Source organism: Cynocephalus volans, chromosome Y, assembly GCF_027409185.1.
Source record: "Cynocephalus volans isolate mCynVol1 chromosome Y, mCynVol1.pri, whole genome shotgun sequence".
Classification (NCBI taxonomy): domain Eukaryota; kingdom Metazoa; phylum Chordata; class Mammalia; order Dermoptera; family Cynocephalidae; genus Cynocephalus; species Cynocephalus volans.
In genome coordinates, this window is record NC_084479.1 from 8,558,587 (window position 1) to 8,630,675 (window position 72,089).

Genomic DNA, 72,089 nt, shown 5'->3' on the forward strand with positions numbered 1-72,089 from the left:
CCTAGCAAAACCAAGATTTCAAACCCCCAAGTATAAACACATAAAAAATAAGGGCTTTTTTATATACCAGGCATAATTGGAAGATGTAATTTTAAAAATAAAAATTATAGAATACCTAGGAATAAACTTAAAAAAATAAGCAAGACCGACATGAAGGAAATGAAAACTTTAATTGAAGGACATAAAAGAAGACCTGGAAAGACAATACCTGGAGAGAAAGATTCAGGGTTTTAAAGACGTCTTTTGGAAGGCCAATTTCAGCAGTATGTATTACAACTTTACACACATATAGTTTTTACCCCAACAACCCCATTTTAGAACTCTATCCTATACAAATAGTTGCATATGTTTGCTAGATGTATACATCTGTAAAGATAAATGTATTTTTAAAAGTCTACAGCACTGTGTAGTAACAACAATGAGAACAACATACGCTCACCAACATGAATAAGGTCAGGTCTGAAAACATGGAAAGACACCCAGTATTCACCAAATGGCAAAAGCATGACACCCTCACCTTCATCCTCCCCCTGTGCTCTTTTCTCTCTGCTTGGGACACTCTTCCCCCAGATATCCTATCTCTACTCTAAGCTAGTCAGACAGATCCACAACATAAGGCTGAGGTCCTGAGGTGTCAGTTCACTCAAGTGTGGTGGGAGCAATTCTGAGGGTATGATCCAAATCTCCCTGTTTCACCCCAAACACACAGATTCACATAGCAGTGGATTTCCCCTTTTTAAAAAATTCTTTCTGAAATTCTGAACCATCATGCACAATAAAGTTATTACCAACTAGTTCCCTGAAAGAAGTGCTTTGCTCTGGAGTTCAATATTTTAATTCTGTGCTATTAGCATGAAGTACAATCAAGAGGAAAACAAGGACGCCGGGCACACCCAGGACAGCAGAGGGCATGGTGGAATAGCACTGAAAGCTCAGGCAATGGATGAACTGCCAAGAAAGCCCAGTGTGCCCTACCTTAATAAACCACATAGAGCTCCTCCCCCACATGTGGGCTCAGGCCAGCATCAAAAGATTTCCTACAGGTACTTTATTAAGACATTACAGACCCACCTCTTCCCCTAGACAGTGGGTTTCAATGTTGCCCGTAATCAACCACCCAACTCCTTCCATACCTTTCTCCCAAATGGCACCATGAAGGGCTCTACTGCCATAAAAGTCTGGTCATGATTCAATAAATGTCCATAGTTAGCCTCCTCCGATAAAGCCGCCCCCACTAGCAGCCTAATCCAGGCAAGTAACAACTTCTACATGCAAGCCATTGTCTAAACAAAACTTCCAAAACCAATCAGCCCATCTCAAATGGAACTAATATAATATGATGGACTAATTATAAACTAATGGAACTGTGCACTGCAAATGATTTGGCATTTCTATTCTACGAATACTAGCCTGGTTCTGAAGCCAGTCTCAACTCCTGCACCTAGGCACTACCCACCACAGCAGCACCCGACTCTTCCCTGTCATAGGGAATCCAGCAGGTTTCCACCACCAGGGTGCCCATGCTCAGCCATTAGGATGGATTCCCACCCAGACAAGAATTCACATAGGTTAACTCACAGAAGAGAGCTGTGTCCAGAATTAAAGATCAAAGATCTTTAAATGACCAAAGATCAAAGATCAGAGATCACAAGGCAAGGCAGCAAGGACTGAATGAATACAACAGAGTGGATGATAGGACTCCTGATATACTCAGCCTCATATACATTTTGTTCACTCGTTCAACAAACATTGATGGAGCATTGGCTACACACCAAGCCCTACACTAGGCACCAGGAACACCAGAGTGAGCAAAACAGAACAGTAAATCATGTCCTGAACTCAACATGCTCACATGCCAGTGGGGAGAGACAGACCATAATCAAGAGACACAGAGGTTGTTGGGTGGTGAGAAATCCTAAGGAGAAAAGTAAAATAAAGGAAAGCGGAGGGTAGGTGGGTTTGGGACTGCAGTTTCATATAGGGAGGCTAAGGCAGGCCTCGGAGAGAAGGTGACATCTGGGTAACGCTCGGGAGGAGGTGAGGGAGCAGAGGTGATGAGAGGCACTGACGATTGAACCAACAAAACCATTTGCATGGAGTGAGAGAGGAGTCCAGGATGATTCAAGGAAAACAGGCAAAAATAGAGAAGACTGGAAGCTGATGGGGCCAACATACGCTTTAGGGAGTGTTTGCTGCCTTTTATGTTTCTAAGGCAAAAGAAAGAAAACGTTTTTTCTTGAAAAGAGGGGAGCAATTAAACTAAGAGGAAGAGAGAGAGCCAGTAGAAAGAAAAGGTAAGGGCACTGCAGAAAGATGCTAAGGAAGGGGAGAGTGGCATTGACAGTCACTAGCACAATAGCTCCAAGACGATAGGCCTTCCTGTGCGTTTTGTTCACTATTCGATCCCCAGCGTCTAGAAATAAATATTTGTGAAATACAGCCTGGTGGGAGGGGAGCACAGAAGAAGTCAAAGAAATAGGATACTATCATTCAACAAACATTTCCTGATTGGCCCTGTGTGGTTGGGTCTGGTGTGGGCCGCTATTAAACCCTAAACACGGACCCTGCCCCAGAAGCCAAAGACGGATGAAGGAAACAAACGAGATGACCAGAGATGAGTTTTGAAGGATGAATAGCAGTTAGCGGTGCTGTCCATAGTAAGAGGCAAGGGTGGGCCAGAGCACCGCGCTTTCGGAAGGAATTGGAGATGAAGAGAAGGCGAGCGGGGATGACAGACCGGCGCGGAAAGGCGGGAAGCGCTCCGGGCGCTGCCGGGTCCCAGTTCCCGCTCGCCCGGGGTCCGCCGCTCACCACAAGCACCGGCAGCGCTCGGCTCTCTCGGAGGCCGGCAGGTCCGCGGTCCACCGCCCAATCGCGTTCCTCCGCCACCCCAGGGTCGCCAGCCAATCAACGGCAGGCTCTGCCCCACCCCAGCGCGAACAGCCAATGATGGCGCAGCCAGGCCGGAAGTTTTTCCGGCCTGACGGCGTTTCCACGGAAGCCCAGGAGGCGACCCGTGGCTGCCCGGCAACGCTGCCGGGGCACTGTATGGCCGGGTGAGTGAGGGACTGGAGGCCGGGGAGGTGAAGTCAGAAGATGAGGGAGCCCAGTGACCTGGCCCTCTCAGGGACGCCTGCACACCAGGATCCGGGGTATGCTCCTCAGAACCCAGCTCGCGGCCGACGACGGGTCGTAGAGTGCGAGGGACGCGGAGGCTCCCACTGCCCCCCTCGCCCATTTCCTCCAAGGGCCGCCGACACGGCCTGACTCCCGCTCCCGCCGGCACCCGGCACCGACCCTTCGTCGTCTGCTGACTCTTCCCCTTTCCCAAAGAGAGAAGCCCCTACTTTTATTTAGTGTCTGCCATGTGCACTAAGTCCCCTCAACGGTAACGTTAGGAGGCTTCTTTATGCCCTTTCTCTTTCTTTCTTTCTTTCTTTCTTTTTTTTTTTTAAAGATGACCGGTAAGGGGATCTCAACCCTTGGCTTGGTGTTATCAGCACCACACTCTCCTGAATGAGCGACAGGCCGGTCCCTTTATGCCCTTTCTCAGATGAGGAAACCGAGGGAGGAACAGAGAAATAATATGACCTGCCCAAGACCTCCAAGCAAGAAAACGCCCAATCTGGGATTGAAACTCAGGTCTCCCATGATCTTTCCACCGCACTGCACCGCCTCAGTGATCCACAGTCGCAGAGAATTTACAGCGCGCCTTTCCCGCCCCCCCCACGACTACACATAAACTCAGTTACTCGCACTGATGCTGAGGGGCGGGGGGTATGAGAAGAGGGCGCGGAGGTTATATGGAGGTCGTCATGGGGTTAGGAGTGGCTGATGCAATGATCGGTTAATGGCTGGGCGCTAAAGAGGGTTTCATTGGTCTCCACCCGGCCCCCCTACCTACCCCACCCCCCCTACCTACCCCACCCCGATTGCAAGTCTCATAAAGGAGGTTGGTGAAGAAGTTCAAATGTTTCTGAGAATCTGAATGATTTCTAAGAAACCCTAAGTGCGGGAAGCTCAAGGGTGGGGTATATAGGAAAGAGCTCTTCTTCTTCTCTAAGCCTTTTCTAAAAAGGAAACTGAAAAAAAGAGGGGGAGACTATTAAAGAGTGGCTGGCTGGGCAGGGCAGTCTCAGCTGTTCAACTGCCTATAGTGCCAGTGGCCACCTCTGCAGTGACTTTTGCAACCTAGTTATGTATTGTCATTTTTTCCAGGCTTAGAGCTTGTTAGTGTTTTTTTTTTACCAGCCTCTTACCAAAGTGCTGGAAACCTTGGTTTAGGGGGTAAAGGACTGTCTCTCTTAGGTGTACGGTGTTGTACATTTTATTTCATTCCATTGACCCAAAATTCACGTGATTCACTGCTCCCATAGAGAATAGAGATACTGGATGAGCATTTTGTCTGCTTGGATTCATAACTTGCCTTCCAGTACCTTCATGTTGGCTGTCATATTCTTCATTATTATAGTCTCCTTGAATAGTCAACATCCAAACATTAGCATTCTTATTGTGGTACCCAAAAGTATCTAATGCCTGGCGTCATATAAGTTGATGTCTTTGCTTTTTAAAATAGTTTATTGTATTATTTGGATGGGAAAACAACCTTTCCTCTTAGTGTTTAAAAGGAAAGTAGAACATAATCTGTTCCGAAGTTTGGGGTCCTTTGGGAGTTTGCCCGTGCAAACTCATTGTCACCCACACTCTGGGGCCAGGATGTGAAGGTTTGTGTCCCACCTCCTGATGGTATTCTAGGCATCCAGAAACTTTCCTGGGCCATCTGGCTCTTCCTGGCTGCTCCAGAATTGGCTGTCTTGAAACCACTGGCTGCTCCAGAATCTGCTGTCTTGAAACCACTTTTCACCAGATTGCAGAATTGCTGTATCCTGATCTTATCTGTGAGATGATTTTTGGTACAGTTAAAGTCATTATCATGTTATTCTGTTAAACAGTTCTATAATTCTTCTTCCTGTTCCTCATTCCAATTCTGTACCCAGTTTCTTTAAATGCTGTTATGCTCCTCTAGAACAATGGAATCTTTCAAAATGAGCACAAGATTTAAGTTTTTGAAGACGGGGAATTGGGAGTTAAGTTTTAAGAGTTTATTTTAGCTTTAAAGGTCTGCTGTGTTAGAGTTCAGCCTTATAAAACCAAGGTCACAGGTTCAGATCCCCATACCTGCCAGCTGCCAAAAAAAAAAAAAAAAAAAGATACTTAAATGTCTACTGTGATCTGCTGTGGAATAGGCAGTTTTTCTCTTTAGACTCCCAGTACCCTTGTTTAGAGAAGGTAATAAATTACTTCACAGAAAACTTCATTTCTTTGTTTTATAGTATTTGTTAAATAGATAAAGCAATTTTCCTTAACAAAGGCAATTTATGTGGTAAACAAATTTTTTTTTTTCCTTCTTTTTGGCTCCCCTTTGGGGAATCAAACTGGTCTCCCAGGTAGTAAACACTTAAGACAATGGTCCTTAACCTTTTGGTATCTCAGATCTCTTTGAAAAGGTAATGATGCCTTTTCAAACTCTTTCAACTTTGATGTAATTTCAGAAGTTCGGGAACTCCTGGTTAAAAACCTCTGAAGTTAAGCTGAATTCTTAAAGTTAATAAGAAATAAAGGAGGATGTTAACTAGGTGGGTGAAAAAAGAATACAATAAACAGGGTAAATGGATATATGCATGAACTGAAGATGATATTTCTGTTCTTGCCTCTGAGCACTCTTAGATTGCTTACGTAAGAAGTTGCATCACACACCCACCCACACACACATACACACACACACACACACACCCCACCCCACCCCCACCCTCACACACAACTTAAATAGCGTGGGTGATTCCCACACAGTGAGTATATGACTTGTGATCATGAGAGAAGGGAGAACTCATCTACCATTCCCCCAATCTGATTTAATTCTGTGTGCCTCTTCTTAAATGGGATTCTGATCTTTAAATTTAAATGTTTTTCCCTATAACATGGACCCTAAATGCAGGCCCAATACTTCTAGCTAATCTTGTGCCAAAGAAAGAGTTATCTGCTCTGTGGGAGATTGGCTGTCCAGGGCTCATCTGGTCATTCTACCTGTCACTTTCCCTAGGAATTTTTAAGGATAATTTTGATCTAACTTGATTTTGGTCCTATTCTAAGGACCTTACTGCTACTGCCTGTTGGTTTTCATGCAGGGCACCACATTTTTGGAAGGATGTGGTAAACCAGAGGGAACCCTAGAAAGACTGACCAGGATGGTGGACAGATGTTAGCAACGGGTGAAGAAACCAGAGAAGGCATATGAAACCTGAAGAAAATGCCAGGAAACCAGTCCGGCTCCCTCAAATCTCAACTCAGCTCATTGTCAGGAGATTAAACAAGAGGCTGTCTAAATTCCCGATGAGGGAATTAACCTTCAACTGGAACAAGTGCTTGCTATGATATTATAAGCAGACACTTATAATATCTCAGAGGAAAAAGAGTTGAACCAGATGACTTACAAGATTTATTCATTCAGTAAATATTTGTTGCTAAGCTCACTATGTACCAGGTACTAGAAGTACATGGAAGAATAAACTCAGTACTTGTTTTCATTGTCTACTGGAAGAGGCACAGATAACTAAAATGCAGTGTATGTGCTTTAATAAAGTTACTAAGGGAATGCTTGGGGATCACAGAGGAGGAGTGACCATCTTGGCACCAGAGGCACCGCTGTCAGGTGGGCTATGAAGAAGAGCTGAGGTTTGAATTGGAAAGATACTCAGCATGTCCAGGCAGAGGAGGGTGTAAGCCATTTCAGGCAGCAGGGGAAGCTGGAATTCTGAGAGAACACATGGTCGAGAGGGGCTTTGGCAACAGATTTTGCTACTCCCTGGTGTTGGAACCTCAGAAGGGTTCTGAGTTCCCTGAGCTGTCAGCCTCTTATATGCTAATGCAGAGTATATACAGTAACCCCTCAACTTTGCAAGTTGGGAGAATTTGAGATGATGTGTAAAATATCTAGACATGATGTTTGATCATTTGTAGCTAGAAATAATTTTTTATTCCTTTGTTATTTGATATGGGCAAAGGCCCCCAGAAAGAAATGGGTAAGGACTAATTCCAGCTTGTTGTTAGGGAAGGAATGCGGAGCCCAGTGATTGTCCTCTTTAGCTCTAGGCAGAAGGTACTAACACATTCCTACTCTTTTTCACAGGCCTCTCTAAACGGGTTGCTTTGTTACCTTACCAAATTTCCCTTTCTGGGAATTGAGGTAATTCTCAGCAAGGAGGAGAAAGAAACTGGCTGCTGCCCCATCCTGGTTTCAGTATTGTGGTTTCATTGACTAAGATTAAGATTGGTTTTGTTGATTAAGACTGGCTTAACACTTTTTATTTTTAGATTAACATTGGTTTAACACTTTTTTTTTTTTTTTTATGAGATGACGAGTAAGGGGGTCTTACCCCTTGGCTTGATGTTGTCAGCACCATGCTCAGCCAGTGAGCTAACCAGCCATCCCTATACAGGATCCGAACCCATGGCCTTGGTGTTATCAGTACCACACTCTCGAGTGAGCCATGGCCTGGCCCTGGTTTAACATTTTTAAAACAAATATTTAACAAATGGATAAATAAAAGTAAATTACACCTCAAATTTGTGTTTGGTTCAGAGTTAAATGCTTTGTAGGATAACATAGGCTCTAGGTCAAACTGCTTGAGTTTGGCCATCTCTGCCACTTACTTGCTGTGTTATCTTCGGCAAGTTTCTTAACCCCTCTGTGCCTTATCTGTGAAATGGAGATAAGAAATCTACCTCGGGATTGCTTTAAGACCTAAATGAATTAATATGTGAAAAAGGTGCTTAGATCAGTACCAGATACAGAAGTGTTCAAAGTTAGCTGCTCTGTCATTAGCCTCAATGTTGTTCTCCTCATTCAAGGTATTGCAGCAAGTTAGGATGAAGCTGGAGTTCGACCACGCCCTAGAACCCTAACAAACAAAAATAAATCTAATAACAATACTCGTTGTAATTACATGTTGCTTTACAGTTTACAAAGGCTCCTATGTCATTTTTTTTTTCTCATTTTGATCTCATAACAACCCCTCAGGTAGGTGAAGAGATTCCTGGTGGTTCCATTTTTATAAATGAGGAAACTGACACTCAGAAAGGGGAAGTGACTGATGCAAGAGGGGACTGATGGGGACCCAGTCTCTGCCTGCCATGTGTCTTACCTTTTTCAAGGTTGATGGTGAAAAATGACTAATAGAAGGCCCAGGCACACCTTCAGAGATTTGGTTAAATAAAGCAGCATGTGGAATGGACACACCATATATAGTCCTTACCTCATTTAGAGCCCAGAATGGATAAGGCCCTGTCCTCCACCCCAGATCTTGCTTTGTCTGAGAATTTGTACTTAAGGCAATTAGGATAAAGAGCAAATAGCAATTTGCCAAATGTTTTTAGCTCTAGTGAACTTAGGTTTATTAAAGCACATTGTTATTTATTCCTTGAGCAAACACAAGTCCCAGCTGTGTCCTGGGCACTGGGTGAGGCACAGCGTCACCACAGATGCAAATTTGGTCAGACTAGGAGGGATCCTCTTTTGCAGACCTTAAGTCAGTATGTCATAGCAACTCCTTTGGTCCTCATTGTCGCCATTTGTTCTTGCCCCAAGTTTCTGCCTGTATTTTTATTAATGTTATATTTTCCATGTCCTGTACTATGATTCATCTCACAACCTTTTTGGAAAGAAGGACTAGATACAGGAAAGGAAAAACAGCTGCAATGGTGGGGTTTTTGTTGTTTTTGGGTTTTTGGCATCTGGCCAGTACAGGGAACCATCAGACCCTTGACCTTGGTGTTACAGGGCTGCTCTGTAACCAAATGAGCAACCTGGACAGCCCTTCAGCTGCAATGTTTCTTAATTGCTCTTTTTCTCTACACAGTCTTGTGTCGACCTCTGAACAAGTCCTTTGACATGCTAGCCAGCCATCAACCTAGGTCCTGGAAGATGGCAGACGTGCCCAGTGGTGAGCCCTGTACCTCTCTGCTGGAGCTGTTCAACAGCATAGCTGCTAAAGGGGAGCTCGTGAGGTCTCTCAAAGCCACAAAGGCAAAAGAGGTACCTGATTTTGTTGGATTCTCCCTCCACACGTGCATCTGAGCCTCCCAAGTCTGTACGGTTGTGTGGCTTTAGCGTAGACTGTTCTAGGATTCAGTTCCTTCAGTGACTGAGATGTTTTGGTTATAATTTTAGACATATTTTTCCTTTTATCAACATTATGATGGCTGTGCTCTAAAGAGTCAATGGTCTTCAAAGCCTCTGTGAAATATAGCAGTACTTTGACCCACCTTTCTCCATGCCCTGCTCCCAGACACAAATATTTTCAGTTCCTTTAGCTGATTCTTTGGGTATGTTCCCCCCATCTCTAAATATCATGCTTATTATATTGCTACTTGTTAATCTTCAGGTTTGGGGCTTTCACTGTAGAAATGAGGAATTTGCACTGTTAGAAACACCTGCTGTCAATATATACTGGGCAGCCTCCCAGTATATATTGTAATTGTAGTTAGGTCAGTATTAGTATTGACATTATAATACTATGTAAACAGTATAGATACCTGAACCGTTAAGAGTAATATGAGTACTTTTTCTTTCTTGTCCAGCTTGTTTTCTCTGGCATTAATGTTTGTCTTAATTTTTGTTTGCTTGGCTTTTTTTTATGTACTAATGATAATGTATCTCCAAGCTCTCCCCCAGTTAGATGAATCTCCTCTCAATATACTCACATTAACTACCCTATCAAGTTTATCTTCTTGAAAAAGTCCTTACCAAGACCTTGTGCCTGCTTCCCTTCTGGACTGGTGGCCCTTGCCTCTCACGCTGCCCATCCTGGGGTCCTCTTTTACTGTCAGCCCAGGGGCTCCCCTCACCTCTGTCTATTATGCCCCTGTTTCCTGATCCTGTGTCATATTCCTCCTTGCTTCACTCTGTTTTGGCAGAGCAAAAATTCCAATGATTTCTTAAAAAGTTAGTGCAAAGGGAGTAATTTTTTTTGAGATCTTACACATCAGAAAACATGTTTATTTTACCTAAAACTTGACTGATAATGAAGCCAGGTATAGAGTTCGGGATGATTTCCCTAGGGTTCTGAAGCTGTTGCTCCAGCATCACCTAGTTTCTGGGGTTGCCGTGGGAAAGACAGACACCATTCCTCTGTTTTTTCTCTCTAGAGGTTGGCAGGACCTTCTCTTTTTTCCAGTGTTCTGAAATTTCTTGGGATGGAGGCTCAGTGCACCTTTCAGACTAGAAACTCAAGACCTTTAATTCTCAGAAATCGTATTACTTCTTTGAACTCTTCTGTTTTCTCTCTTCTCTCTTGATAGACTTTTTTTACTGAGAAACTATTGCTCTGATTTTCTTATTTTTTGACTTTGTGTTTTTCTTTCTGGGATATTTGTTCAACTCCCAACCCTCCTCTTGTTTTTCATTTCTCCTATTAGTTTTAACTTCCAAGAGCTCGTTTAATCTCTGAAGTTTCCTTTCTTATCACATCCTCATCTGATTCCATGAGTACACGACCGTCCTTTTTTATCTCTGGGATCTTGATGACAGTTTTCCTGATGTTCTTTGCCCCCTTTGTAATCTCAGTTTCCTCTAAGTTAATTTTTTTTCCATCTGCCTTTCGTGAATGGTTGTTGCCTCCATGCTGCCCGCTCGTGTTTTAGAGGGAGCGCTGAAAGCTACTGGGTGCTCTGTGCGTGCGGGAGGAACTTGACCAGTGTAGGTTCCGCTTCCCCGGAGCGCGATCAGGCTGCTCCCTTTTATTAGGGAACAGATCTTCAGCACCAGGGTCTTTAGCTCTTTTCTTTGAGGTTAGTCCGATTCCTCAGAGAAAGCTCCTGCAGTCTGCTGTGCAGAAGGTGTAAGTCTGGCTGCCAGTCTTCCACAGCCAAGTGACCCCTCCTGGAAGCTCCCCCTTCTCCGTGCTCTGCCCCTGCCCCGGACTGTGCGACTGTGCGTAATGCCCCAAGTCCAGGCACTTGTAATTCGGTCCTCTCTCCACCCAAAACCTGTGGTTGGGGGAGGGGTGGCACTCCTAGGTGGGGTGGTCTGAATAGCTACTTCTTGAACAGACCTTCAACCAGTGCTCCTGTTTTTATGACCCCACTCCCATAAATACCTGAGGCCATTAATGCCTGAGCCTTCGGGGGATTCCACAGCAGCGTTAAGTGCAGTCACTGCCCAGGACAGTATTTCCACGATGCCTTGGCATTTGCTTTTCTCCTGTGCTCGGTCAGTCACTAGTCATACATCAGCTTTTAAGCTTCTGAAATCTTGTTGCTGTTGTCTTCTTCCTGTTTCCTTTGTCCCCGTCGGGTTATGCCTTTTTTTAAAGATTTCTTTGCTGTTGTTATAGTAGTTTTCAGAAGGGTCATTGTCAGTCTGCATCTTTAACTGGAACATAGGCACTTCATTTCCTTCTGGGGTCCATCCACTCCTAGGCCCCCCAGCATCATCTCCATAAATTCCTTTTCCATCACTTCCCACCCTTGCTGCCCTCTTCAAAAAGCTCTTGCTTGCTTGTGACCAAATTGTGTCAACCATCTCACAGTTACCCCAGTATTTTATTTTGGCTATTTGGACCCCAAATAAACCATTACATATTAAAGGAAATAAATAGTGCTGAAAGAAAGTAACATCAAAAAAAAGAAGTTGATTATTCACAGAAAGAGGTCTACTTACCAGTTAGGTCTCAGTGAATTAGGCTAAGTTGTTTTAAACAAAAATTTAAAATAAAGTACCCAAATGTTGATTATTTACTCCATAAGCTCATTTTGTGAAGTTGACAGTGATATTTTTGTCTATTTAACATTAAATTTGAATAATATTTAGTAAATGTCTTTAGTTAGTAATTCTTAGTGTCTACAATTATGTTCATTATTTTAATCAACAAGCAATATTTAATACAATTTTGAATAACTCTTCCGGCTGGCCAGTTAGCTCAGTTGATTAGAGCGTGGTTATAACTCCAAGGTCAAGGGTTCAGATCCCTGTACCAATGAGCCACCAAAAAAAAAAAAGAATACTCATCCAAGGTATTCTTTGACAAGTGAAATCAGCTGGCACACATTTAAGAGACGGGAGGTTACACAATGAGACCAAAATTAAATGATGAAAAATTCAGGGGTAAATTGGTATCCGACCCTGAAATGTGTTTGTGATAGAAATACTTGATATTTTGGAGATTTACTTTTGGCAAAATGCTTGAGCCACTCTGGTAGCACCAGTACACTGAGAGACACTGTCAGCTCTTTCTTCTCTGTCTCCTGCTGTTTATCCAGTACTCAAAGTTCTTTCCTGCTCCTAAAGAATAAGATGCACGTCTTTCAGTAACAACAGCTCACTAAAACAGGGAGTCTTCTGGGGGATAGGTCATAATCAGGGGGTTCTGAGGGGAGACAGTGGCTGAGGGCATACACAGTTTGAACAGGACTGAAGAAATGACACTGAATCACAGGGATTATGATAGAGAGCAGAGCCCCTTTTGCTTTTCCTTTCAGTTTAAGTAAACTGCTTAAATTGAAATACACCATTCATACAGAAAGTATGGTGATCATAAGGAGGCAGCTCACTGAATTGTCACAAAATGACTACGTCTGTGTAACTAGCACCCAAAGCAAGAACCAGCATAGTAGCACCTTGAAGCTATCTTCACACCCCTTCACTCAATTTTGACTCCTGCCACCATGTATCGGTTCAGACTGTGTTTGAATGCTGTATAATCAGATAGCATATCGTCTTTTGTGTCCAGCTTTTTTCAGAACATCAGCTTTCAAATTCTGCTTCAGTGTCCTTGTGCATGTTAGATTGAGGACAAGAAAACAGACAAGGTGAGCCTGCTTGTCTATCTCAGTCCCTTTCCTGATTTCAGATGGTCCTTGAGTAGAGACATTGGTTAAATGTTTGACTTTCAAAGAGCATCCTGTTTGCAAGCAGAATTAGACCAGGTAGAGTATGAAATGTCAACACAGCTAGTGATTAAAGGATATTGACTACAGTGTATTTCAAAGCAAGGTAAGTCTTCCCATAGATAATTTGATGGATTATACTTACTAAACGTTTATTTTGTTGGAAACACTGAACCTAGGCAGTACGGAAATGAGATGAGTGAAATATACTCCCCTATCTAACCTGGGCAAACATCTTATCTGTTATGTGAGTTATATTTATGAGGTTATTGATTCCACAAATCTGACTTATTTTAATGATTAATCCCAGATAATGTTATAGTTCGAAATAGATCACCCTAGAATAATGGTCCTCTGTGGCTCAACCCAGTTGAAGTACATTGTGTGTCAGCTATAAGTGGAAAGTTTGTATTTCCCTTGGCAAGCAAATTGGACTGTGTATATTCCTTGTTTGCGATCTAATCCGGCAAGGCCAATTACTGGAGTAGAGCTTTAGGGCATAGCATGACTAATAGGCTTAATTAGGCCTGCTCTTTTAAATACCAGCCTTCCAGAGGTGACCAGTATGGGCTCCTGGGAGAGAAGGTCTTTAACGGATTTCCAAAGTACCCATGGATACATTTTGTATTTGTTTTTCTTATGTTTATTTTAAAACAAATGTACAACCACTTCAGATAGCTTGCTTGATAACACTCCAGAATGTAATGGTATTACTGATTCCCAGTGAATCTCTCCTTAATGTATAATCTGAAAGCCTGCATTTTTTTCCCCTCCTTTTATCTGTTTTAATAATATCTATTTGAGTTGCCATTACTATCTTTAGTGGCATCATTGGTTAAGTTTCTGCAACATGTGTGGAATACAAAAACAAGTTCTAGTATAGAATTCACTATACATGGTTAAGGGAGCTCATCATGCATGTTCTCTGGCATCAGTGATGTTTGAGAAACCTTTACCATATTAACCTTGTCGTAAATAACAGTGTATAATGTGTCACTACTATTGTCCCATAGCGTTTGTGGTAGAAATCCATACCACTAGAATAACAGATAAAAATAAAATACATTCTAGCCCATGGACTTATTGTGTGTCTGTGTACAAGCTTCTTCACCTTTGAGTCTCAAATTCTTCAGCTGGAAAAGGACAGTGAAAATGATGCCTACCTCGTAGGGTCTTTGTGAGACTAAACAAGGTTAAGTATATGGAAGCATTTAGCACAATACTTGGCATATAACAGGCATTTAGCAAAATTTAGCTGTTGTTAATGTATAGCCCTTTTATTTCCTTTCTTCAGGATGAAATTGATTCTGCAGTAAAGATGTGGCTATCATTAAAAATGAGCTACAAAGCTGCCATGGGGGAGGATTACAAGGCTAACTGCCCTCCAGAGAACCCAACACCTGGGAGTCATAGTGACCCAAATGCTACAGAACCTGAAGTGGATTTTGTGGACCCATGGACAGTGCAGACTAGCAGCGCAAAAGGAATTGACTATGACAAGCTCATTGGTACGTCTTCTGCTTTCTTCCCCAGGAAAAACCTCAAACTTAAGAAGTTATTCCATTGACTTGATTTTATTGATGTTTTTAAATTTTGAATTAATAATAAATCCAGTGAAGCTTTAGTGCCAAGAAAAAAATAGAACATAAAATCTTTTGGTTGTGCCTTATATTCCCAAAGGATATATTTAAATAAAAATGCCAATATAAAATTTATTTTAAAATAATAATCTTGGGCCAAGCCCGTGGCGCACTCGGGAGAGTGCGGCGCTGGGAGCGCAGCGACGCTTCCGCCGCGGGTTCGGATCCTATATAGGAATGACTGGTGCACTCACTGGCTGAGTGCCGGTCATGAAAAAGACAAAAAAAATAAATAAATAAATAAAAGAATGATCTTTACTAGAAGATTTTTCCTTTTTTTGAGCAATTCAGAACTTGGAAAAGGTGGGTCTATTGAGATGGAGATCTTTGCAGTCATTTAAATTGCTTTTCATTTAGTGGTTACAAGTCAATCAGTGACTTCAGGGATATTGATTATGGACCTGAAAGGCTGGAAGTCATCTTAAGAAGGGTTACTTCTCACAGATAGCAAGTCCTCACTGTCAAGCCCTTTCTTGAGAGTCTTCCTGCTCAGAAAAGACCGCTCCCATTCAATTAAAAAGTCCATTCTCTAAGATTATTGATAATCATTGAAGAAGAAACAGAACTAAAATGTTTTTATCTAAGTCAAAGCCATTTTTCATGATTTAAGTGTAGGCTATCAATGAGGAAAAATTCACTTGAGAACAGACATTAATTCAGTTCAACAATTAAAGAATATGAAAAATCATGGTTGTTAATGAATATAAATTATATCTTAATAAACACCTACACACACACACACACACACACACACACACACACACACACACACACACACACGTATACAAGGGGGTCTTCAAAAAGTTCATGAAGAGGCTGGCTGGTTAGCTCAGTTGGTAGTATGGTGCTGACAACACCAAGGTCAAGGGTTCAGATCCCCATTCTGCCAAAAAATAGTTAATGAAAAGATTGGTATTATCTTTTAATTCCATTTCCCACAAACTTTTTGAAGTGACCTCTTATATACATGTCTTTGTACATTGGTTGTCAAAAGTTGCTAGCTAGACTTCATTCTGGATGTGTTTCCCATCAAAATTCAGTGTCAGGCAAAATAGCATTTCATTCTATAATTTGTTCCCTGGTTTGCTGGTTGTGATCTCCGCTATTGTATTAATATTAAAAACCTTTTCCTTTGTTTCAGGGGAAAGGACCCATATGCCAGAAGGCCTAAAGAGGTTTGGGTACATTAAGATTGTACATGGATCAGTAGTTTTTCCTCTTCATTATAGTAATATCTCATCCCTAAACCTTCTGCCACCTAAAAAAGTCATCTTTTTTACAAATTTTTTTTCCAGTTCGTTTTGGAAGCAGTAAAATTGACAAAGAACTAATAAATTGAATAGAGAGAGCCATCGGCCAGATACTGCACTGCTTCCTGCACAGAGGCATCTTCTTCTCACATAGCTCAGGGGCCCTTTACCAAAGGCCTGCTTGTCCCTCTTCTTTTAATTCAAAAAACCACAAGGCATCTCTTCTCTTAAGCTGCCTAGCACTGTTGGAAATGTAGTGGCTGGCTGTCAGAAGGCTGTGATCTTCTTCTGTCTTGTCAGTAACTCACTGTGGAATCGTGCCCATCTGCTCCCCCTCAGGCCCTTAATTTATTCATTTGTAAACTGCCCACCTCACAAGGTGGAGGTCAAGTTCATAGCAGATGAGGTTCGTGCCAGATTATGTGCTATAAATTATAAAATGTCATGAAAGCAAAGGAGATAAATATGTCCAAGTTCAACATTTTCCATGCAGTAAACAGTAGGCTTCCTGAAATGACATACTCTCTTCGTCCTGTTGTACTGGCCTACTCATAAATAACATAAAAAGAGAAACTAACAGTGTGTGCATGGAACAGAATATCCCTGTCTCAGACCATAAATTCCATGCAGATAACATCAAGAAATGAGCAAGTTCCAAAACACACACACCTGGGTTGGGACAGGCTCATTTTCAAGGCCATGTTCATGGAATTTATGATCTGAGGTTGTTCTGCTTTTACTTCGTGGTTACGGTAGAGCACACCCAGGACAGAACTCAGCAGTCTGCCCGAATACTTCAATTCTATCTGCAGAGAACTCCAGGCCCTGCTCAGCCCAACTTCAGAGCAGAATGTAATCAAAGTGTTTTCTGAAATTGAGATTTAATTCACATATCATAAAACTCACCTTATTAAAGTATATACAGTTTAGCGGGTTTTAGTATATTCACAAGGTTGTGTAAACATCATGACTAGAACATTTTCCAGAACATTTCCAGAATAGAACCTAATTCCAGAACATTTTCATCACCCTAAAAAGAAACCCCTACCCATTAGCAGTAATTCCCCATTTCTCCCTCCCCCAACTGCTGGCAATCATTAATCTGCTTTCTGTCTCTGGATTTGCTTATGCTGGACATTTCACATAAGTGGGATTATACAACATGTGGCCTTTTGTGTCTGGCATCTTTTACTTAGCATAATGCTTTCACAGTTCCTTCATGTTGTAGCATGTATCATTACTTCATTTCTTTTTATTGCCAAATAACATTTCATAGAATGGATATACCCCACATTTTGTTTGTCCATTCATTAGTTGACGAACATTTGGGTTATCATCACTTTTTGATGATCAGTAATGCTGTCCTTAACATTTGTATACAAGTTTTTGGGTGGACATATGTTTTCAGTTCTCTTGGGTATAAGCTGGGAGTAGAATTGATGACTTATATGGTAGTTCTGTTTAACTTTTTGAGGAACTGACAAAATGTTTTCCACAGCGACTGCACCATTTTACATTCCCACTAGTGACATACAAGAGTTCTAATTTCTCCACATCCTCACCAACACTTGTTATTTCTCTGAGGTATTGTTTTATAGCCATCTAGTGGGTGTGAAGTGGTTTCTCACGGTAGTTCAGATTTGTATTTCCCTAATGATGTTGAGCATCTTTTCATGTGCTTACTGGCTATTTTTATATCTTCTTTGGAGAAATGTCTATTCAGAGCCTTTAATTCAACCCACTTTTATTCAACCCACTTTTTAATTGGGCTGATTGTCTTTTTATTGTTGAGTTATAATGTTTTTTTATATATTCTGGATACTAGTTTTTTATCGATATATGACTTGCAAATGTTTGTTCTCATCTATTAGGTTGTCTTTTCACTTTATTGTAGTTTCTTTTGAAGTGCAAAAGTTTTTAATTTTGATGAAGTTCGGTTTATTTTTTTTTTGATTGCTGTGTTTTTGGTGTCATCTCTAAGAAATCATTGCTTAAAAAATAAAAATTAAAAGAAAAGAAAAAAGAAATCATTGCCTAATCCAAGATCATGAAGATTTATATCTATGTTTTCTTCTAAGTATTTTGTGGTTTTAGCTCTTACATTTAGGTCTCTGATCTTTTTTTTTTTGCCCCTGGTCCTTTTTGATTTGATTTACTTCATTCTTTGCATGTGGATATTCAGCTGTCCCAGTACCATTTTTAAAAAGACTTTTTTTCCCTGTTGAATTTTCTTAGCATCCTTGTTGAAAATCAATTGACCGTCTATTTAAGGGTTTAATTCTAGACTTTCAATTCTATGCCACTGATCTATGTGGCTGTCCTTATGCTAGTTCTACATAGTCTTAATTAGTGTAGCTTTCTTTACAGTAAGTTTTAAAGTTAGAAAATGTGAGTCCTCCATCTTTGTTCTTCTTTTTCAAGATTGTTGTGATATTCTGGGTCTCTTGCATTTCCATATGAATTTTTGGATAAGCTTTTCCATTTCTGCAGAAAAACGCAGCTTGTATTTTGGTAGGAATTGTACTGAATGTATAGATTAGTTTGGAGAATATTACTATCTTAAAATAGTAAATCTTCCAATCCATAAACATGGGGTGTCTTTCCTCTTAGGTCTTTAATTTCTTTCAGTGATGTTTTGTAGTTTTCAGTGTGCAAGTCTTGCACTTTGGTTAGATTTATACCTAAGGATTTTATCGTTTTGATGCTATTGTAAATGTATTTTCTTAATTTTATTTTCAGATTGTTCATTGCTACTATAAAGAAATATAATGGATTTTTGTGTGCTGATCCTGTATCCTGAAACTTTGCTGAATTTCATTTATTAGCACTAATAATTTTTTCCTTTTTTTGTGGATTCTATAGGACTTTTTATACGCAAGATTATGTCACCTGCAAATAAAGACAATTTTACTTCTCCCTTTCCAATTTGGATCTCTTTTTCTTGCCTAATTTCTCTGACTAGAACTTCTAGTACAATATCGAATAGCAGCGGTGAATGTGGGTATTCTTGTCTTATTCCTGATCTTAGAGGGAAAGCTTATAGTCTTTCACCATTGAGTATGTTAGCTATGGGTTTTCTATAAGTGCCCTTCATCATGTTGAGGAAGTTTCCTTCTATTCCTAGTTTGTCTAGTGTTTTTATTATGAAATGATGTTGGCTTTTATTAAATGCTTTTTCTATTTTCTATTGAGATTATGTGGGTTTTGTCCTCTCATCTATTAATATGGTATATCACATTAATGGATTTTCATATTTGAGTCAACCTTGCATTCCTGAAACAAATCTCATTTCTGGATTTGGCTTGTGAGTTGTTGAGGAATTTTATGACTATATTCATAAGGGATATTGGTCTATAGTTTTCTGTTTATGTCAGGTCTGTTTTTGGTATTAGGGTAATACTGGCCCCATAGAATGCATTGGGAAGGATTCCCTCTTCAGAATTTTTGGAAGAGTTTGTTCTTTTGAGCACTTAATAGAATTCACCAGTGAAGCCATCGGGTCTCGGGCTTTTCTTTGTGGAAAGGTTTTTGATTACTAATTTAATCTTTTTGCTTGTTATAGATTTATTCAGATGTCCTATTGCTTCATAGGTCAGTTTCAGTAGTTTGTTTCTCTCTAGGCATTTGTCTGTTTCATCAAGGTTATCTAATTTGTTGATATGCAGTTGTTATAGTCCTTTTTATTCCTGTAAATTCAGTAGTAATGTTCCTTCTTACATTCCTAATTTTGGTAATTTGAGTCTTCTCTCTCTCTTTTTTTTTTCTTAGTTACTTTAGCTCAAGGTTTACCAAATTTTGTTGATCTTAAATCAGAGTTTGTCTTAGCAGTTTACAATTCTCACTGCCCTTGTGACTTATTTTATTTACTTTAGAATAATAATCCTGTAGGCTCTTGATTTAGGGAAGCATAGGACTTGAGGCTTTTGCCCGCTCTCAAATGCCCCTCTACCTAATCTGTAAAACTGGGGATTAAATGAGATCCACCATATACCGTCAGGCTGCAAATGCTGGGCAGTTGACTGTGTTCCCTCAACAGCTGAGTGATGCCCTGCTGGGAATCCTCCTCCTAAAAGGTGAGCTCAGAATTGGAGCCTCAGTAAATTCCTGCACACTCCTCAGGAGCACCTCACCCCTAGGACCTAGCACACAGTGAGTTCTCAGGTACTTCCTATAAACACATGAAAAGCAGCTAATATGACAGCTGTATTTTTGTTTCTCTTCTATAGATTCATAAAAGTTTAATCTGGTTAGTTGTAAAAACTAAAAGAAGGACTCTTTTCTTCCAAAGTTCAGGTTTTTTTCTTTCTTAATTTCAAAAGCAGTATTCAGCTGGCTGGTTAGCTCAGTTGATTAGAACCTGGTACTGGTAACACTAAGATCCCTGTGGCCAGCCCCCCCCCACCGAAAAAAAAGGTCAAAAGCCGTATTCAAAACTAAGCATGCAAATAAAAAAAGATTAGAAAATAATTAAAAAAAAAAAAAAAAAAACTAAGCACAAAAAACAGTATAACCATGATCCTATCAGCATGGAGATAAGCACTGTTGACCCTTGGCTTGGGATATAAGCAGAAGTCACTTTTAGAATATTGTTATGTGGACTCTCCTACCCAGACCTCTGGAAATGGTGGCTATTCTTCTTTTATTCTGCAATACTTTGTCCAGAAACACAGAACATTCACTCCGTAGAGTGTTGGTTTCATACCCTGCTGAACATTTGAATCACTTGGGGAGCTTTTTATAACACCATGCTCTAACCAACTGAGCTAACCAGCCAGCCCAAGGAACCTTTTTAAAAATACGAATTCCCAGACCTCACCTCAGACCCACTGAATCAGAATCTCTGGATGGGGCCCCAGCAGCTGTGATTTGGAAACAGGTAATTCTGCTGCATACCCAGCAAAGAAGACCCTCGTGTGCACTATCTGTGCCCCAGTCCTCGAAGGAAGAACAACTAGAATGACCCACAGATGAATTCACCCAGTCCCAGACTGGCTGAGGGGACCCAAATCAGACCTCCAGCTGGGCACTTCACCTCTGACCTCACTTCTGAACTCCCGGAGGGCATTCCTCCCATCTACATGAGGACTGTGTGGAACCCTGTGATTTTCCTGGTCCAGGTCTCCAGGGTTTTGGGGCTGGGTGGTCCTAGAAAGGATAGTGTGTCATTGGCCTGGTGACACCCCAGGAAGTATATAAAGCATGCAGTGTATCAGCATTGATGTTTGGAGGAATTCCAAGAGTCCTAGTGGCCACCCAACCACATCTATCTTTTAAACAAATTATTCAAAACCTGTACTTCTTATCCTTTTAAAACAACCACTCATAGAAGAAACCATTTCAGTAGAAGTTACCTGACATTTTATATCCTGAGCACCAAAGGAAACAAACTCTAGTTATTATCCATGTTGTTTTGTCTGTGTATTTTTTATTTCCAAATGAACATTAGTGCCCTGATATTTTTCTTGAAAGTCACACTATTTCCTTTTCTCCTGGTTTGCTGTAGAGATATGAATCAAGTTCTCGATGCCTATGAAAATAAGAAGCCATTTTATCTGTACATGGGCAGGGGACCCTCTTCTGAAGCAATGCATGTAGGTCACCTCATCCTGTTTATTATCACAGTAAGTATCCTATGACTTTTCTCCCTTCGAGAATGTTACTTATAAGCCATGTTTAGAACTGACAGGACAGTGCTATTCACTAGACAAGCAGCCAGGGTGTCTGGGAGTTGGCACCTTTGTGGCTTCTGTTCACTTCGTTCCTGAGCTCACCTTGGAGGGGCGTGGCATGAAGAAGAAAGCACTGCTCTGGAGTCAGCCACTCCTGCTCCGCTTCCCACCCTATGCCCCTTCCATGTGGCTGCAGGCCAGCTGCTTCTCTGAGCCAAGTTTCCTCATCTGCAAGACAAGAGGGATAATACCTACTTCATTTGATTATTGTAAGCGTTCAAAATAAAGTGTGTAGAGCAGCCAGCTCAGAGCCTGGCATCCAGGGTCTTCTTGGTCAGTAAATGGTAGTAGCCCTTATGATTACCAATAGTCAAATTTATGGCATAAGATCATGTGACTTTGTCAGCAATGAAGTTTTAATAATATGCTATAAATAGGTACTGTGTTTTCAGATGCAAAATGGCATTTTTCCACAGAGAAACAAGATGCCAGCTTCCTTCCCCTATGTTTCTGTAGGTGGCTGCAGGATGTGTTTAATGTGCCTTTGGTCATCCAGATGACAGATGATGAGAAGTACCTGTGGGAGGACCTGACCTTAGACCAGGCCTATGGCTACACTGTGGAGAATGCCAAGGACATCATCGCCTGCAGCTTTGACATCAACAAGACTTTCATCTTCTCTGACCTTGAGTACATGGGGTAAGAAGAAAAAGCATGGCTGCCTTTTGGTAAGAACGTGCAGGCAGAGGTCATATGACCACAGCTAAACCTGAAACATCTGAAATGGCTTTATAGCCTGGTAAATGTTTTTCTTCCTTTAGTAAGTATTATTATCTGGTTTATTGGTTTTATTTACCAATAATTTTGAAAGAGGAAAGCTGTGTGTATACATAGAAAGGATTAAGTAATGTTGTTATCATGAAGACACAATTATTGCATTCTTACTTATGTTTACCAAAATTTAAAACATGTGCCCAGGCACAGCATGATGGCGTCTCAGATTTTCACCCTCAGCTTGTGATAGAGAAGTATGTCTGCATTGTGGTTTCTCTACAAGGATAGTCAGTCTTGCAAAATTATGATATTTTGCTCCTTTTCAATGTACATTTTTCCTCACAAAGACTCATTGGTTACACAATTCCCTCACAACCTAATTTTTTAAATTGGCCATTTAATAGGCCAAAATATTTCATTCTGAAAATCCTTGATTTTAGGATTCTGAGGTCTTAGACTTCATCCCAGATGATTACCAAGAAGTGTGTGTTAGAAAAATAAGACTTCATGGCTGGCCAGTTAGCTCACTTTGGAGAGTGGGGTGCTGATGACACCAAGATCAAGGGTTTGATTCCCATAATGTACTGACCAGCTGCCAAATAAAAACAAAAAAAGAGAGAAAAAGACGACATTGGTCACCCATCACAAGAAGAATGCTGTTTAGCTCAACAAATATTTCTTAAACATCTAAGACTTGGTACTCCCCTTTAAGGCACTGGCAGTTCCCAAGAATTGACTTGGAGAGTTGAGATCCACCTTGCTGCATTGAGTACGTCCCCTATGGTCTCTGGGCACAGGGGCCCTCACATGTTATCTCATCATTAGTTACAGGCAAATGGGAGGTGTGATGAAACACCACAGGGCCTATGTAAGCAGTAAGCACAAAGGAGCTTGCTTATTACCATTTCCCCAGACTGTTCCCCTTATAAGCCCGTAAAGCAGAATAGTAGCTTTATATCCATTGAGAGCAACTGATGTCCTGGTACGAAATCTGGTCTATCTACCAGCTAATAGAATAATTAATTTTCTAATTTTACCCATTAGATTTTTGTTTGCTCTTTTTCAACTTAACTCTGCTAAATTAAACCGTTAGATTTTTTCTAAATCACCTCTCTCAATTCTGCCATGTGAGCATAGAGGTACTATTTTTGAAGGAAGGAACATAGAGCTGAGTTCAAGTCCTGGCCCCTCTGTAGTGGCTGTGTGTCACAGCAAGCCTTCTCCATGGAGTGAGATTAGATGAGAACACAGATAACCTCATTATCAAAATGTACTTGGCACTTTATTTCACTGCTCTCACCCCATTCATTGAAATGATCTGATCCAAATGCTTGGACCACAGCATAGAGACGCCGTGGATCCAGCCCCTTCTTTTACCACCGGGCAGTGCTGCTGACATTGCACAGCAACCGCTACCCTTTCGTGCAGCCTCTCTCCACCCCAGTGCATCCTCCCACCAGCCAGTGCTCTTCCTAAAATGCAGATCTGATCTTGTTTTCCGCTCACATGCCTTTCCCAATTCCCCATCACCAGATGACAATGCAGGTTCTCACTGTTCAGGTGGCACATGAGCCCTTTTGTGATTTAGTCCCCATGTTCCTCTCCAGCATTACTGCCGCCTCCAACTAGACAAAACAACTTGCAGCTCTGCCCACATCCCCCACCTTCGTACATGCTTTGCTCTTTACTGTCGCCTCCCCTGACCCTACCACCCCTGGCTTGGCCCATTCCTACTCTGTCCTCCAAATGCACCATCAAGCATCACCTTTTCCCAGGAGCTCTCCCCTCCAGCAGCCATACTAAGATGTTGTTCTCTGGTCCCCCTGCACCCTGGGCCTTACCTCTGCCACTTCTGGTGTGGTGTGGCCCTTCCCCCACTAGGTGGGTAAAACATGTAGTTCCTCTATTTGTGTTCTCTGTGTCAGGCACCCCCCTGGGCCCTGAGAATACAGGAGCCAAGTCCCTGCCTCACTGAACTTGAATGTTGGGGGTGAGACAGAAACAAATGCCCTATGTTAAGTCCATGAAGATGACTCTGGGGGTAGGCACTTGGGGGGAAGGGTGGATGAACTTGTGAACAGTCTACGTGAAAAGACCACCATCTGAACAGCCCTGGTGACTGCAGTTTGAGCTCCTGGCCATCCTCTACAAAAACTTCCTTTTTCTTTACAAACATGGTGTAAAGATGAAAATCAGAGAGTATGTCAACCAAACAAACAGGTCTGTAATATCTCAGAAAGGTATTTTATGTTGAACCTAAAGTTAGGAGAAATGTTTTAAAGGTTAAATCCTGTTTTTTAACGTATTACTCCCTTTAAGAATTTCTTTTAAACATTTGAGCATTTTACTTCTCTTACTTGAATTTAACTCAAAATCTGTATCTTTGACTTAAATTCTGTCTAGTTGTTTGGTCCTTTTTTGTTGGGGTTTTTTTTTTTTTTGTGGAGGCTGGCCAATGCAGGGACCTTGGTGTTATAACCTGGTCCTTAGGAACTAGAAATATACAACAAAGCCAGCCTTCACCTTCTCTTTGGGTGAGAGGGAAGTAGCTAGGCCTCTGTGGGTGAAGAACTGTGTGGGTCTCCCCTGCACCTTTGTGGCCCCCGTGTGTTGGCCCAGAGAGGCTTCTTGCCAGGAGCCATGAGGGATATGAAGTCACTGACTTGGGAGTCTGAAAACTTGTGTTCTAGACCCAGCTCTGCTCCTGCTCAGGCTTGTTCCCTTGGGTAAGTCCTTAAATCTCTGAGCCTCCATTTTCCTGTGAAGTGGGTGAGTTTAGTGCTAGCGGGAGGCAGCATAGCGGAGAGGCTGAGGCTGCACTGTCCGGGTTCAGATCCTGATGGCCACCTATGGTGTGACTTAGGCACGTGCAGTAACTCACTCTGCCTGCTATCTCAGCTCAGCTCATTTGTTCTACAGATATACTGAGCATCTTCTGTACACCAGACTGGTGCTGGGGCTACAGCAGGGAACAAAAGAATTATCCCAACAACTATGTAGAGGGAGAGTTAATTAACAGGTAATTAATCGGCTGTTAATGAGTCCTGTGGTGATAATCAGACAATAATAAGTGTTAGGAGGACAGAGGAGGGAGGTAGAGAATAAAGAGCGGTAGGAGATCATAGTGCCTGTGCTGTAGAGATTTATGAGGAGTTCGTGAGTTTCTGTGTACGAAGTGCTTGGAGCAATGCCTGGCCCCTGGGGAGCACTCAGTAAATGTTGTGATCTAAACTCTCTTCCAACTTTAAACCCTCCTGAGGGTGAAGGGCAGGTACTCTCCTGGGGAAACTGGTCATTCAGCCATCACTCATGGGATAAGATCAGGTGGGTGTGTTCATTGTCACCACAAGAAGTACCTATGTACAGGCACTGACATCGGCACTGCTGTGCTTTGGGTCTGTCCCAGCTGTGCCCAGGGGACAGATGTCCTGGAGGGAGGACAGGGAGGACTGCTCATGCTCATAGTGCAGCATCTCCATTCATCCTGCAGCCTGCACAGTGTGAGCAGTTTGCAGCCATCAAGTGGCCAGTCTTCTAAGGAAGGTCAAAGTGGTCCAACTCAGAAATAATATTCAAACACCACAGAGCTGGAGTCCTGTCGCAGTTTGGGAGATCTGGAGGCTTTCCTCCTTGTGGGGCCCCTATTGTGCAGCATGACCCCAAGTGGAAGGCCAGTTTGCCCTGGCAGTTAGGATCACCATTGCCTCAACCCCAAGGATGCGTGCAGTCTTTGCTGTGGCATCTCCATGGGGGGCAGACAGCTGCTGGTTCTTGCCAGGTGTGAGCAGCCATTCCCAGGAGACCCATTCCTACATGCAGCAGTTCCTGTCTCAGCAGAAAGACAAGTGCTTGTCTTTCCAGGCAATTGTTGTACTCGTGCGCTGTGTTGTTTTCATTATGCTGACAGAGTGACACAGATGCCAGAAGGACTACAGTTGTTACTGGTACTCCCAGTGTGTTCTTTCTCTTCCAAGCACTGTTCTCACCCTGCCCAGAGCCACGACAGTCCCTCCTATACTGACACTGCTCAAACACCAAGACACCTTGGTGCTGTGGCCTTTTCCTTTACAGGCCTCTGGCCTCAAGCTGACCCCAGCCCACACAGCCAGTGCCGTCGCACTCCTGACATCCCTCTCCCCACCTGCCCAAAGACATTCAGTAGTTCTCTATCCAATGCCAAAAGTCTAAATTCTTCGAAAGCTGTGAGATGTGGTAAGAAAAGCACAGGCTTTGATATCAGAGGAGCCTGGGTTCAGGTCCCAGCTACTGTAATCACCATGCCTGTGACCATGTCCTTTACTTCTCTGAGCCTCAGTCTTCATCTTTAAAGTGGAAGCAATGCTACCACTTCAAAGGAGAGTTAGGCAATACCTGGCACCTAGCACAGCTCCTGCCATATAACACAAACACTAATAAACATTAACCTGCCCACTTCTTCCCTCTCTATCCTTATAGGGCCTGACACATAGTAGGGCCTGGGAAAAAAAGCTGGGGAATATAGTAGCCAGATGATGCAGTGTAGGAAGCTGTTCTCGGTTCTGTGTCCTCTCTGTATTTGCTTCATCTTCAGCCTAGTTGCTTCTGGCAGCAGAAGAGCTGCCACTGATCCAGGCTTCATATCCATACCCCTCACCATCCAGAAGAGAGAGTTGGGTTGCTTGAAGCAGCTGCTGTGGCCCAGCTCTCTTGCTAGAGCAGGGGCAGGGCTGCTCCACAGTGGAAGGGGGGCAGGCGCTAGGTGCTGCAAGGACCAGGTGCTCTGAGACTAACCATCCTCCTTCCTGGGCCCATCGGTTTGTATCCATACACTCCATCCTGCAACAAGAAGCATATATTCTCCCACAGCAGTCAACAAAAAAGTTCCCCGGGGCTCCCAAACTTGAGCACACTCCACAGCACACTGAACCATTGACCCCAAGAAAGTTTAAGTATGTCATGTTAGCCAGTGAATCTCTGAATTTGGTTGTGTTCTTGCCTCATTTGCATGTCTCCTTTGTGTTGGTTTCACACAGGTTTCCACCTTTCCTGGTCAGCTCTGCAGGTAAATGTGTGTCTGCTTTGTCTGCTGTAGGTATCTTTCCTACAGATAGTTTCTGCACCTACCTAGTGCTCACATGTGACCACGATGTTATCCCAGTCTGCATCTGTGACCTGGTGTCTAGCCCGTGCCATACCTCATTGGCATAGTTTTAATAGCTGCTACTTTGCCCTCATTGGAAGGCCACCCTCGAGTTTTGGGTTTGGTTCTGCTTATCTTTGCAGGATGAGCCCAGGCTTCTACAAGAATGTGGTAAAGATTCAGAAGCATGTTACCTTCAACCAAATGAAAGGCATTTTCAGCTTCACTGACAGTGACTGCATTGGTAAGGAGCCCACTATTGCCTATGGACCTCCTCCTTGCCCCATTAAAAAGGAGCAGATGTTAGAACTAGCCGGTTAGCTCAGTGGGCTAGAGCACAGCCTTGTAACAAGAAGGTCATGGGTACAAACTGGCCAGCTGCCAAAATGAAACAAAACAAAAGAAAGGGACAGGAGCAAAAAGGAGATGTTATAACTCCAAGGTTAGGGGTTCAGATCCCAGCAGTGGAGAGCTGTCAAAAAAAAAGCAAGCAGTGTTCAGGACAAGGTAGCTGTTTTTCAGAGTCTTGCAGTAGCTGCGCTGGAGTCTGAGTTAGAGTACTTCTGAGATGCTAGCACTTGCAATTTCCTCTTTTTTTCTTTCTTTCTTTTTTTTTTTTTTTTTGGAGAGTGGCTCACACAGGAAACAAACCCTTGACCTTGGTGTTATAACACCACACTGTCACCAGCTGAGCTAACAGGCTAGCCTGCAACTGTATCTTTAAATAGGACATCCAGGTGTGGGTTTTCCCTGGAACAAGAGCAGGTATAATGCATTGAGCGACTTTTCTGGGCTGTATGAAGCTGTATTTCAGGATAAAAACCTGTCCCTCTCCTTAGTCATCTTTTTAAAGTTTTATAAGAAAGAGAGAAAAATGTAAGGATGAATGGAGTTTCTATACCTTTGGTGAGATCCAAGTCAGTGTAGGGTAGCCTTGGGTACCAAGCACAGAGTGATGCAGGAGGACAGCTGTCTGCTGCTCCCTTCCACAGCAGCCTGCAAGCCTTTGTGGACCTTGTGAGATGAGGGGTCTGGCTAGAGGCCCTGTGGAGCCCTCCCCACCCTTCCCTTGCTCTCCTTCTGGGGCTATGCCCTCAGCTAATGTGCACATTGCTGGCCTGCTATGTGCACTCACTTAAGTCCCTCTCTGTATATTTCAGATGCATTGGTTTCATAGACTTTTAGCACCTTGAGACTTGCAGCTGGGCCTTCTGATCCCTTCCTCCATTTTATTTTTGGGGAGCAGCTCCAGATCTAGTAGGCCTTCCATCAAAGCTGCCAGCCAAGACAGCTCCTTAGGATAAACTTCCAGGACTCTCTGGGGAGAGTTTGCCTTGCTTGGAGGGAGCACATTCCAGGGGACTGTCAGTGAGGGACCTGCAGGGATAAGTCCAGACAGAAATAACACAGAGGGCCTTTATTGGAAGGTTTCTCACATAAGCAAAACCCTTTTCTTTGATGTTTCAGTCAGATTTGTTCTTGACAATTGGGACATAAACCCTGTTCTTTTGAATAGGATTCTTATCCTTGGAATCCTGGCATCTAATGGGATCATAGCACAGTGAAGGCTGCACTGAGCACTTGAGGAGTCAGCATCCCATAATGAATAGCTACACACACTTTGCTTCCCAGAGACCCGGGTTCAAATCCTGGCTCAGCTGCTTAATTGCAATGTACCAGCTTTGGCAAGCCAGGTAAAGGATCTGTGCCTGAGTGTGCACATCTGTGAAATGGGGTGATGATGGGACCTCCTTCCTCTACAGAGTTGTGAGAAACAGATGAGCTCATGGAGGGCCCAGAACACAGAGCCTGGCACTTCCACCCAGGGAACAGCCACCACTGCGTTGTGCTTTTGATGATGGTGCTGGTGGTGATGGCAGCTGCCTGCCTGGTCTCTCCAGAGAGAGACAAGAACCCTGGAAGTTGAATTTCTGTTTCTGAAGTGGATAGCAAATGCCAGCTAGGAGAGAGCATCACAGAGAGGACTTGGGGGGATAGAGAGCAGCACCCAATAACTCACCCTGCTGTGCTGGAGCTGCAACCACAGCCACACATTCTCAGTAACAGCTAGAGCACGCCTGGGCCTGCCACAGGGTCTGCCAATGCCCAAGCTCGCCCAAGTGCCCAGGTGCTGCAGCTAGGGGGGCTGGCTTCCACTTCTGTAGGTCTAAGCAAATAACAGCAACAACATCCAGAATACTGAACACTGTTTTAGATACCAAAATTTTCACCATAATTTATGATAATTAAAGATGGGGAACAAACTAAATGCCAGTGGTTAGAGAATGGTTAAATAATATGTGATACATTGACAGGATAGAGTGTGTTTAATAACAACACAGGTGAATGTTACCAAGTGAAAAAGGCAAGGAAAAAGTTAAACATGCTATCCCAACTAAAATGCATAGAGTAAAATAGAGAAAATGAGTGAAAAGAGACCTACAGATTGGTCTATAGATTTTTTTCTCTGTTCTAATTTTCTCTATTTTTCAGAATTATAATGGGGAGAAAATGTATTTTGTTTCTTTAACTGGGTTAATTAACTAAAACAGGAATTGGTCCCAAGTGTGAAAGTCTTGTTTCTTGCTTTCAGGGAAGATCAGTTTTCCTGCCATCCAGGCTGCTCCCTCCTTCAGCAACTCATTCCCGCAGATCTTCCAGGACAGGATGGATATCCAGTGCCTTATCCCATCTGCCATTGATCAGGTCAGAAGGCAGAGCTAGGGGTCTGTAAGTCTGGGGACTCAAAAGCAGGTTCCTTGTTATCTTCAGAGAAAAAGGAGGTGTTGAAAAGCATTCAGGGAGGAGGGAGCTGAGTTCTTTACACTCACTGGAAGAGGAGAGTCTCCTGTGAGATGCTCCTGGGGTTTGTTCACTGGCTGAACACTGGCTATTGCTCCAGCTGTCCTCATAAGATTGCTCTCCCCCCACAGGATCCTTACTTTAGGATGATGAGGGATGTCGCCCCCAGGATTGGCTATCCTAAGCCACCCTGCTGCACTCAACCTTCTTTCCTTTCCTGCAGGGTGCCCAGACCAAAATGTGTGCCAGTGACCCCAATTCCTCCCATCTTCCTTACCAACAAACCCAAGCAGATCAAGACCAAGGTGAATAGCGCCCCAAGCAGAGGGCAGCCAATACAAGCAGAAACATGTGGGGTGAGGGAAGGAAGAGGGGATTTTTGCAAGCTCGTGCACACATGCACACACACACACACACACACACACACACACACACACACACACACACACACACACACACCATCACGTTGGCCACCATAGCCATGCTGAATTCCATGATCACCACTGTGCTCCCTGCACAACTCCAGGCAGCCTGTCCCTGTTTGCACATATCAGGTGAATTTTTTTGTGTCCTTCCATTTGGGTAAAATTCTGAATTTTTCTTTTCTGCTTTTCTTACCAACACTGTCTTGGAAGCAAAGTCATGGCAATTTTCTTAAAGTTGCAATTAATGTGGATGTTATTAAACAACAGAAAAGACTTTTGTATATTTCTGAGTACCTGCTATGTTCCTGGCACTGGGCCAGGTGCCTTATTTCTGTTCTGTCATTTTTAATTCTCACTGGGAGCTAGTGGTGCTACTTCTTTTAAAAGAGAGATGAGGCTCAGAGAGGGTCAATCACTTGAATAAGTTTCCACCACAGAAAGCAGCACTGCTCTCCTAGCCCATGAGTGTAATTACCAGGGGAAACTTAAGGGCTGATCTTCTCCCAGAGAATATTCTTATTGAGAGACAGACATATTAATAGACAATTCAGTGATTATAGGAAAACAATTTATGATCTAAACAAAAAATTTAACAAGGAGATATATATCATTAAAAAGAGCCCCACAGACAAAAAAAAAGAAAAAAGAACTAAACATAAGGAGGAAAATCAAAGAGAAATAGCAGACAACCTCAGGTACTCAAACATCTGAATTGTGAATATTCCTGATGGGGAGGAGAAAGGAAAAGGTATTGAAAACCTACTCAAGGAAATAGTAACAGAAAATTTCCCAGGATATAGACCTTCAGATCCAGGAAGCTCCAAGGTCCCCCAAAAGATTCAACGCCAAAAGATCCTCCCCAAGACATATTATAGTTAAATTTGCAAAGCTCAAAGACAGAGAATTCTACAAGCACTGAGAGAAGCATCAGTTCACTTATACGGGAACCCCCAACAAACTAACAGCAGACTTCTCAACCAAAACCCTACAGGCCAGAAAAAAGTGTAAAGATACATTCAAAATACTAAAAGAAAAAAATTGCTAGCCAATAATTTTTTATCCAGCAAGGCTCTCTTTCAGAAATGAGGGAGAAATAGTGTATTTCCCAGACAAACAAAAGTTGTGCGTGTTCACCACCACATGACCAGCCCTTCAAGAAATTCTCAAGGGAGTCAGTTGTCTGGAATCTGAATAATGGTGACTACTATCACAAATACACAAAAAAGAGCAAAACCCACATTTAAAACAAAAATGCCAGCAAGAAAGAAAGAAGCTAAACCATTCCACCTTAAACTAACACTGAAGAAGAAAAATAAAAGGGAAAATAACAATCAAAAGATATTTAAACCATCTAAACAAGAAGCAATTAAATGACAGGAATTAAGCAACACTTGTCAATAACTACTCTAAATGTGAATGGACTAAACTGTCCATTCAAAAGACTCAGACTGACTGGATTAAAAAGCCAGACCCAAGTATCTGCTGGCTTCAAGAGACCCCACCCCTTTCCCCTGTGGAAACAAACGTAGACTAAAAGTGAAGGGATGGAAAAAGATATATTATGCAAATGGAAACCAAAAATGAGCAGGTGTAGCTATTCTTATATTGGACAAAATAGACTTTAAACCAAAAAACATTTAAAAAGACAAAAGAAGACCACTATATAGTGATAAAGGGAACTATACAATTGGAAGACATAATAATCATAAACATGTATGCACCCAGTACTGGAGCACCCAGATATATTAAGCAAACACTCAGACATAAAGGACATAGGACCTAATACATTAATAGTGGATGATCTGAACACCCCTCTCTCAGTATGGGATAGGACTTCCAGGCAATAAATCAACAAAGAGACACAGGATTTAATCTACACCCTAGACCAACTGGACTTGGCAGATAGATACAAAACATTTCACCTAACAGGTAAAGGATACACTTTCTTCTCATCAGCTCATGATACATTCTCTAGGAAACACCACATATGAGGTCACAAATCTGATCTCAGCAAATTTTATAAAATTGAAATCATTCCAACTACCTCTTTAGACCACAATGGACTGGGAATAAACAATAAGCAAAATGCTGGAAGCTATACGAATACATGAAAAATAAATAATAGGCTCCTGAATGACCTATGGGTCCAAGAAGAAATTAAACAGGAAGTCAAAAAATTCCTAGAAACTAATGAAAATAAACATACATCACACCCAAACCTGTGGGATACTGCAGAAGCAGTACTAAGAGGAAAATTTACTGCAGTATATGCTTATATCAAAAAAAGGAAAGATTTCAAATAAATAACCTAACAATACACCTCAAAGAACTCGAAAAACAAAAACAATCCAAAACTAAAGGCAGTAGATGGAAAGAAATAATTAAGATCAGAACAGAACTAAATGAAATAGAGTCCCAAAAAGCAATAGAAATCATCAACGAAACTGAAAGTTGGTTTTTCTAGAAGATAAGTAAAATAGACACACCATAAGCTAGATTAACAACAACAAAAATAAAAAGAGAGAGAAGACCCAAATAACAAAAATTAGAAACAAAAAGGGAGACATTACAACTAATACCATAGAAATACAAAGACTCATTAGAGACTGTTATAAACAACTGTATAACAAATTTGAAAATCTGAAAGATACGGATAAGTTTCTAGACAAATAATTTATCAAGACTGAACCAAAAAGAGATAGAAAACCTGAACAGACCAATAATAAGCAAGGAGATTGAAGTGGTAATTAGCAATTTTCCAATAAAAAACGTCTGGGTCCGATGGCTTTACAGCTGAATTCTACCAAACTTTTAAAGAGGAATTAATACCAATTCTTCTCAAACTGTTCCAAACAATTGAAACAGACACTACTCTCCCAAACTCATTTTATGAGGCCAACATAACTCATACCAAAACCAGATAAAGACACAACAAAAAAATTATAGGCCAATATCCTTGATGGACCTAGATGTTAAAATCCTCAGCAAAATATTAGCAATCAGAATACAGCAACATATTTAAAAACTTATACACTATGATCAAGTGGGATTCATCCCTGGGATGCAAAGATGGTTTAACCTATGAAAGCCAACAAATGTGTTACATCGCATCAACAAACTGAAGGACAAAGACCATATGATTATCTCAATAGATGCTGATAAAGCATTTAACAAAATTCAACATCCCTTGATGATAAAGACTCTCAACAAATTAGGTGTAGAAGGAAAATATCTTAAAACAATAAAAGCCATTTATGACAAGCCCACCACCAGTATCTTTCTGAATGGGGAAAAATTGAAGGCCTTCCCCTTATGGACAGGAACAAGACAAGGATATCCACCCTCACCACTTCTATTCAACATAGTACAGGATGTATTAGCTAGAGAAATCAGGCAAGAGAAAGGAATAAAGGGAATCCAGATTGAAAAAGATGAAGTCAAACTTTCTCTATTTGCCGATGACATGATACTATATAGAAAACCGTAAAGACTCTATCAATAAACTCCTAGAACTGGTTAAGAATTTCAGTAATGTTGCAGGATACAAAATAAGTGCCCATAAATCAGTAACATTTACATACTCAAATAATGAACTAAGAGAAAGGGAAATAAAATAGGCCCATTTACAATTGTCACACACAAAAATAAAATACCTACAGATCAATTTAACCAAGGAGGTGAAAGATCTCTACAATGAGAACTACAAACCACCCCTGAAAGAAATTAAAGACACAAAAAGATGTAAAGATATTTCATTCTCTTGGATTGGAAGAGTTAACATTGTGAAAATGTCTATACTACCCAAAGCAATCTACGGATTCAATAAAATCCGCATCAAAATACCACTGATATTCTCCAAAGAAATGGAAAAACAATCCTGCCTTTCATATGGAAAAAGAAAAGACCTCAAATAGCCAAAGCAATCCTGAGCGGGGGGGGGGGGGGGGGGGGGGGAAGGTGGAGGCACAACTCTGCCTGATTGCAAATCATAGTACAAAGCTGTTGCAACCAATACAGCATGGTATTGGTATAAAAATAGACATTCAGACCAGTGGAGTAGAATAGAGAACTTCTCAGGCTTATAGCCATCTGATATTAGAGAAAGGCAACAAATCTACATTGGGGAAATATTGCCTCTTCAACAAGTTGTGCTGGGAAAACTGGATATCCATATGCAGAAGAACGAAACTAGATATGTATCTTACCATACACTAAAATCAACTCAAAATGGATTAAAGGCCTATGTATAAGACCCGAAACTGTAAAATTACTGACGGAAAATATGGGTGAAACACTTCAGCAGTTAGGTCAGGGCACAGGCTTTATGAATATGAGCCCAAAAGCACAAGCAGCAAAAGGAAAAATAAACAAATGGGACTGTATCAAACTAAAAAGTTGCTGTACAGCAAAGGACACTGTCAACAGAGTGAAAGGACAACCTAAAGAGTGGAAGAAAAATTTTGGTCACTATGCATCCAACAAGGGATTAATATCCAGAATATACATATAAAACTCAAGCAATTATACAGTAAAGAAAATAAATGACCCAATTAAAAAGTGGACAAAGGAACTGAATATTTTTCAAAGGGAGACATACAAATGGCCAACAGATACATGAAAAAATGCTCATCCTCACTAGTGATCAGGGAAATGCAAATTAAAGCCACATTGAGATATCACCTCAATCCATTTAGATTGGCTATAATAAAAAAGATTGTGAGTAACAAATGCTGGTGAGGATGTAGAGGGAAGAGAATGCTACTGCACTGTTGGTGGGACTGTGAATTAGTACAACCATTATGGAAAACAATGTGGAGGCTTTTCAAATAACTACAGGTAGATTTTCCATATGATCCAGCAATTTCTCTTCTGGGTATATACCCAGATGAATGGAAATCATCATGTTGAAGAGATGTCTGCACTGCCATCTTTATTGCAGCTCTGTTTACAATAGCCAAGACATGGAACCAACCTAAATGTCTATTGATGGATGATTGGATAAGGAAACTGTGGTATATATACACCATGGAATACTACTATGCCATTAAAAAAAATGAAATACTCCCATTTGCAACAACATGGATGAACCTGGAGAAACTTAAGTTGATTGAAACAAGCAAAGAACAGAGGGATAAATACCACATGTGCTCACTCATATGTGGGATCTAAGAGAGAATGGAAGGAAGGAAAGAAAGACCACAGTACTGCTGTGGTCTAACAGAGGGAGCATTCCTAGGGCTACAAATTGGAGTGAAGGGGAGAGGGGGAGGGAGGTTGGGTGACAATTCGGTGGGGATAAGGGGTACAAAAGTTATTTCTGGTAATGGGTGTGTCCCCAGTATGAATCTGGCCCTCATATCATTGGCAGGAGGGGTGACATTAGCTTTGTATCTCATGAAAATTCTCAATAAGAAAAACTCCAAACAATTGCAGCTGAAAGAATGCAATGAACAATCTAAAAATACAATTGAGAGCTTCAACAATAGACTAGATCAAGCATAAAAAAGAATATCTGAACTTGAACATTAGTCATTTAAAATATACAGTCAGGATAAAAAAAGAAAAGAAAAATAATAAAAGTGAAGACAGACTACAGAATGCATGGAAAACCATTAATTATTACTAGCATAAAAACATTAAACTGTAAAATTCACTGTAAATGTAATATAGAATCACAATCAGAATACTTCAAGAACGTTATGGTACTCTGTAAATCATATATATAATACCTATTATAAAGGCTAAAACAGTAAAAAAATGATGATATCTACAGTAAGTTAGTAGGAAATACACAATAAAAGTCCTGTAAATATCATGTAAATTGTCACATTAACAATGTATATTATGGAGAAAGGATAAAAATCTAGAATTTGTATGCAACTGAAGTTAAATTCCTTTTAGTATAAAAACAGTCTATTATAGCCATAAGATGTTATAGGTAAGCCTCATATAACCACAAAGCAAAAATTATAGCAGTTTTGTAAATAAAAAATGTGCTAATATCAATAATCTAATCACAAAGATAAATAACAAGAGGGAAAGAAAGGAATGTAAAATCTTTAAAACAATGAGAAAACAACCAATAAAGTGGCAACAGTGGGTCCTTACCTATCAGTACTTACTTTGAATGTAATAGATCAAACACTTTAATGAAAAGATAGAGTGGTTGATGGTTTTAAAAAAAACAAAATTTGGGCCGAAACCATGGCGCACTCGGGAGAGTGCGGCGCTGGGAGCGCAGCGACGCTCCCACCGCGGGTTCGGATCCTATATTGGAATGGCCAGTGCACTCACTGGCTGAGGGCCGGTCACAAAAAAGGCAAAAAAAAAAAAAAAAAAAAAAACTTAACCACATGCTTCTATGAGACCCACCTTAGCCTTAAAAGTACACATAGCCTAAAACTAAGTGAATAGAAGATACTTTGTGTAAATGGTAACCAAAAGAAATAAGTACCTATAATTATATAAACAAAATAGGCTGACAGATCACCTAGGCAACAAATCAACAGAGTAACCATTATTCTTTCAGAAGGAGAGAAGAAATCTAGTGTAATTGCTAAGAGGGGGATGGGACAAGGGACATAAAGAATAATTACAATTTGTAACAATACTGTATTGAGCAAAATAGTCATGAGACCAAAAAAATATTACTTATTAAAGTACAATTCAACAAGGAGACATAACTTTTATTAATATATATGCACCCACTGGAACACCTAAACATATAAAATGGATATTAATGGATATAAAGGGAGAAATAAATATCAATATAATATCCAGGGACTTCAAAACCCCACCTTTAATAATAAACAGATCAACTTGGGAGAAAATTAATTAGGAAATGCAGAAATTAAGTTATACAATAGAGCAAATTAACCTAACAGATACACACAGAACTTAACATTCAACTACAGTAGAATATACATTTTTCTCCAGGGCAAAAAAACCCGTTCTCCAAGATAGACTTTATATTAAGCCAAAAAAACAAGTCTTAACAACTTTTTTTTTTTGTCTTTTTCGTGACCGGTACTCAGCCAGTGAGCACACCGGCCATTCCTATATAGGATCTGAACCCGCAGCGGGAGCGTCGCTGTGCTCCCAGCGCTGCACTCTCCCAAGTGCGCCACGGGGTTGGCCCAAGTCTTAACAACTTTTAAAAAATAGTTATATTAAATATTAGTTTTGACCACAATGGTATAAAATAAGAAATCAACAACAGGAGGAACTTCAGAAATTATACAAATACACAGAAATTATGCAACGTGCTCTTGAACAACCAATGAATCAACAAATTAAAAGGACAGTCAAAAAAATAGAGAAAAATATGTTAATGAAAAGACATTACCAAAACATAAGGGCAGTGATAGAACCAATACTCTGAGGAAAGTTTATAGCAATATATGTCTACATCAAAAAATTAGATCATGGGTTTCTGTCAAGATGGCAGAATAGATGGTCCTCAGATTCACTCTCTCCCACAAATCAACCAATTTACAACTATAAAAATTTAACAGCCACAAAGGGGCCAAGCAGAGCTCAGTGGAAGAGGAGGCGAGACCTATGGAGTTCATGAAGGCAGGAGAAAACACTATGAGAGAAAGAAAAAACTCTGAGTGTTTCAGGCCACCCCCACTTTAAGGCTCCAGCTGCTGAGCACTCGGAGCAGAAACCAGAAGAAGCCACAGCTGTGCCCTTCAGATGGAGATACTTGGAGGTGGCAGGTGAGAAAAGAGCCTTGGTGGGCCCAGGACAGCAAGAACACTAATAGAGTACCTGCTCCATGCAGGTGTGTGGAGCCAGAACAGCTATACAAGGGGAGCCATTCAGAGGCTGGTAAGTCACCGCAAGGGACCAGTGCAGGGCCCATCCCATGGGAAGTGTTTGGAGCACAGGTGGTGGGGAGACAGGCCCACCTGGAGAACACTGGAACACAGCAAGGACAGCCAATCTGACCCCCAATCAGCACAGGACTGCTCAGAGGACACTGGTTGGGAATGCAGAATTGTGTGGGTGCAGTTTGATGAAAAAACTTAGGCCCAGATCAGAGTTTCTACACAACCCAGGTTTATCAGGTCTCTGGAGACCTGGAAGTACCTATAAGGTCAGCCATTAAACACTCAGCTGCACAACAAGTCTTCCCTAGGGAAACGGCAGCAAAATAGCAACTTGGCTCAACCACACAGCTTATGTACTGCTTCCCCATTTAAGAAGAAAGCAAAGAACAAAAATTAGTTTGGGCCCAGGCACAACACCAGCACCTTGGGGCCCACCAGGGGACATGAGGTATGGAGTCGGGCACCAGACCCCCACTCCCACATCCAGGCATACTGTGGACCAGACCCCTCTCTCACAGCCAGGCACACCACAACAGCACTTTGGGGTCTGCCCATGGAACTGAGGGATGGAGAAGGGGACCAGACCACCATCTTACAGCCAGGCACACCATGTCAGCTCCTTGGGGCCTGCCTACAGACCTGAGGCATGAAGAAGGGGACCAGACACCCATCTCAGAGTGACTGAAGAAGCATCTGTTCTATGATAATATTGGGAGACCTGACCACACCTCTCAGCATTGGACAGATCACCTAGGCAACAAATCAACAGAGTAACCATTATTCTTTCAGAAGGAGAGAAGAAATCTAGTGTAATTGCTAAGAGGGGGATGGGACCAGGGACATAAAAAATAATTACAATTTGTAACAATACATATGCTAGTAATAATGATTTGATCAACATATCTCAATGTTGAACCCCGACATGTATAATCAGTTTTAATTCAATAAAAACTTAAAAAAAAATTAGAAAGGTCAAATGAACAACCTAATGTAGCACCTAAGGAACTAGAAAAACAAGAATGAATAAAACCTGTAGTTAATGAAAGGAAAAAAAAAGATGAGAGCAGACAAAATAGAGACAAAAAAATACAAAAGGCCAATAAATGAGTTGTTTTTTTGAAAAAAATCAATAAAATTTACAAACCTTTAGTCAGACAAACTGAGAAATAAAAAGAAAAGATTCAAATAAATAAAATAAAAGATAACGTTGGCATTACAAATGATGCCACACACATACAATGAAACATAAGACAATACTGTGAACACCTACACTTACAAAAATCTGATAACCTAGAAGAAATAAATAGCTGGGCACAAAAGCCTACTAAGATCAAATTATGAAGACATAAAAAATCTGAACAGATTAATAATGAGTAATAATAAAGTTTAATCAGTATTAAAAAGGCTGTCATCAAAGAAAATTCTAGGACCTATTGGCTTTACTGCTGAATTCTACCGCTGATTTAAAAAAATAACTAATACCAATTTTTCTCAAACTACCACAGAAAATTTGAGAGAACGAAAATTCTTCCAAATTCATTTGCAAGATTGGTGTTGATACCAAAATCAATAAATGCATAAGAAAATGGAAAACTACAGGCATCCAAATTGGAAGGAAGTCAATTTTTTAATTTTTGCAAGATTGTGTAATCGCATATGTAGACAACGTGAAAGACTTTGCAAAAAACAACTTAGAACTAATAAACAAATTCAGCAAAGTTGAAGGATACATAATTAATACACAAAAATTAGAATTCTAATAGTCTAGTAGTGCACTATCTAAAAAAGCAATTTAAGAAACCATCCTATTTACAATAGCTACAAAAAATTATATACCTAGGAATAAACAACCAGTAGGAGAAAGATCTATACACAAAAACTATAAAACATTCATGAAATAAAGTAAAGAGGCTATAAATAAATCAAAAGATTTCTTGTGTTCACAAATTGGATAAATTAATATTGTTAAAATGTTCATACTGCTCAAAGTGATCTGCAACTAAAATGCAATCTCTGTCAAAATACCAATGATATTCTTCACAGAAATATTTTTAAAATTCTAAAATTTATGTGAAAACATGAAAAACCACCAACAGCCAAAGTAATCTTGCAGAGGAAAATAAACCCCAAAGCTGAAGGCATCACAATACCTGACTTCAAAATATACTACAAAACTATAGTAACAGAACAGAATGGTACTGATACAAAAACAGACACAGAGACAACAGAGAGCCAAGAAATAAATCCACACATCTACAGCCAACTGAGTTTTTACGAAGGCCATAAAAATGCATACTTTGAAAATAATAATATCTTTCATAAATGGTGCTGGAGAAATTATTCACATGCAGAAAACCAAAACTGGACACTTACTGTCACAATATACAAAAATAAACTTAAAATGATTAAACACTTTAATGTAAAACTTCTGACTCATAACTACTAGAAGAAAACATAGAAAAATGTGTCATGACATTGAACTGGTCAAGGATTTTTTGAATAAGATATCCAAAACACAGGAAACAAAAGCAAAAATAGACAAAGGGATTATATCAAACTAGAAAGCTTCTGAACATCAGGGTAAACATTCAGCAGATGAAGAGACAACCAACAATGAGAGAAAATGTTTGTAAAGTGTATATTTGATGAAGGGTTAATAGCCAAAAAAATATGAGAAACTCAGCTCAATAGTACAACAATCACGTTAAAAATGAGCAAAAGTCCTCAAAATGAGAAATTTCTGGGGGTAAAAAGACATGCGAATGACCAGCAGGTATATGAAAAATGCTAAACATCATTGATCATCAGCTAAGTGCAAATTAAAAATCACAATGTCACTTCACTTTAATTAGAATGGCTATTATCAAAAAGACAAAAAATAACTGTTGGCAGGGATGTGGTAAAATCTTTTTTTTTTTTTTTTTTTTTTTTGTCTATTTTGTAACCGACTGCACCGTGCTCAGCCAGTGAGCGCACCGGCCATCCCTATATAGGATCCGAACCCGCGGCAGGAGTGCTGCTGCGCTCCCAGCGCCGCATTCTCCCGAGTGTGCCATGGGGTTGGCCCTGTGGTGAAATCTTTTATACTGCTTATTGGAATGTAGATTAGTACAACCATTATTAAAAACAGTATGGACATTTCTCAAAACATTAAGAATAAAACTATCTCCCATTGAACACGGTGGCAGCTTTGGTGGCAGTTCATGTGCTTTTTGCCAGCTGAGGTGGGCTTAGACACAGGCAAATATGTCTAAGGGAGCTGAAGTTGGCATTGATCTTGGTACCACCTACTCACATGTGGATATCTTCCAGAATGGAAAAGTAGAGATAACTGCTTAAAGATTAGGGGAACCACCTCAGGCTATGTTGCTGACATAAAAAAAATTGATAGGTGATGCAGCAAAGAATTGAGTTGCAACGAATCCCCCCAAGACAGTTTTTGATGCCTAGCATCTGATTGGACATAGATTTGATGATGCCATTGTCCAGTCTGATATGAAGTACTGGCGTTGATGGTGGTGAATAATGCAGAAAGGCCCAAATCCAAGCAGAATGAAAGGGAGAGACAAAAAGTTTCTATTTAGAAGTGTTGTCTACGGTATTGTCAAAGATGAAGGAAATTGTAGAATCCAACCTTGGGGAGACTGTTACCAATACTGTGGTCAGTGTGCCAGCTTGCTTTAATGACTTGGTGCCAGGTACAGAAGATGCTGAAAGAACTTAGTCTCAATGTAGTTAGAATAATCAGCTAGGCAACTGCTGCTGCTATTCCTCATGGCTTAGACAAAAAGGTTGGAACTGAAAGAAATTAGCTGATTTTTGACTTAGGAGGTGACACCTCCTATTCCTGATGATGTATTATTCCTATTTTCTGAGGATGGAATCTTTGAGATCAAATGTACAGCTGGACAAAGTCTACAACCCCATGATTACCAAGATATACCAGAGAGCAGGAAGCATACCAGGAGGAATGCTTGGTGGCTTCCCTGGTGGGGGAGCTCCTCCCTATGGTGGTAGTTCCTCGGGGTCCACCACTGAAGAGGTAATTAAGCAACCCCAAGATAGATGTAGCACTGTCCAATGTTATGCTTCTCTCTGTGTAACAGAGATGCAAAAAGAATTACTCAAAGCACTATGAATGCATTCAGAAGCCCAGAGGGTCTGTATCCCAGAAAACAATGGGTACAGCCCCCATTCAAAGTTAGCTTTTGCATTTTATCGTAAAGACAAGGAAGTTTCACAAGAAAATTCAGTTGATCCAATCATTACAAAAGGACACAAGGACATGGGCAGTTTTATAAAAGTTATCTATGGCTAAGCATAGCTTAAGCAATGGAAACCAGTAACATCAATAAAATTAACAATGTGACGTTCCAAAGCACAATTAGTGAAAAGCTAAGTTGGTCAAACTGGCTCATTATCTAAAGCATAACCTCTCCTTAAGCAGGCATTGCATTCTTATGATAAAATCTAAGTACAAGTATCTCTAAATTTCTCCCAACAGACAGCTTGCTTGCCTCTAACAAATATTTTTTTCACATCTTTTCCTTCAGCAATTCTTAAAATCTCTTAAAAGTATTGGTATGACAACCACCTGTTAGCTCTAAAATTATTGAAGTATGCAATCCCATACCTAAGCAGTGATTAGAGTTGATTAGATGGGCTGTGGCCCCCTATCTGCAAGCTGTGGCCCCCCTAAAAAGGGCTTTTGCTCCAATATGTATTTACCTAAAAACCCTATTCTAAAAATCAAATGACAATCAACGTTATTTAATTAGGATTAAATGGGCTTTTGCTCTCTATCTCTAGACTTGGTCTCCTATCCGAGGTCTTTGGCCCTATATATGCATTTACCTAAAAGCCCTATACTAAAATCAAATGAGAATCAAGATTTCTAACCCTACACAGTCCAACACAGTAAAACATTGAAGGACCAAATTTGTGGTAAATTCTGTGGCAATTTGAAACTTGAACAGCTTTAGTTAAATTACTGGGCATTCTCAATTCTTGAATATAACCATATGCACAAAAAAGGAAATAATACTGCATTTTATAAGCACTGTATTATAAGTGGAAAATACAATGTCTTAAGTAAAACTGTATTTAAAATTGGCACACAAAAAAAGAGGAAGAATAAAGCTACTATGATTCAGCAATGTCACTACTTGGTATATATTCATAAATAATAAAATCAATATATGGTAGGATATGCACACCCATGTTTATTGCAGCATTATTCTCAAAAGTCAAGATACAGAATTAATTGAAATGTCCAACAATAGATGAATGAATAAAGAAAATGTTATTTCTATACACAATTGGATACTCTTTAGCCTTAAAAGAATAAAATCCTGTCATCTGCACTACCATGGATAAAAATGAATGCTACTATGGCAAGTCCACAGAAAGGCAAAAACCACATTTTTACACTTATATGTGGAATTTGAAAAATTGATATTACAGAAGTAGTAAATAAAACAATGTTTACTAGAGACTGGGAAGGGCACAGAAGAGGAAAGATGGGGAGAGGTTGGAGAACACATACAAAATTACAATTAGGAATGAAGAAAAAGTTCATGTATTCTATCAAACAATAGGTGGCTATACTGAACAATACAATATTGTATATTTAAAATAGCTAGAAGAGAGAATTTTTAATATTCCCCCAACATAAAATGATTAATGTTTGAGGTGATAAATATGCTAATTAGCCTGATTTGATCATTATACAATGTATACATGTATCAAAACATCACATTGTAACTCACAAATGTGTACAATTATTTATCAATAAAAATTTTTTTTAAATGACTAAAACTAAATAAAAATATGGAAAATAGTGATACCATATATAATTTCAAACATATAAATAATAATAATATAAAGCATGAGCAATAGGTGTAAAGTAATAAAATCAAACATAGCAAAACAATTAAATGTAGAAAATATACCAAATGCAGTTTAAAAAAAAAGATGTTTTAAAAGGAAAAAGTGAATTGCAGAATGGAAGAAATTTCTTCCCATGAAAGGACATTTAGAATCTTATACCAATAAGACACAAAGAAAGTACAAGATTAAGAAGCTGTGATATATACACAATGGAATTCTACTCAGCCTTAGAAAAGGGAGAAATTTGGTCATTTGTGGCAAAATGGATTAAACTTGAAGATATTATGCTAAGTAAACTAAGACAGACACAGAAAGACAAATACTGCATGGTCTAACTTATATGTGGAATCTAAAAAACTCATAGAAGCAGAGAGTAGAATAATTGTTACTAGAGACTGGGGGAGGACATAAATGGAGAAAGGGAAGATGATAGTCAAAGAGGACAGCTGGCCAGTTACCTCACTTGGTTAGAGTATGGTGCCAGTAACACCAAGGTCCATGGTTTCATCCCTGTGCTGGCCAGCCATCAAGAAAGAAAGAAAAAGTGTACAGAGTTACAATAAGACAATATTGATAAAAAGACAAGAATAATAACTCATAAATAACACCCTGTTTACTTCACAATTGTTGAGTAGATCTTAAAGTTTTCACCACAAAAATAATATGTGAAGTGATGGATTTCTAAATTAGCTGGATTTAATTATTTGACATTTTAAACATATATCAAAACATCCCACTGTGACTCTTTAACATATGCAATCATTGCTTTACGATTATAAACAAAATCAAATAATAATACTAATTGCTATTGGTCAAATGTGTACCCCAAAACTTCATGTATTAGAAACCTGATCTTTGGCAGGTCTCTACAGCTCCCTGTCCTCTGCTCCAGAACACCCAACTGGTTCCACCATGACCTCTGTTGCCCTGTGATCTGCAGGCAGAACTTTTTAAGAAGAACAGAATCCCTCCCTATGTGCAGGATCCAGGTCATGCCAGGAGAGTCATCACACCTGAGAGAGGCCCAAGCTGCTGATCCCTGGGCCCCAAATCAGTGGCAATGAGTCCTGGCATCCTCTGTGTGGAATCTAGGTCATGACAGTTGGGTCCCCAACCCTGAGAGAGGCCCAGGCACCAACATCTGGGTCCCAAGGCAGCAATAGGCAGCTGAGTTTCCAAAGAACTCCCTGATATTTCTGCAGAATGAGTAGACTGTGATAGCCTCTGCCACAATGACTAAACACCAACAGAGAGATACTAGAAATAAGAAAAACCAAGAAATTATGAAACCACCCAAGGCATCTAATAACTCAATTTCTAGATCCTATACAACAGGAAGTCCTTGAAATGACAAGGAATTTCAAGCAGCAATTCTAAGGACGCTAAATGAGATAAAAGAAGACTCAGACAATGCAATGAAATGAGAAAAGAACACAGGACCTGAAAGAGGAAATGTAAAAAGGAATCAATGCCCTGAAAAAGAATGTAGCAGAGCTTGTAGAGCTGAAGGACTCATTCAGTGAAATAAGACACATTGAAGAGCTTAACAAGCAGGCTAGAACAAGAAGTGAGAATTTATGACTTTCAGGATGGCTTGTTCAAAATAACACAGGGAGACAAAAAGGAGGAGGAGGAAAGAAGGAGAAAGAAGAAGAAGAAGAAGAAGGAAGAAGGAAGGAAGAAAGAAAAGAAAACAAAGAAAATAAAAAAGAATTTAGAAACTTGAAGAAAATCTAAGAAAGATAACAGACAACCTTAAGCATTCAAATATCCAAATCATGAGTATTCCAGAGGGGGAGGAAAAAGAAAATGGCATTGAAAACATATTCAATGAAATAATGGCAGAAAATTTCCCAGGCATAGGGAGAGAGACAGATTTTCAGATCAGGAGGCTCAAAGATCCCCCAAAATATTCGAACCAAAAGGGGCCTCTCTAAGACATGCCATAGCTAAACTGGCAAAACTCAAAGACAGAGAATCTTAAAAGCTACTAGAGAGAAGCATGAAGTCACCTATAAGGGAATCCCTATCAGACTAACATCAGAAACCCTAACAGCCAGAAAAGAATGGGATGATATATTCAAAATACTAAAAGACAATAATTGCCAGCCAATAATACTTTACCCAGCAAGGCTATCCTTCCAAAATGAAGGACAAATAGTACATTTCCCAAACAAGTAAAAACTGTGGGAGGTCGCTACCACATGAACACCCTTACAAGAAACTCTCAAGGAAGTACTGGGTCTGGTGCCTGAAAAACAACAACAATTACCATGAATACTTAAGAAACAACAAAACCCACCAGTAAAATAAAACGTTAACAAAAAAGAGAGAAAAAAGTTTATGAACTATTCCAAGAAACCAACAAACACAAAAGACAAACAGTAAGTCAGAAAGAAAGTAACAAAAGATATTTAAAACATCCAAATAAAAATCAATATAATGCCAAGAGTAAATCAACACCTTTCAATAATAAGTCAATATAAAAGGATTGAATCCCCCAGTCAAAAGACATAGACTGACTGCCTGATTTAAAAATGGACCCAACTATATACTGCCTTCTAGAGATCCACCTCACCTCTAAAGACACACATAGACTAAGAGTGAAAGGATGGAAAAAGTTACACCATGAAAATACAAACAAAAAAAGAGGTGGAGTAGCTATTCTTATATCAGATAAAATAGTCTTTATACAATAATAATAATAATGATAAAAATTTAAAAAGGCAAAAAGAAAGACATAGACACAAATACCACAATAACAAAGGACCTGAACACCCCACTCTCAACATTGAACAGATCACCTAGGGAAAGAATCAACAGAGAAACACAAGATCTAAACAACACTTTAGACCACTGGACTTGACAGATATCTACAGAATAGTTCATCCAACAAACTCAGAATACCTCATCCAACAAACTCAGAATATTAATCAGCACATGGGACATTCTCCAGGATAGACTACATGTTATGTCACAAATTAAATCTCCACAAATTAAAAAAAAAAAAGGAATTATTCCATGTATTTTTTCAGACCATAACACGTTAAAACTAGAAATCAATAAAAAACAAAACTCTGGAAAATACAAATTCATGGAAATTAAATAGCATTCTACTCAAAGACATATGGGTCCAAGAAGAAATTAAACAGGAAATCAAAAAATTTATTGAAGCCACCTGGGAGAAACGACAACAAGGTCCATGTGGCCCCTCCTCAGAGCTTTAGAAACCAGCTCTAGACGAGGAAAAGGATGGGCCTTTGAGCGGCAGCAGTGGAGGAACTGGCAGCAGCGGAGGAGCCGGTGGCAGCGGTGCCCTCAACAGCAGCGGAAGCGGCGCCAGCGGCAGCAGCGCCAGCGTCACCAGCGATAGCTGTGGCAGTGGCAGCAGTGGAGGAACCAGTGGCAGCAGAGCTGGCAGCAGCGGCAACAGCGGAGGAACCGGGAGCAGTGGCAACAGCGGAGGAACCGGCGGCAGTGGCGGAGAAGCCAGTGACAATGGCAGCGGCAGCAGTGGAGCCCTCGAAAGCAGCAGCAGCGCCAGAAGCAGTGCCAGCGGTAGAGGCAGCAGTGGCGGCAGCAGAAGCATCACCAGCGGCACAAGCGGGGGAAGCAGCACCAGCGGTGGAGGCAGGAGCGGAGGAAGTGGCAGAAGTGGAGCCGGCGGCAGTGGAGCCGGTGGCAGTGGCGTTAGCAGCAGCGGAAGCAGCAGCAGCAGGAGAGACACCCTGCGGTACCGCCCTGTCACCCAGAAGCCCGGCAGAGTCCAAACGGACCAGAGAGGTGGCTCCCGGAGAGGCCCAAGACCCAAGGCAACCACACATGCAAGGCAGTAGTGGCCAACTGAATAGTCACTGAGGTAGCCATGCCAAATTGGCAACCATAGCAACATGTTAGTCAATAGTGTCAAACCTGTGGACTGTGAAAACCCCTGCCACAATGAATAAACATCAAAGAAAAGATACCAGAAATATGAAAAATCAAAAAACTACACTACCTAAAGATAATAAATCTCAAGCACTAGATCCTATAGAAAAAGAAGCCCTTGAAATGACTGACAAGGAATTTTGAGTGATAATTCTAAGGAAAGTGAATGAGATACAAGAAAACTCAGCTAGACATCATGATGAAACGAGGAAAAGTATACAGGACCTGAAAGAGGAAATGTAAAAGGAAATCAATGCTCTGAAAAAAAAAAATGTACCAGAACCTGCCAAACTGAAGAAATAAAAAACATAACGGAGAGTTTAACCAGCAGGCTTGTGGAAGTTGAAGAGAGAAGCTCTGAACTTGAGGATGAGCTGTTTGAAATAACACAAGCAGACAAAAAAAAAAAGAAAAAGAAAGAAAGAAAAAGAAAAAGAAAAAAGAATCAAAGGCATTGAAGAAAATCTGAGAGAGATATCAGACAACATTGAGTGCTCAAATATCCGAGTCATGGGTATTCCAGAAGGGGAGGAAAAAGGAGATTGCATTGAAAACATATTCAACAAAATAGTGGCAGAAAACTTCTCAGGTATAGGAAAAGACACAGATCTTCAGAATCAGGAAACTCAAAGATCCCTATATGTATTCAACCCAAAAAGGTCTTCTCCAATACATATTATAGTCAGACTGGCAAAACTCAAAGACAAAGAGAGAATCTTAAAAGCTGCAAAAGAGAAGTGTCAAATCATCTATAAAGGAGCCCCAATCAGACTAAGATCAGACTTTTCATCACAAAAACTAAAAGTCAGAAGGGAATGGGATTATACATTCAAAATATTAAAAGACAGAGATTGCCAGCCAAGAAGACTCTACCCTGCAAGGCTGTCCTTCCGAAATGAAGGGTAAATAGTATATTTCTCAGACAAACAAAAACTGCAGGAGTTCACCACCACACAACCACCCTTAGAAGAAATTCTCAAGGGAGTACTGGGTTTGGTTCCTGAAAAATAACTACCACTGCCATTTTTATTTTTCCCAAGAAAAATCTAAACCCACTAGTATAATAAAAATGGCATTCAGGAAGAGAAAACAAACAAACAAAAAGGCTATCTACAACCTAAGGAACCAACAAACACAGAAAACAAGGAGTAAATCAGAAAGCAAGGAACAAAAGACACCTAAGACAACCAAACAACAATCAATAAAATGCTAGGAATAAATCAACACTTTTCAATAACAACTCTTAATGGAAAAGGCTTCAATTCCCCAATCAAAAGACACAGACTGGCTGACTGGATTAAAAAGGAAGACCCAACTATATGCTGCCTTCAAGAGACCCACCTCACCCATAAAGACTCACATAGACTAAGAGTGAAAGTGTGGAAAAGATTTACCATGCAAACAAAAAAGAAAAACGAGCTGGAGTAGCTATTATATCTGACAAAGTAGACTTTAAGCTAAAAACTATAAAAAGAGACAACGAGGGACACTAAATAGTGATAAAAGAACTGATCCCTAAGGAAGACATAACAATCCCAAGTACACACATACCCAATGTTGGAGCAGCCAGATTTATAAAACAAACTCTATTAGACCTAAAGAAGGAAATAGACACTAATACCATAATAGCAGGGGACCTGAAAACCCCCCTGTCAATATTGGACAGATCATCTAGGCAAAGAATCAGCAGAGAAACACAAGATCTAAACAATACTCTAGACCAGTTGGACATGGCAGATATCTACACAACATTCCATCCAACAACCTCAGAACATTCATTCTTCTCATCAGCACATGGATCATTCTCCAGGATAGATCATATAATAGGTCACAAATCGTCTCAACAAATTCAAAAAAATTGGAATTATCCCGTGTATTTTCTCAGACCACAATGGATTAAAACTAGAAATCAATAACAAACGAAATTCTGGAAACTATATAAACACATGGAAAGTAAATAGTATTCTACTTAATGACATATGGGTCCAAGAAGAAATCAAGCAGGAAATCAAAAAATTTATTGAAACTAATGAAAACAATGATACATCATACCAATACCTGTGGGATACTGCAAAAGCAGTATTAAGGGGGAAATTTATTGCATTAAATGCTCACCTCAGAAGAATGGAAAAATGGCAAGAGAACAACCTAGCACTTCACCTTAAAGACTTAGAAAAACAGGAACAATACAAACCTAAAGTTAGCAGACAGAAAAAAATCATTAAGATCAGAGCAGAACTTAATGAAATTGAAACTGAAAATACAATACAAAAGATCGATGAATTCAAAAGTTGCTTTTTTGAAAACATAAATGAAATTGACAAACCATTAGCATGGCTAACAAAAAACAAGGAGAGAAGATTCAAATAACAAAAATTAGAAGTGAAAAAGGTGATATTACAACTGATTCATCTGAAATACAAGGAATCATTCAAGACTACTATAAACAACTATATGCCACCAAGTTTGAAAATCTGGAGGAAATGGATAAATTTCTGGACACACACAAGCTCCCAAAACTGAGCCAAGAAGATATAGAAAATCTGAACAGACAAATAACAATAAAGTAGATTGAAGCTGTTATCAGAAAGCTCCCAACAAAGAAAAGCCCAGGACCAGATGGATTCACAGCAGAATTTTACCAAACATTCAAAGAGGAATTGACACCGATTCTTTGCAAACTGCTCCAAAAGTTTGAAACAGACGCAAATCTCCCAAACTCATTCTATGAAGCAAACATCATCCTGTTACCAAAACCAGGTAAATATATAACCAAAAAAGAAAACTACAGGTCGATATCCTTGATGAATATAGATGCAAAAATCCTCAATAAAATACTAGCAAACAAAATACAACAACACATACATAAAATTATTTAACACGAACAAGTGGGATTCATCCCAGGGATGCAAGGTTGGTTCAACATATGCAAATCAATAAATGTGATACACCATATTAATAAAATCAAACACAAGGACCATATGATCATCTCTATAGATGCTGAAAAAGCATATGATAAAATTCAACATTCATCCATGACAAAGACCCTCTATAAGTTAGGTATAGATGGAAAGTATCTCCACATAATTGAAGCCATATAGGATAAACCAACTGCCAATATCATCCTGAATGGCAAATAGCTGCAAGCTTTTCCTTTAAGAATAGGAACTACACAAGGATGCCCACTCTCACCACTACTATTCAACATAGTGTTGGAAGTACTAGCCAGAGCAATCAGAGAAGAGAAGGAAATAAAGGGGATCCAGATTGGAAAAAAAGAAGTCAAACTGTCCCTGTTTGCAGACGACATGATCCTATATATCGAACAGCCTAAAGCCTCTACAAAAAAACCTCTTGGAGGTGATAAATGATTTCAGCACAGTAGCAGGATACAAAATCAACACACAAAAATCAGTAGCATTTCTATTCTCCAATAGTGAACATGCAGAAAGAGAAATCAAGAAAGCTTACCCATTTACAATAGCCACCAAAAAAATAAAATACTTAGGAATTGAGTTAACCAAGGATGTGAAAAATCTCTATAATGAGAACTACAAACCACTGCTGAGAGAAATTAGAGAGGATACAAGAAGATGGAAAGATATCCCATGCTCTTGGGTTGGAAGAATCAACATAGCGAAAATGTCCATACTACCCAAAGTGATATACACATTCAATGCAATCCCCACCAAAATTCCAATGACATTATTCTTAGAAATGGAAAGAACTATCCAGACATTTATATGGAATAAGAAGAGACCATGCATACCCAAAGCAACGCTGAGCAAAAAATAAATAAAGCTGGAGGCATAACACTACCTGAGTTTAAACTATACTACAAAGCTATAATAACCAAAACAATGTGGTACTGGCATAAAAACAGACACACTGATCAATGGAATAGAATAGTGCATCCAGAAATCAACCCACACACCTACAGCCATCTGATCCTTAACAAAGACACCAAGCTTGTACACTGGGGAAGAGACTGCCTCTTTAGCAAATGGTACTGGTAGAACTGGACATCAATATGCAGGAGAATGAAACTAGACCCATACCTTTCACCATACCCTAATGTCAACTCAAAATCGATTAAAGAATTAAATATACACCCTGAAACAATAAAACTTCTTAAAGAAAAGAAAGGAGAGACACTTCAGGAATTAGGACTGGACACAGACTTCATGAATACGACCCCAAAAGCACGGGCAACCAAAGGAAAAATAAACAAATGGAATTATATCAAACTAAAAAGCTTCTGCACAGCAAAAGAAACAATTAACAGAGTTAAAAGACAACCAACAGAGTGGGAGAAAATGTTTGCAAATACACATCTGACAAAGGATTAATATCCAGAATATACAAGGAACTCAAAAAACTTTACAAGAAAAAAACAAGCAACCCAATTGAAAAATGGGCAAAAGAGCTAAATAGGCATTTCTCTAAGGAAGATATACAAATGGCCAACAGACACATGAAAAAATGCTCAACATCACTCAGCATCAGGGAAATGCAAATCAAAACTACACTGAGATACCATCTTACCCCAGTTCGGATGGCTAAAGTCCAAAAGACTCTGAACACTAAATGCTGGCGAGGTTGCGGAGGAAAAGGAACACTCATACATTTTTGGTGGGACTGCAAAATGGTGCAGCCTCTATGGAAAATGGTATGGAGGTTCCTCAAACAATTGCCGATAGATCTGCCATGTGGCCCAGCTATCCCACTGCTGGGAATATACTCAGAGGAATGGAAATCATCAAGTCGAAGGTATACCTGTTCCCCAATGTTCATCGCAGCACTCTTTACAATAGCCAAGAGTTGGAACCAGCCCTAATGTCCATCATCGGATGAGTGGGTACGGAAAATGTGGTACATCTACACAATGGAATACTACTCAGCTATAAAAACGAATGAAATACTGCCATTTGCAACAACATGGATTGAAAAGACAAATAAAATTGACAAACCATTAGCAAGGCTAACTAAAAAAAGAAGAGAGAAGACAGAAATAAAAATGCAAAATGAAAAAGGTGGTATTACAACTGATACCTCAGAAATACAAGGAATCATTAGAAACTACTATAAACAACTATATGCCAACAGATTTGAAAATCAAGATAAATGTATGTTTTTTTTTGACATTCAAACTACCGAAACTGAAAGACATAAAAAATCTGAACAGAAATATAACAAAGAGATTGAAGCTGCTCTCAGCAGTCTCCCAACAACCTTTGGAACAGAATTCTACCAAACCTTTAAAGAACTATTCATACCATTTCTCTACAAACTATTCCAAAAGATTGAAACAGAGACCATTCTCCCAAACTTATTCTATGAGGTAAACATCACCCTGACACCAAAACCACACAAAGATACAACAACAACAAGAAAAACAACTGAAGGCCAATGTCTTTGATGAATGTAGATGCAAAAATCCTCAATAAAACACTAGTTAATAGAATACAGCAACACATACATAAAGTTAAACAACGTAATCAAGTGGAATTCATCCCAGGGAAGCAACATTTGTTCAACATATGTAAATCAATAAATGTGATACACCACATCAACAAACTCAAAAACAAAAGCCACATAATCATCTCTATAGATACTGAAAAGCATTTTACAATATTGAATACAGGTTCATGAGGAAGGCTCTCTATGAATTGGGTGTAGGAGAAAAGAGTCTCAACAGAATTAAAAACCATATATGAAAATCCCACTGCCAATATCATCCTGAATGGGGAAATGTTGAGAGGTTTTCCTGTAAGAACAAGAACAAGACAAGGATGCCCAGTGTTGCCACTCATATTCAAAATGGTGTTGGAAGTACTAGCCAGAGTAATCCAGGAAAGAGAAGGAAATAAAAGGCATCCAGATTGAAAAAGATGAAGTCAAACTGTCCCTGTTTGCAGATGATATGATCCTATGTATAGAACAACATAAGACTACAAAAAAAAAAAAAAAACCTCTTAGAGTTAATAAACGATTTCTGCAACTTTGGAGGATATATAATCAACATCCCCAAACAGTAGCATTTCTATACTCAAAAATGAACTAACAGAAAGAGAAATCAAGAAAGCTAGCCCATTTACAATATTGACAAAAAAAAAAAAAATCCTAAGAATCAAGTTAACCAAGGATGTGAAAAATCCCTTTGATGAGGATGACAAAACACAGCTGACTGAAATTAAAGAGGACATAAGAAGATGGGAAGATGTCCCATGCTCTTAGATTGGAAGAATTAACATTGTTAACATATCCATACTACCCAAAGCAATCTAAACATTCAGTGCAGTACCCGTCAAGGTCAAAACTCCAGTGACATTTTTCTCAGAATTGGAAGAAACAATCCTGACATTCATATGGAATAATAAAAGACCATGAGTAGCCAAAGCAATACTGGGCAAAAATTAAATAAATAAATAAAGCCAGAGGCATATCACTACTTGACTTTAAACTAGAATACAAAGCAATAATAACCAAAACAGTATAATACTGGCATGAAAACAGACACATAGACCAATGGAACTGAATAGAGAATCTAGAGATCAACCCATGAACCTACAGCCATCTGATCTCTGACAAAGGCACCAAGACTACACACTGGTGAAGAGACTGCCTCTTCAGTAAATGGTGCTGGGAAAATTGGACATTCATATGTAGGGGAATGAAACTAGACCCGTACCTCTTACCGTATACCAAAATCAACACAAAATGGATTAAAGAATTAAATATATTTCCCGAAACAATAAAACTCCTTAAAGAAAACATAGGGGAAACACTCCAGTTAGTATGATTGGATAGAGACTTTATGAATATGATTACAAAAGCACAGGCGACCAAAGGAAAAGTGAACAAATGGGATAATATCAAAATGAAAAGCTTCTGCACACCCACAGAAGCAATAACAGTGAAAAGATTACCAACAGAGTGGGAGAAAATATTTGCAAAATATACATCTGACAAAGGATTAATATCCAGAATATACCAGGAATGCAAACAGCTTATCAGCAAAATCAAGCAACTCAATAAAAAAAATCAGAAAAGAAGCTGAAGACACATCTCTCAAAAGAAGGTAAATGAATGGCCAACAGACACATGACAAAATGCTCAACATCACTCAGCATCCGGGAAATGCAAATCAAAACCAAACTGAGATACCATCTCACTCCAGTTAGGATGGCTAATATCTAAAAGACTGAGAATGATAAACGCTGGTAAGGATTCGGAGAAAAAGGAATGCTCCTACACTGTTGGGGGGCTGCAAAATGGTGTAGCTTTTATGGAAAATGGTATAGAGATTTCTCAAACAATTACAGAGAGATCTACCCTATGATCCAACTATTCCACTGCTGGGAATATACACAGAGGAATGGAAATCATCACGTTGAAGGGATACCTGTACTCCCGTTATTGCAGCACTATTTACAATAGCCAAGAGTTGCAACCAGCCTATCATCATTGGATGAATGGGTAAGGAAAATGTGGTATAACTACACCATTTGCAGCAACATGTATGGACTTAGAGAAAATTAAATTAAGTGAAGTAAGTCAGTCAAAGGAAGAGAAATACCTCAAGTTCTCACTTATACATGGGAGCTAATTAAAATGTAGAAATAAATATATGAACAAACGGAGGGCTGGAGGAACAATGACACAACAATCACAAAAATTCCTTGAGTTTGTTAAGACAAGTGAACAGCTGTGTTGTTGATTTGGGGGAAAGTGGAGAGGGATGGAGGAAAAGAAGGAATTGGTAAAGGGACATGAAAATCAATGACATTGCATACTGATAAAATAAAAAAATAAAATTTAAAATACTAAACATGATTAAAAATAAATAAATAATGTCTATTTAGCCTAACATAAGGCTACTTTGTGCTGCAGGACTATATTTTACATTTGCAAGGTCTGTGTTTGTCCAACCCTTAACTACTGCTCTGCATGTATCTTGATGGGTGAGGTGAGTTTCTTCGAGGTAGCATAGGGTTTGGTCTAGCTTTTGTTGGGCGGGGAGAATTGTATGTTTGTGGGTTTGGGGTGGGGGGTTTCTTTTTATTGATTATGAATATTCATGAGATAAAAAGCTGACTGTCACACCTCATGCTCAAGATGTGAAAGCCAGATCCATACAGCCAGCAGGCCCATTAACACAAATTGCAATTGTTTTGCATTTGTTTGCTTATTTGTTTTAAAAGATGACCGGTAAGGGGATCTTAACCCTTGACTTGGTGTTGTCAGCACCATACTCTCCCAAATGAGCTGACCAGCCATTCCTATATAGGGATCTGAACCTGTGGCCTTGGTGTTATCAGCACCACACTCTCCCAAGTGAGCTAAAGGCTGGCCCTACAAATTGCAATTGTACCACATGTCCCCCAACCAATCATCCCCAACCTCCCGCCCCATCCACCTTTTCCTAACTCCACTTTGTATTCCTAGGTACGCTCTCTCCCTCTGCAAGTCCAACACACCTCTGTATTCTTTCTTTCTTTCCTTCTTTCTCTCTTAGCTCCCACTTATGTGTGAGTACATCCACTTTTTATCCATCTGTGCTTTGCTTATTTCACTCACCATAAGATTAGCCAAGCTTGTCCATGTTGTCACTATTGGGAGAATTTCGTTGTTTTTTTTTTTTTTTTTTTTTTTGGGCAGAGCCATATTCCATGGTGTATATATACCACATTTTGCTTATCCAGTCATCCATAGATGGACATCTCTGCAGTTTCCATATCTTGGCTGTCGTAAAAAGAGCTGCGATGGACATGGGAGTGCAGGTACTCCTTTCACATGGTGATTTCCATTCCTCTGGGGTATATGCCCAGAAGTGTGATTGCTAGATCATATGGAAGATCTATCTGTAGTTTGAGAAAACTCTATACTGTTTCCCATAGTGGTTGTACTAATTTACACTCCCACCAACAATGTAGGAGCATTCCCTTCTCTCCACACCCTCACCAGCATTTGTTATTCTCTATCCTTTTGATTATAGCCAGTCCAACTGTGGTGAGATGATATCTCAATGTGGGTTTAATTTGCATTTCTGTGATGACTTGTGATGTTAAGCGTTTTTAAACGTACCTTGACTATTAGTATGTCTTCCTTTGAAAAATGTCTATTCATTTCCTTTGCCCATTTTTTGATTGGGTTATTTGTTTTTTACTGTGTAGTTCTTTGTGTTCCTTGTGTATTATGGATATTAATCCCTTGTTGGATGCATAGTTAGGAAAAATTTTCTCCCACTCTGTAGGGTGTCATTTCACTCTGTTGATTGTTTCCTTTGCTGTGCAGAATCTTTTCAGTTTGATATAGTCCCATTTGTTTATTTTTTGTTGTTTGTGCTTTTGACTCATGTCATAAAGTCTGTGCCCAGACCTAGTTCCTGAAGTGTTTTGCCTTATTCTTCCTTAGTAATTTTACAGTTTCAGGTCTTATATCCAAGTCTTTAATCCTTTTTGAGTTGACTTTAGTATATGGTGAGCAATGCATGTTGTTTCATTCTTCTGCAAATGGATATCCAATTTTCCCAGCACTAATTTAAGAGGCAGTCTTATCCCCAATGCATGTTTTTGTTGTCTTTGTCCAATACCAGATGGCTGTAAGGCCAAGGGGTTCTCTATTCTTCTCCACTGGTCTGTCTATTTTTATGCCAGTACCATGCTATTTTGGTTAGTATAGCTTTGTAGTATAATATGAAGGGTTTTTTTTGCTCAGGATTGCTTTGGCTATTTGGGGTCTTTTGTTGTTCCATATGAATATTGAGATTGTTTTTTCCATTTCTGTAAAGGATGTCATTAGCATTTTGATGGGGATTGCATTGAATCTATAGATTTCTTTGGGTAGTATAGACAGTTTCACAATGTTAATTTTTCCAATCCAAGAGCATGGAATGTCTTTCCATCTTTTTGTGTCTTCTTTAATTTCTTTCAGTAGTGGTTTATAGTTCTCATTGTAGGGATCTTTCACGTTCTTGGTTGAGTTAATTCCTAGGTATTTTATTTTATTTTATTTTATTTTATTTTATTTTATTTGTTGTCTGGAAGATCTATCCCATACTGAGAGAGGGGTTTTCAGGTCACCTACTATTAATGTATTATGGCCTATTTCTTTCTTTAGGTCTAAGAGTGTTTGCTTTATATATCTGGGTGCTCCAATATTGGGTGCACACATATTTATGACTGTTATGTCTTCTATCTGGATAGATCCTTTTATCATTATATAGCGGTCTTCTTTGTTTTTCTTTTTTCTTTTTATTCTTTTTTTTTTTTTTTGGTTTAAAGTCTGTTTTACCTGATATGAGAATAGATACTCCTGCTAATTTTTGGTTTCCGATTGCCTGGCATATCTTTTTCCATAGCTTCACTTTTAGTCTGTGTGTGTCTCTACACATGAGGTGGGTCTCTTGAAGACAGCATATACTTGGGTCTGGCTTTTTAATCCAATCATTAGTCTATGTCTTTTGAATGGGGAGTTTTATCCCTTCACATTTAGAGTACTTATTGACAGGTATTGTTTAATTCCTGTCACTTAATTGGTTTTTATTTAGATGTTTTAAATATCTTTTGGTCATTATCTTCCCTTTTGCTTATCTTCTTCAATGTTAGTTGAACATTTAAGGTTGCAAGTTTTAGCTTCTTTTTTTTTCTTGCTGGCATTTTTCTTTTAATGGTGGGTTTTGCTCTTTTTTCTGTATTTGTGGTAGTGGTCTCATTACTCAGATTCCAGATGAAGGACTCCCTTGAGAATTTCTTACAGGGCTGGTCATGTGGTAGTGAACACCCACTATTTTTGTTTGTCTGGGAATACACTATTTCTCCCTCATTTCTGATGGAGAGGCTTGCTGGGTAAAGAATTCTTGGTTGGCAATTTTTTTCCTTCAGTGTTTTGGATATATCATTCCACACTCTTCTGGCTTGCAGGATTTCAGTTGAGAAGTCTGCTGTTAGTCTGACATGGATTCTGTTTTAGGCGACTTGATGCTTTTTGCTTGTTGCTTTTGTAATTCTCTCTTTGTCTTTGGGCCTTGCAAGTTTAACTATAATATGTCTTAGAGAGAATCTTTTTGGATTGAATCTGTTTGGAGACCCATCTGGGAAATTTTCTGTTATCATTTACTGGAACAGGTTTTCAATATCTTTTCCTTTTTCCTCCCTTTTTGGAATATCCACAATTTGGATATTAGGACACTTGAAGTTGTCTGCTATCTCTCTTAGATTTTCTTCATTATTTTAACTTCTTTTTTCTTTATTACTTTGTCTGCCTGAATTATTTTTTAAAAAACCAAAACCCATCTTTGAGATCTGCAATTCTTTTTTCTGCTTGCTCTACCTTACTGCTCAAGCTCTCTTTGTGTTTTTTATTTTATTGAGTGAACCTTTTGTTTCTAGGAGTTCTGGTATTAATCTCTGTAAATTTTCCTCTTCATATTTTTTTTTTCTTGTTTCCCTGTGTTTTTGTTGAGTCTTCTTTTATTTCTTCATGCTTTCTTAAGATCATTGCTTGGAATCCCTTTTCTGACATTTCAAGGATTCCTTGTTCTAATGCATCTGGAATTTGAGCATTACTCTCTTCCTTTGGCGATGTCAAATCTTCTTGATTTTTTTGGTTTTTGTTTTTTTGTAGTTCTAGTGTTTTTTCACTGACGTTTGGTCATCTGGTAGGGGACTTGCTTCACACAATTGTTACTCTGGGGTTGGCTATGAGGATAAAGATATCCTCCTCCATTTGCAGGCTTTACTGGTGACTCCTCTTGAATCAGTGTAGTCAAGTGAGCAGCAGGTTACTTGTAGTGTGGCCCTGGTGGCAACTGTGGTGAACTTTCCTTGTGGTGACAGAAGGTGTAGTGGTGTCTATATTACACCTGCTTGGCTCTTGTTCCAGCTTTCTGTGGCCATAGACTGAGCCACTTGGGCTGTTCCTGTGTCAGCTCACCTCAATGGCTGCTGGGCTGTGGGCAATTCCCTCCCGGGCCTTACACTGAGCCCCAGTGCCATGCAGGTCTTGGTTCACCTTGGCAGCAGCTTGCTGTGGTTGCTTCCCTCCTGGCCTAAGAATGAGCTCCAGTGCCACATGGGTCTTCACTCACCTTGATAGCTGCTGGGCTGTGTGCACTTCCTTTCACTCTGGGGCCTTAGAGTTGGCCCCAGTGCCACAAAGGTCTTGGCTCACCTCGGTGGCTGCTGGGTTGTGAGCACTTCCCTCCAGGACTAAGACTGAGCCCTGGTGGCACGTGGGTCTCACCTCACCTTGGCAACTGCTAGTCTGTGGGCGCTTCCCTCTGGGCCTAAGACTGAGTACCAGTGCCATGTAGGTCTAGGCTCACATTGGATTATGTGCCAATAAACTAAATTCTGAATGAGGAATAATGTACCACTGTCTTTTATGTGAGTTTTATACTGATATTATTAGACTTTTTCTCTAATGCAGACTTTAAATTAATTTTTATACATGCACTTAAAATCATAATTTTAGTAAAGGAGATGAGAGATGCACTTTAAAGTCTTTTATTTTGGTGAATAATACCAAAGTTTGGGCTAAGAATGATGTATTATTATTATTTTTTTTTTACTTAAGTTTTATACTGACCTTTCTGGAACTTTTATCCAATATTTTTCAATAGTTTATATATATATATATACACACACACACATTTTTTAAACGTTCAGAAAGGTTGGAAATAGATGCATTTCCCCTGCTTCACTTAAAGGAATTAAGCTAAATTCTGGACTAGGAATGATGTATCATTGTATCTTACTTAAATTTTATACTGATGTTTCTGGACTTTTTTTTCAGACAGTAGTTTTCAATGGTTTTGCATATACTCGTTTAAGATAAAAATTTTAGCAAGATATATGAGAGATGCATTTTCAGCTGCTTCTCTTTAGTGAATTATAGTAAATTTTGTACTTTTTTACATAAGTTTTATTCTGATGTTTCGAGCCTTTTTTGCAATATTCATTTTCACATATACATTAAAGTCAGACTTTTAGCAAGGTTGGTGAGAGATTAAGTTTTAAGTTTCAGAAGCTTCATTTCAGTGAATTAAATTAAACACTCATCTTGGGAAGATTGTCTTTTACATAAGGTTATACAATTGTTTCTTGAACATTTTTCTAATACTGGTCTTTGATGAGTTTTTATATACTCATTTAAATTTAAAATTTTAGCAAGGAAGTTGAGAGATGCACGTTCAGTTTTGTGTGTGTGTGTGTGAGAGAGAGAGTGTGTGTGTGAGAGAGAGACAAGAGAGAGAAAGAATTAAACTATATTTTTAACTGTAGATGGGTTGCTTTTTTTTTCTTTACATGTTTTATACTGATGTTTCTGGACCTAGTCTTCAAATGATTGTTTTCAATACGTTTTCATGTATGTATATAAAATAAAAGTTTCAGAAATGTAGATCAAAGATGCACTTTCAGCTGCTTCACTTTAGGGAATTAAATTCTGAACCGAGGATGTTGAATCATTGTCTTTCAGAAAGATTTATAATGTTTTTAAATCCCTTCCGAGGCTGCTAATCAATGAATTACATATGCATTTAAAATTTAATTTCATCATAGATAAAAGACACTTTCAGCTACTTTATTTAACTGAGTTAAACTAAAATCTGAACTGGGAATGAGGTGTCATTTTAATTTTTATACATCTTATACTGATATTTTGGATAATTTTTTAATCCTTCACTTCAGTGGGTTTTCATACACACATTTAAAATCTGAATTAGGCAGACAAGAGATCAATTTTCAGCTGCTTCATTTCCATGAACTGAGTTCTGAACTAAGGATGATGTATCTTTGTCTTTACATACTTTTCAATAATGCTGTTACTGCATACTTTTGAAAGAAGCATTTTCAGGAGCTTCATTACAGTGAATTAAGGTAAATTCAACTAACTTAAACTAAATTCAACTGTCCTGAGTAAGGTGACCTGTTGCTGGAGGGAGGAGATGCTATCTATACTTAGTTCTGAGAGTGCTTGATAGAATTGAGAGGCAGTAGCAGGGCCCACTATGCCAGTCCCAGTTGCATGTAGGATTTCTGCCCCAATTTAAAAAGGTACATTTAGTGCCCTACGGGGAGTCAGGGCACTTCCTGGGGGGGGGGGGATGGCAAAATTAGTCCCAGTATCATCTCCATCCCTCTATTTGTCTCGAAGGTGATGTTGGGGATGAGCAAAAGGAATATGAAAGAAATCATGTTATGGGGCAGGCAATGGGAAAATGTAGTTTACAAAGGAATTATATTCCGGTTTTAGGGCACGGATGAGGGGGTGAGTGATAACATTTGGTGGTGTGAGTAAGGCATTGTGTGGGCAGGTCCCCCAGAAAACTGACAGTCCCAACTGAGATGAGATTAAAGGAAAGTGAAGAGATATTTGTGGAAACGTTGCAGGCTGTGTCAACAGGTGGGGTGGGGTGACCACAAAAAGTTTCTTGCGAAGTGGGAGACAGATGACTCACTCAGGGACCAGGTCTGATTCACTGAGGACTGTGTCGTCCCTGTGGACCTCCATGTCCACATGTGTAACCTCCATGTTCCAGGTAAGGGGGAGCATTGAGATAGGAGGAAAAATACAGGAAGTGCATAAAGGATTAGGGAGACAAAAGAATTTAAAGGGTACATTGCCACAGTGAAATTGCTAAGAAGCATCCTACTGATAGGAGGTAAAGGAGCGCCAGGAGAAATCTTCCTATAATGTTACACTCCTTTGTGGCAGCACTGGCTAATCCTGTAGCAAGTACTAGAACAGATAGTATAATAAAGGTTAGGGACATGGGGTGGCATATACTTATCAACTCCCACTATGGCAAACCTGCGATAGCAGGTTGGGACCAGTCTTGGAGCAGGCCGTGTGTGAACGACATGAAGCGGTCCTGCAAGAGTGACAGGATAATCACCAGGGGAAGGATCATCCTTCTGGGATTGGGGGAAGAGGAGAGGTCCTGTAGATTTTCAACTTTGTGGGTCCTAAAATGAATGAAGTGTAAAGAGGTTGGGTTGTGGGCTTAGCAGAGGAACCCCTCTGGCTTGTTGTGAACAGATTCTTTGGGTAAAGTCTCATACCATGGGGCCATTCCTAGTGCTTTTACTGCCTTCAGAGTGGTGAGAAGTACTGTACAAGGCCCTTCCCAATATGGTGAGAGGGGTTTTAGGGTTCAGGTCTTAATATACACTTGCTGTCCCAGGCTCAGTTTAAATTCTGAGGGGCTGCTGGGGAAAGTATGAGGTAATAGAAGGTTGGCCTGTTCCCTAAGAAGATCCCTAAAGAGCAAAAGAGTAGAGAGATACTGGTCTAAAGGCAATGAACTGGAAGGGAGAGGTGTGAGTGAAGAGTTGACTGTACATAAGTCAAGGAGGCTGAGGGCAGTGGGCTTATGGGTGGCAGCCTGTAGGCAAGTCAGTGACTGGTGGGTAGGCCAAGATGAGGGATGATTTTCTAGGTGAGGGCATGCATTACTGCTGTAGCATCCTCTGAAGTGTGGGGAAAAGCCTCAACCCAACCTGAAAAGGTATCTACTAGGGTTAGAAGATAGCATGTCCTTTTGGGTGGAGGCATGTGAGTAAAGTCAATTTGCCAATCCTGGCCAAGAGTGTATCCTCTGGCCTGGTGGGTGGGAAAGGACCAAACTTGGAGGCCACCTTGATTGGAGCAATGAGTATACAAAGGACAATTCTGAGTGATTTGTTTAAGTAACTTGGCAATGTGGGGAGAGTAATATAAGGGCTGAAGAAAACATAGCAGGGGTTCATAGCCCATGTGAACTGAATTATGGAAATCTAAAAGGATTTGCTCAGCTTGTATGGTAGGGAGGACATAGTGACTGCAGAGAGTATACCAGTTGTCCTTCCTCTGTGCCCCCAACTGTTGGAGGTGTTGTATTTCTTGGGTGTGTATGGGGTAAGGGTGTAGGGGCCATGAGAAGGACCTGAGCAGGAGAGGAAGAGTGGGGGCTTGGTGACAGAGCAGCCTATTTTGTGGTTAGATCTGCCAGTTTGTTTCCCTGGGCTATGGGGTCATTGGAGGTATGATGTCCTCTGCAGTGTATAACTCCCAACCTCCTTTGGGAGTTGTGCAGCCTCAAGAAGTATCTTAATAGATGTCCATTTCTCATGGGCCCTCCTAGAGTGGTCATGTATCCTCTTTCCTTCCATATGGCTGCGCAGGAGTGTAGGATGTGGTAAGCATACTTAGAGTCAGTGTATATATTGACTCATTTGTTACTTGCCAGAGTGAGAGCATGAGTGAGGGCAATGAGTTCTGTCTGTTGGGAAGTGGTATTAGGTGGGAGGGGGGCAGCCTCAATACTTTGTGTTAGATTTACTATGGCATAACCTGCCTGGGAAGCAGGCTCCCATCTATGAACCATGTATGTTGGGGCTGTGTAATGGGATGTGGGGAGATGTGTGGAAAGGGATTGAGAAAAAGGTCTAATGCCTCCATGCAATTGTGTTTTAAGAGTCGTGTTTTGGGATAAGAGTGGCTGGATTTAAGGGAGGGCAAGGTTTAAAGGAGAACTGGGAATTTTCAATGAAGGTAAGGTGGATAAGTGGTAGGCAGGAAGGAGACAGAATTGACTTGGCCTTATGGCTAAGAAGGTCTTGACAGTCTGTTGTCCAAAAGTTAGTTTAGAGCTTTCTTGTGCAAAAGGGCAGCTGCTGCCAAGGCCCTTAAACAGGGGTCCCATCCCTGGGCTGTAGTGTATAGCTGTTTAGAGAGGTATGCAAAAGGGGAGACAATATCTCCTGCTTCTTGTCCCCAAATCCCAACCACCAATCCTTGGGTTTTGGTGATGTATAGGATAAAAGGATGAGATAGGTTTGGGAGGGACAGAGCTGGGGCTGCGAAGACAATGGCTTTTAATTGCTGTAATGGAGAATGAATGGGCTTTGTGGAATCTAAGGGAATGGGAGGATCCCCTTTGGCTGTCTCATCAAATGGTTTTGCTATAGCACACCAAAGTTGGGGATCCACACGCGGAGATATCTTGCAAGCCTCAAGAAAGAGGGAATTTCACTCTTTGTGGTGGGAGTTGGTAGTTCAGAAATTAAACTTTTGCAGTCCACTGTTATTTCTCTGGTGTTTGGGGTGAGGCGGATTCCCAAGTAGGCGACAGAAGGGAAAGAAATTTGGTCCTTGCTGAGGGACACTCAATATCCTCTGGAAGCCAGGAAATTAAGGAGAACAAGAGTGTGGGCCTGTGAATCCTCATAGGAGGGGCTACAAAGGAGGTGGTCATCCACATATCGTAATAAAGAGCTAGAGGCTGGGGGAAGTTCAGATGAGTCTTGAGCTAAGGCCTGGCTGAAGAAGTGGGGGCTATCCCGAAACACCTGAGGAAGTACTGACCAGGTGATTTGTCAGGAATGATGTGTGTCAGGATTAGTCCTGTAGTAAATAGTATGAGCCATTAGGCTTATAACCGGAAGGATGGGTGTATTAAAAGGTGAATGTGTAGGCCGTAAGAGATGAGAAGAAAGGAGTTTGTGTATGATGGGTTTTAAAGCTATCAGGTGTTTGTTAGCAATGGGGTATTGTGGGATATTAGGGAACAAAGAGGGGTTCAGCAACTTAACAAGGATAGGGGAATGGTGTGTAGCAATGGAAGGAGAAGAACTGTCCCATAATATGGGATTAACCTTGTCTGATGGGGAAGGGAAGGTGGAAGCCTCAGGGGCCAGGTCTGGAAGCAGCGTGTAACAGGAGTATTGTAGCTGGAGTTAAAGTGTTTAGGGTAAGGGTAACTTTGATTTTGAAAAGTGTCCCATCCCAATAAGGGAGTTGGGCATTGAGGCATTATTAAAAATTTGTGTGTGAATTGGGTGTGATGTAGGGTGCAGGAAAGGGTTGAGTGATCCATGGGTGGTATCCTGATCCCATGACCCCTACTGTGGTAGAGGATGGAGTTGTTGGTCCTGCATATTTAGGAAGGGTAGAGTAAGTGGCCCCTGTATCAATGACAAAAGAAATCAGCTGGGGCCGGCCCGTGGCTCACTCGGGAGAGTGCGGTGCTGATAACACCAAGGCCCCGGGTTCGGATCCCATATACGGATGGCTGGTTCGCTCACTGGCTGAGCGTGGTGCTGACAACTCCAAGCCAAGGGTTGAGATCCCCTTACCGGTCATCTTAAAAAAAAAAAAAAAAAAAGAAATCAGCTTACCTGCCACAAGGAGAGTTACCCTGGGCTCATGCATGGTGATCTCCATGGGGGCCTCAGGCCCTGGGCATCATCAGTCCTTCTCCTAGGTGAAGTCAAGCAGCTCTGGTTGGGATGACTGTGGAGCTGGATGCTGTGGGTTGAGGACTAGGCTACTCCCTCTCTGGAGAGTGGAACAGTTGACCCCCCAGTGACCTAGCTTTTTGAAGTGAGAACAGGCCCATGGCCAGTGGCCCAGCTGACTACATCTGAGGCAGTTCCTGCATGTCTTGCCCCTAAAGGCAGCCAGCTTTGGAGTAAGTGAACCCTGGATAGCATCAGCCAGGAGATTAGGTATTTGGCCTAATCTCTTTTGTAATAATCTTTCTTCTCCACTCCTCCTCTCTATTGTTAAAAACCTTGAAAGCTGTGTTGAGGAGGTAGTGTAAAAGGGCCATGCCTGCAGGGGACTTTAGATCTATATGCGTGCTTTTATGTAAAGCCTCAGAGAGGTGGGTGAGGAATTAGTAGCCTTTTGGAGCCCGTAAATCAAGTGTGTGATCATGTTATCCCAGAGATCCTGATCCCTGTGGCCAGCCTGGTGGTCCCAATTTGGGTCCGTGCAAGGAATTGCAATGGCTCAAATAGGCCGCCTATTATTTTGAGCATGTAACTCATCTGCCTGTTGTTGGGACACCATCCAGATCTACTCCCTGTCTACAGGGGATGGATATGTATCTGGGTTGGACGGGAAAGATTCCAGTCATTTTCTTATTTGGGAGAGATCAGGAAGAGAAAAGGGTAATTTCCTCCATCTCAGCCACTTCATGGAGGGGATTTAAAGGAGTTGGAGCTGAGGTGGGGTTGTTACCTGATGAAGAGGAAGGAGAGGAGTTTGGTGGCTGAGGATGAATGTCTCAAGACCAGGTGTGGGGAAGAGAGGGAAAAGGCGGAGTGGCTGATGAAGGATCTGGAGCATAAGGAGGTAGTTGGGGTGCAGAGTTATGATAAATCAAAAGATTAATCTGAGTCCAGAAGAGGGGGTCGGACATGAGCTAGGAGAATTTGAGACATAGGACAGTTTTGACAGAGAGAAGCATGTGATCGAAGATAGAGGAAAGCCTGAACATAAGGAATCTCTCCAGCTTTGCCATTTTGGTGACAAAAGTTGTCTAGGTCTCTGAAAATATCTAAATCAAGAATGCCATCTTCTGGCCACTGGGATCCATTGTCGTTTGTATTTAGGCCAAACCTGATTGCAGTATAAAATGATGTATTTGGGTTTAGTGTCTCCCTGGAGGCCAAGAGATTGTAAATTGGCCAGGAGACAGCCTAAGGGTGTACACCATGGAATACAGTAGAAAACAAGATTCTTAGGTTTAATATCTCCCTGGAGGCCAAGGGGTAAGTTGGCCAGGAAACAACCCAGAGGCGTAGAGCAAGGGGTTTGGTTTGTAAAGATCCCAATTAGAGGATGAGAAAGGGAACAGGCAGTCCTGGTAGAATAAGGGTGCCAAAAAAGAGCATCCTTTTTGTGGTGCACCTTCGAGACAAAAGCCATGACCAGCTAATGAAGCATCCTCCAATAGCTGGGGGGCACGAGAGGAGTTCCCCCAGCCAGGTGCCTGGGCTTCGAGGAGGAGAGAGAGAGTTGGGGGGAACCCGAGGTGCGAGAGGACTGACCCAATGACTCACCCTGAATTGAGGCCAATGTTGGATGCATTGGTCTGAAACAGCAAAAGGAGAGAGTCCCAGAGGTACCCTGTTTGGCAGATCTGGGAAGGGTGGCCAAGGGCCAATCAACCCAGGGGATCATCCAACAACATTGGCCAGAAAGAAGCCTTCCCGAGTTTCAGCACCATAATGAAAGAAAGTGAGCCAAGATGCCAGGTACCGATCAAGCTTTATTAAAGGAAAAGAATCTGCCAGGCTGCACTCAAAATGCAGGACAGCTGCCAATGTGGGAGTGAGAGAGCTTATATAGGGCACCAAGGGCTGGCTGAACCATTAAGGGGGGGCATTATGCTAATGCCGAAGCTATGTGACCAGAGCGGAGAATTGCACCCTTGCAGCAGCAAAAGGCTTTCTGTTTTGCAGAAGTCATGAGGCTTCTTGTAAAGGGAAGCAGGGAGGGAGGGGTTTGGTGCTGGGGTGGAAGACAAGGCCAGTGGCTATTTTGTGCTTACTGTGTGCACTATGGCACCCGTCACATCCAAGATCCATCAGTTCCCAGATAAACAAGAGCTGAATAATTTTGTTACCATTAGGTCTGCCCTGCAAGAAATGGTCAACGAAGTCCTACAAGAAAATGCAAAACAAAAAACAAAAAAACTGGATAATAACTAAAAGCCATATGAAGAAATACAAATTTTAATAAAAAGCAAAGACAAGAAAATTGACAGAACTATTTCTTTAATAGATGAATCAGAAGATGGATGGAAAAAGCCAGATAGCAGCCTCTAGACTAATGATAAATGATAAAATGCAGTTTCAAACCATGATTCTTTAGGTGACAATACTTAGATGAGTTATCTCAAAGTTAAGAATCAATGAGTAAACAAAATACTTCAAAGAACAAAATGAAAATAAGATATTCTCTTCTAGTTACTTATTCAACAGGAAGAAATTTATCACAGTATTTTTTGATAAAAATCTTCTCATTTCATTTTACTAAAAGGACATATTATAGTAGTCTTCTATCTTTTTGATGTGTGATTGCCAAAACCTTATTGATACAGATGTTTGCTATGTGAAGTTCTTATGAAAATTTCTAACAAAAACTTTGTTTCGCTATGAAAAAAGGTGGAGATTAAGCCCAGACTTTGGACATACATGTAGTCATAAATACTGAGACTAATAGGGCTTTCTTGCCACTGGAGAGATTTTATATTTATAAAAGTGTGTTAGAGTGAGAACCTAGGATTCTTATTATTCTGTCTCCAAGGAGGAAAGGTTTCTCTCTCTACTTTTGAAATGGCATGAGAATTTGGCTGCCTCCATCCTGAATAAGTGAGAAGACGTTATCATTCTCTATTCTCTTCTGTGGAATGTAAACTGCCACATAGTAGAAGTGTCCCACTGGATCTCATCATGACACCAGTGTAATAAAGCATAGAGAATGCTGTGAAATCATTCTCTTGTGGTTGTGAATCTCATTGAAGAATTCATGCCACATACCTTAGGATTCTGCAGCATTCATATATACAATGTATAATTGTGCAAGTGTGATAATTTCTCAGACCCACAAAGTTCTTGAAGAAACAATTTGAAGATAAAGATGGGATACAATCACAGAATCATGGCATTCTGTACAGATGAGAGGAGAAGCTTGTTGGTTGGTAGGCAAGATTTGGAAGGAGTCTGTTCTGTGAAAGTCAACTGCGGGAATTTTGAATAAGCCTTATGGTCAATTATGCAACAACTGATTCTCCACTCTGTTGTCAAATAAAGGGGAAATTTAAACGAAGATTACAGGTAAGGTCACTCTTGAATGTAAAATCGAAAATAGAGTCACAAAAGGCCTTTATTAGTAATCTATGCTGCATCAGGGGAGAGGATACTGATACCAATCTTTTTACCAGTCTCTGCCCCATAATAAAAACAACTAGCCACTTAACACTTTAAATCTGCAGCTTCAAAGGAAGGCTATAACCCTCTTCAGATAACTGCTACACAAATTTACATGTATAATAAATTTGAAAGAAGCAAGATATGTGAGCACAATATACAGATAACTGTGGAAGCACTAGAGCTGTTCCTGGTTTACTTAAAGGAATGATAAAGTTAGTACACAACAAACACTTAAGAAGAAAAGGCAGCCATTGGGGTAATTCAAAGCTCCTGCAATTCAGTTTATTGTGCCAACTATAGATCCTTTGGAGATGACAATAAAATATCTCAGAACTTTATTTTGTTTTGTAGTGAGCCTTGGTAGCTAAAACAGAGCTCTGGTCATCTAGGAGTTACTTCTTTGAAACTAGAAAAGTCCTGTGGGGAATTTTAGGCAATGCATTATCTATCTAGGATTTTGCATCTTACTCCTTTGGGCAGGGTTTATGATACTAATACAGGAGATCCAATGAAGTATGAGAAACACACAGGAGGCTCTAGATACATTTTTATCATCAGCATCCCCCACCCCAGAATGCCTTAACCCTTAACTAGAACTAAGTAAAAGTCTAAGTGATTTTACCATGACATGGTTTAATATTTGCTGCACATAAAGATGGGCTCTATAAATAAGGTCACTATGTCATGATTAAGTGCAGGTTAGCCAAAGAATGCAAACCCCATGGATCTGCATTGAAGACCATGTGGACATGGTTATTGGATTAAGAGGTCACCAAATTGAAAATAGATGGTATAATTAATAATTTTGCTACCAAGTCTAAAACTTTGGAAAGAGAGAAAATGATGGGGTGTGTGTTAAGTTTAGCCCTAAGCAGTGGTTCCTCAATCTGAAAGTGCCTTTTTTCTCAGTGTGGTGTTACTCATTCTGAATCGCTGCTTAGAATTAAGCCATGTAACAGCAGATTGATTTAAAAAACTAGGAAAAGTACCTAAGGCTTTAAAAGCTAGGGAGAAGAGGGATAGCAAAAAAATGAGTGTTGCAAAGAAAGTTGGTCTTCCTCTTCACACCTGCTATATCCACCCTTTTACCCCCCCCAAAAAGAAAAAGCTATGAATCTGAAGCTCAGCATGATTAAATGAATGAGAAGTTTATTTGAGGAGAACAGTTCATGTTTTTCCCCTTGCAGCATAGGGAAAAAACATAGTATTATACAATACTGAGGAACTGAGAGCAAAGAGTGGTGATATGAATGTCAAAGATAGATGCCAAATTGAAGAAAATGGCAGGCACTACTTACATCATATTCACAGCAGAAGATGCCAGAGGGAGAGGGTTTTCTCTCTGAACCTCCAACCATCCTGGATAGAGGATGGGGAAAGGAAAGGAAGAAGAAAGAGGAACTGCTTTTACTACTGTTGGTTCCATTTTCTGATTACTGGGCACTACTTTTTCTTCTTTATGGCCCATATGAAACCATTTTGCAAAGAATTCCTGTCTAGAACTCTGATTTCTACCTCATTCCAAACCTTCTCCCAGAATATCTAAGCTATGACTTGTCTTTGAAAGCATACCAGGACTCTAAGACCTACCAAATTGGAAACCTTATCTACAGCCTTATTTAATGTCCTGCATCTTTTCCCACCTGGGAATTCTACAATTCCCACCGGGGTTTCTACAAAGACACCTTTTCTGTAGGGCCCCAATTCAGCATATTACAAACCCAAGCCTTTCTGACTAGTCCTCTCCCATACCTAGAATATCACATTTCTTCAAGTGGCCTCTTACCGCAGCTCTTTGCAGAGTCCAAGGTCAGAGTTGGCAGAAAAAGACAGAAAAAAGTTATAGTCTTGATAGCCATTCTCAAGGAGCTATTGTTCATCCTCACCCATGCTTTTCACTCAGCACCTCCCAACTATGAGAGACTGGGTCAAAGCGCAACAAGAAGGTTGTTGCTCAAGGACTTGGAGGAAGGGGCAGCAGGATGAAGTGTCCCTGTCTAGATCCAGTATGCAGGCTAACTGAGAGACAAATAACAGACAGCTAGCATTCCTGTCAAAAATACAGAACAGATCTTTGGGGTGGAATTTGCCATGGACAAGGAATACT

At 40.3% G+C, this 72,089-nt stretch overlaps 1 pseudogene; it reads left to right on the top strand.

Annotated features, from left to right (window-relative positions):
* Nucleotides 1-8,980: 8,980 nt before the first annotated feature.
* LOC134368976 (tryptophan--tRNA ligase, cytoplasmic-like) lies at nt 8,981-60,179 on the top strand (annotated as a pseudogene).
* Nucleotides 60,180-72,089: the final 11,910 nt, after the last annotated feature.